This window comes from Taudactylus pleione, unplaced genomic scaffold (genome assembly GCF_031769625.1).
Source record: "Taudactylus pleione unplaced genomic scaffold, aTauple2 ptg001336l, whole genome shotgun sequence".
Taxonomy (NCBI): Eukaryota; Metazoa; Chordata; class Amphibia; order Anura; family Myobatrachidae; genus Taudactylus; species Taudactylus pleione.
This window is the reverse complement of record NW_028285736.1, coordinates 119,402-190,407: the sequence shown is the minus strand read 5'-3', so window position 1 is coordinate 190,407 and position 71,006 is coordinate 119,402. Positions and strand designations below refer to the sequence as shown.

The 71,006-nt window shown below is 45.4% G+C and overlaps 1 protein-coding gene and 1 pseudogene across 2 annotated transcripts; one reads left to right on the top strand and one right to left on the bottom strand.

The window, feature by feature from the left end:
* Nucleotides 1-33,491: 33,491 nt before the first annotated feature.
* Nucleotides 33,492-47,110, bottom strand: LOC148443076 (uncharacterized; annotated as a pseudogene). Its single transcript, XR_015875752.1, has 5 exons — nt 47,068-47,110; nt 46,048-46,135; nt 39,904-40,155; nt 39,170-39,800; nt 33,492-35,288 (listed from the first exon to the last, which is right to left on the bottom strand). The product of XR_015875752.1 is annotated as an uncharacterized LOC148443076 (transcript).
* Nucleotides 47,111-58,589: 11,479 nt separating this feature from the next.
* LOC148443075 (uncharacterized) lies at nt 58,590-65,756 on the top strand. The gene is made up of 2 exons (XM_088463264.1): nt 58,590-58,869; nt 63,576-65,756. Exons 1-2 carry the CDS (start codon nt 58,590-58,592, stop codon nt 64,235-64,237), a joined length of 942 nt encoding a protein of 313 aa, XP_088319390.1. The 3' UTR covers nt 64,238-65,756.
* Nucleotides 65,757-71,006: the final 5,250 nt, after the last annotated feature.

The following is a 71,006-nucleotide window of genomic DNA, read 5'->3' as shown; positions in this document are numbered from 1 at the left end:
GGTTCAAATGGTGGTCCTTGAGGAGCTCGTAGAACCACAGCCAGATCCCAAGGTGCCACAGGTGGATCAAAGGGAGGCTGAATGCATAGCACACCTTGCATAAAGGTGCGGACATCAGGAAGCATAGCAATCCTACGATGAAACCATACTGACAGGGCAGATATCTGCACCTTCAGAGAAGCAAAGTGAAGATCGTGATCTAAGTCTGCCTGTAGGAAAGTCAATACTCTGGATAGCCAGAACACCCGAGAAGCATAGCCTCTAGGGTGACACCACTGAAAGAAAGTATGCCACACATGATGGTAAATTCTTGCAGATGAGGGTTTCCGAGCTCTTAGCATGGTGTTAACTACAGAGCTGGAAACTCCCCTGGACCTCAAGAGGGCAGTCTCGATAGCCACACCATCAAAGACAGCCGACCCAGGTCTGGATGATGACAAGGACCCTGAGATAACAGGTCCAGACATTGAGGCAGCAGCATTGGAGTGTCTACCGAGAGACTCCAAAGGTCTGAGTACCAGTGCCGTCTGGGCCACGCTGGAGCTATTAGCAGGAGCGTGCTGCCTTCTTGCTTGAATTTGCGTATCACTCGAGGAAGGAGGGAGAACGGAGGAAAGAGGTACACATACTGGAAGGTCCACCTGACCGACAGGGTGTCCACCAGACAAGCCCTTGTGTCTCTTGTTCTTGACCCGAACACCGGCAGTTTGTTGTTGTGTCGGGAGGCCATGAGATCTATTTCTGTAAGGCCCCACCTGTTCACCAGTAGCTGAAACACCTCCTGGTGAAAAGACCACTCTCCTGGATGCACGTCTTGACGGCTGAGAAAGTCTGCTTCCCAGTTGAGGACTCCTGGTATGAACATTGCTGATATTGTAGTGAGATTGCCTTCCACCCAAGCTAGAATGCGGGACAACTCTGTCAGAGCTGCCTGATTGCGGGTCCCTCCCTGGCAGTTTATGTAAGCCACCGTGGTGGCATTGTCTGACTGTACCTGCATGGGTCTTCCATGCAGGACCTGTCTTGCTCGCTGGAGAGCCTTGAACACTGCCCGAAGTTCCAATATGTTTATTGGAAGAGCAGCTTCTGCTGACGTCCACCTTCCCTGGAAAAAGTGAGGACCCGTCACTGCTCCCCAGCCTCGGAGACTGGCATCCATCGTCAGAAGGACCCAGTCCACAATTAAAAAAGGGGTGCCCCCTGTTCAGGTGAGCCGTCTGCAGCCACCAGGCCAGAGACAGATGTACCTCCGGGGAAAGCACCATTGTCTGTGTCTTTATCTGCTGGGGCAACCCATTCCATCTGGAGAGGATCAACTTCTGCAGAGGTCTGGAGTGGAACTGGGCGAACTCCACCATGTCGAACATCGACACCATGGAACCCAGTAACCTCATCGCTGGGTGAATAGACACCCGGTGACTCCACAGGCAAAAGCGAACCTTTGCCTGTAATGCAGAGATCTTTTCCTCCATCACAAAGATCCTCTGATGTTGGGAGTCCAACAGAGCTCCTAAATGAAGCATCCTCTGTGATGGCACCAGGGATGACGTCTTCCATTTTATCAGCCAGCCGTGATTCTGTAACACAGAGACTGTCAATTGCAGATGGCACTGAAGTTTCTCTGGAGACTCCGCCAACAACAGGAGGTCATCCAGATAGGTTAACAAGCGAACCCCCTGTATCCACAGGTGAGCTGCCATAACTGCCATAATTTTGGTAAGCACTCAAGGCACTGTGGCCAGACCAAAAGGCAGAGCCTGAAACTGGAAATGGTCGTTGACCACTGCAAACCTGAGGAAATGCTAGTGTGCTGAGACAATAGGGATATGCAGGTAAGCATCCTGAATATCCAGCGACACGATGAAATCCCCAGGCTCCATCGCTAAGATGATGGTATGCAGGGTCTCCATCCTGAACCGGCGAACCCTCAAAAATTTGTTGAAGGATTTGAGGCTGGTAGGACCCATTGGGTTTCTGTACCAGAAAAAGATTGGAGTAATACCCCAATCCGCTCTGAGACAAAGGAACCGGCACTATGACCCCAGCCTGGAGCATAGAATGCAATACTTTCTGGAACTCCAGGGCCTTGTCCTGATTGGACTGAAGACCTGTGGTGAAAAACCGGCTGGGAGGCCTCCGCCGGAAGGAGAGGGCATACCCCTGAGAAACTACTTCTTTTACCCAAGTGTCTGATGTGGTCAGATGCCAACACTGGGTGAATTGAAGAAGTCGGCCTCCCACTTTGGGGTCCCCCAAAGAGAGGCCCGCCCCGTCAGGCTGAAGGCTTGTCATCTGACTTGGGAGCCGGACGTCTGGTACTCCAAGCCTGTTTCTTCAGCTGTGCAGTTCTCTTGGCTCCTGTCTGTCTGGGAAAGGACTGTATCTTGGACTTACCCTGGGTTCTGTAAGGCCAAAATGACGAAGAACCTGACCCTGATGGGAACATAGCTGATGGCAGACACGCAGACTTGGCCGCCGCCAAAGTAGCCACAATTTTGTCCAGATCAGGCCCAAATAAGACTTGTCCATTAAAAGGCAAGCATTCCAAACCCCTTTTGGAATCTGCATCCGCCTAAGAAAGCAACCACAAGGTACGGTGAGCAGCCACTGCTGCTGAGGAGATCCTGGAAGCAAGGAGACCTATATCCAAGGCTGCCTCATTAATGTATGTAGCTGAGTCTCTTAGATTACCCACTAACTCCACCTGGTCATGTGACGAGTCAGTTTCCAGAGACGCCTCCAAGCGCTCCATGGCTCTAGCCACCCAGCACACGGCCATAGCCGGTCTGGACACTCCCCCAGCAAGGGAATAAATGGACTTCAGGCATATTTCCACCTTGCGATCCATAGCATCCTTTAAGGAGGACATGGAGGGCATGGGCAATGTGGCACTCTTCACAGGGCGTTAGACATGAGAGTCCACTTGTGGAGGAGTTTCCCACTTTGAGAAATAATTATCCGCAAAAGAGTATGTGATGGCCAAACGTCTTTGAGGCTGGTATCGCTTACCCAGATTTTTCCACGCCTCCTCTAAGTGGTCCACTAGCTGACCAGATAGAGGAAACACAGTGGTATCACCCTTAATATCCTTAAAGAAGGCATATTTCGATTTAGTCACGGGGGGATCATACTCATCAATAACTAGGGCTGTACGGACTGCATGTATAAGGCCCGGTATGTATACCTTAGACTTAGACTCCGCCTCTCTTTTACGGAAAGTCTCCTTGTCAGAAAGGTCTAACATTTCACCATCATCGGTCGACACATCATCTTAATCATACTGTTCAGACTGAGACGGGAAAGGTCGCTTATGCGGCTGCAATGATGACTCCCCCTGTAAAACATCCGACAGGTGTTGCACCATAGTGGACAGGGAACTCACCCATGCCGGCTCTTGAGCGACCTGAGGGGGCAAGATTGGGAGACTCTGGGGTACCACCAACTGTCTGGGGAACCCCTGTATGGGAGACGGCACCATTGAGTGCTGTAAAAACCCCATCTGGGGCAATGCAGGGGGCATCACTAGCTGGCCCACAAGGGTTGTAAGTGCCTTAGCAAAACAAGCCCAGGGTGGCTCCTGCACAGGTGCAGTGACAGAAATCGGGTGTGATATTACATAAAACGCCTTACATAGCCCCTCAGAATTTCCATCACCCTCCGTCAATGGTACTTGACATATGGTACACTTTGGCCGCAGAGGAAAATCGCATTCACTGTCAGATATGATGAGTGAACGGAGCTGTATGTGACACACCTCACAAAACAACACTTGTACAGTGAGGCAATAACACCCTGCAACACCGCACCGCAAGGGCTTTAGCAGAGAAGAATAGGGATAGTACTAGCATTAAGTCACATACAATGCAGAGCTGTGATCAACTACTCAGACTACAGAGCCTGGTAGGAAACAGCGCTGTATACACAGACCTTGTTACTGGAGGAGAGGTATGCAGGGGGGACCCGGACCACGATGCCACCGCTATCAGTGTCCAGCAGTGCTCGCCAAGTTAGAGAAAATGCCCAGCGAGGAGCAGAAAGGAGGCGGGCCTGGAGAAGGAGCGCCTACACATAAGCCAGCCCACAGTGGAAAGGACGTGTGCAGCGGGGGAGGCGCCGGCTGCTGTGCAGGGAAGGTGCACTCCCCTGGCCTGCATTTAACCCCCAGGATGTTGGACGTTTCTGCACCACGGTGGCCCACTGTCCCAGGGGGTTAGTGGAAGCACAGGATCAGTACCTGGCTCCACGCTGTGGCCAGTTCCCAGGGAGGCCCCTGACTGGGTACTCAGGACTGTGTTGACAAGCAGGGACCAACCGTGGGACCTCGCCGCTTACCTGCTCCCCGTACATCCAGCCACAGTCCAGGTAACCGGGGTCACCGCTAGCTGTGATCCCAGTTACCAACCAGCATCCCTGGATCGGTACCGGCGTTCTGGTACCAGCAGGGTGGAGGAGTGACAACATGGACGTCAGTACTGACTATCCATGCTGTACACTCAGGGTCTCATTCAGACCCGCTCGCAAGCGCCAATGCGCTCGCAAGCGGGTCGATGTAGAAGCCCTGCGCACAAGCAGCGGCCGCACTGCACGTGCGCAAGCCCCAGAGCGAGAGAGAAATTCCCTTGCACCGGGGCTTACTACAAAATGGGCGGCTGTCGATGGTGAATGACAGCTCCCACCATTTTGTAAGCGGGGCGGGGGGTGGCTTGCCAAACGGGTGCAGTCCCGACGGAACGCCTGCCGTTTGGGGGTGGCACTACTGACATCACTCATGATGTCATTGGTGAGCTTCCAGCTCTAATAGAGCCGAAAGCTCACTGGGGCTTGCGGTAGACGAGACCCTACCACAAGGGTCTCGTTGCAAGCCTCGATGGTCGCGATGGTCTTGACCATCGCGACCATCAACCTGGCCGCTCGATAAATCTGTGGGTGGTCACCCACAGCTTAGCAAGCGGCCAGGAGGCCAGCTCATTTTAGAGATGCGGCCGCCCTCATTCAGAGCGAGCACTCGGATTTTGCGAGCGGCTCTGAATGAGGTCCTCAATGTGCAGCCACAGCTGCCCAAAGAAACTTCAGGGGCCTTAACAGACCCCCCTCTGATACAGGTGCATCCGACTCCGAGCCGGGCACCAACGAAAACTGAGTGCCTGAGGCTCGGGGGGAGGGGTATAGGAGAGGGACCCCAGTGCATCCTGGGAGGATGAAAAACTTAACTCTGTGGTGCCCAATGCCTGACGTCATCACCCTATACCCCAAGGTATCCTGTGGATACCCTATGGACCCTGCAGTAGAAATAACACAATATAAGTCACATTACAGCTGAATGCCATAACACGCACAGTGATATAACACAATATAAGTCACATTACTGCCAGATGCCATAACACGCACAGCGATATAACACAATATAAGTCACATTACTGCCAGATGCCATAACATGCAGAGAAATAGAATAAAAGTGGATCCCACCTACCGAATTAGAGGAATAAATATATGTAGCAACTAATTATTATCAGTGTCACCTTATCTCACGCCTGGTGGCAGCATCAGCCATGGTTTGTGGGGTTTGTATATCAGTCAGTTTGCCTAAAGTCATACTATGTGTCTGTCACTTGCATTGTGATTGGTTACAGGGTCACATTACCTACAGCAGTAAGAAGCTCTACTGTGATTGGTTACAGGGTCACATTACGTACAGGAGGAAGCTCACCTGTGATTGGTTACAGGGTCACATTACGTACAGGAGGGAGAAGCTCTACTGTGATTGGTTACAGGGTCACATTATGTACAGGAGAGAAGCTCTACTGTGATTGGTTACAGGGTCACATTACATACAGGAGGGGAGAAGCTCTACTGTGATTGGTTATAGGGTCACATTACGTACAGGAGGGAGAAGTTCTTCTGTGATTGGTTACAGGGTCACATTTGTACAGGAGGAAGAACCTCTACTGTGATTGGTTACAGGGTCACATTATGTACAGAAGGGAGCTCTACTGTGATTGGTTACAGGGTCACATTATGTACAGGAGGGAGCTCTACTGTGATTGGTTACAGGGTCACATTATGTACAGGAGGGAGAAGCTATACTGTGATTGGTTACAGTGTCACATTACATACAGGAGGGAGAAGCTATACTGTGATTGGTTACAGTGTCACATTACATACAGGAGGGAGAAGCTCTACTGTGATTGGTTACAGGGTCACATTACATACAGGAGGGAGAAACTCTACTGTGATTGGTTACAGGGTCACATTATGTACAGAAGGGAGCTCTACTGTGATTGGTTACAGGGTCACATTATGTACAGGAGGGAGCTCTACTGTGATTGGTTACAGGGTCACATTATGTACAGGAGGGAGAAGCTATACTGTGATTGGTTACAGGGTCACATTACGTACAGGAGGGAGAAGCTCTACTGTGATTGGTTACAGGGTTGCATTATGTACAGGAGGGAGAAGCTCTAATGTGATTGGTTACAGGGTCGCATTATGTACAGAAGGGAGAAGCTCTACTGCCATTGGTTACAGGGTCACATTACGTACAGGAGGTAGAAGCTCTACTGTGATTGGTTACAGGGTCACATTACGTACAGGAGGGAGAAGCTCTACTGCGATTGGTTACAGGGTCACATTACGTACAGGAGGAGAAGCTCTACTGGGATTGGTTACAGGGTCACATTACGTACAGGAGGGAGAAGCTCTACTGTGATTGGTTACAGGGTCACATTACGTACAGGAGGGAGAAGCTCTACTGCGATTGGTTACAGGGTCACATTACGTACAAGAGGGAGAAGCTCTACTGTGATTGGTTACAGGGTCGCATTACATACAGGAGGGAGAAGCTCTACTGCGATTGGTTACAGGGTCGCATTATGTACAGGAGGAAGAAGCTCTACCGAGATTGGTTACAGGGTCACGTTATGTACAGGAGGGAGAAGCTCTACTGTGATTGGTTACAGGGTCACATTATGTACAGGAGGGAGAAGCTCTACTGTGATTGGTTACAGGGTCACATTATGTACAGGAGGGAGCTCTACTGTGATTGGTTACAGGGTCACATTAAGTACAGGAGAGAGAAGCTCTACTGTGATTGGTTACAGGGTCACATTATGTACAGGAGAGTGAAGCTCTACTGTGATTGGTTACAGAGTCGCATTATGTACAGGAGGGAGAAGCTCTACTGTGATTGGTTACAGGGTCACATTATGTACAGGAGGGAGAAGCTCTACTGTGATTGGTTACAGGGTCACATTACGTACAGGAGGGAGAAACTCTACTGTGATTGGTTACAGGGTCACATTACGTACCGGAGAGAGAAGCTCTACTGTGATTGGTTACAGGGTCACATTATGTACAGGAGGGAGAAGCTCTACTGCGATTGGTTACAGGGTCACATTACGTACAGGACGGAGAAGCTCTACTGCGATTGGTTACAGGGTCACATTACGTACAGGAGGGAGAAGCTCTACTGTGATTGGTTACAGGGTCGCATTACATACAGGAGAGAGAAGCTCTACTGCGATTGGTTACAGGGTCGCATTACGTACACGAGGGAGAAGCTATACTGTGATTGGTTACAGTGTCACATTACATACAGGAGGCAGAAGCTCTACCGCGATTGGTTACAGGGTCGCATTATGTACAGGAGGGAGAAGCTCTACTGTGATTGGTTACAGGGTCACATTACGTACAGGAGGGAGATGCTCTACTGTGATTGGTTACAGGGTCACATTATGTACAGGAGGGAGCTCTACTGCAATTGTTTACAGGGTCACATTACGTACAGGATGGAGAAGCTCTACTGTGATTGGTTACAGGGTCGCATTACGTTCAGGAGAAGCTCTACTGCGATTGGTTACAGGGTCACATTATGTACAGGAGGGAGAAGCTCTACTGTGATTGGTTACAGGGTCACATTACGTACAGGAGGGAGAAGCTCTACTGCGATTGGTTACAGGGTCCCATTACGTACAGGAGGCAGAAGCTCTACCGCGATTGGTTACAGGGTCGCATTATGTACAGGAGGGAGAAGCTCTACTGTGATTGGTTACAGGGTCACATTACGTACAGGAGGGAGAAGCTCTACTGTGATTGGTGACAGGGTCACATTATGTACAGGAGGGAGCTCTACTGTGATTGGTTACAGGGTCACATTAAGTACAGGAGAGAGAAGCTCTACTGTGATTGGTTACAGGGTCACATTATGTACAGGAGAGTGAAGCTCTTCTGTGATTGGTTACAGAGTCGCATTATGTACAGGAGGGAGAAGCTCTACTGTGATTGGTTACAGGGTCACATTATGTACAGGAGGGAGAAGCTCTACTGTGATTGGTTACAGGGTCACATTACGTACAGGAGGGAGAAACTCTACTGTGATTGGTTACAGGGTCACATTACGTACCGGAGAGAGAAGCTCTACTGTGATTGATTACAGGGTCACATTATGTACAGGAGGGAGAAGCTCTACTGCGATTGGTTACAGGGTCACATTACGTACAGGAGGGAGAAGCTCTACTGCGATTGGTTACAGGGTCACATTACGTACAGGAGGGAGAAGCTCTACTGTGATTGGTTACAGGGTCGCATTACATACAGGAGAGAGAAGCTCTACTGCGATTGGTTACAGGGTCGCATTACGTACACGAGGGAGAAGCTCTACTGCGATTGGTTACAGGGTCACATTACGTACAGGATGGAGAAGCTCTACTGTGATTGGTTACAGGGTCGCATTACGTTCAGGAGAAGCTCTACTGCGATTGGTTACAGGGTCACATTATGTACAGGAGGGAGAAGCTCTACTGTGATTGGTTACAGGGTCACATTACGTACAGGAGGGAGAAGCTCTACTGCGATTGGTTACAGGGTCCCATTACGTACAGGAGGCAGAAGCTCTACTGCGATTGGTTACAGGGTCGCATTATGTACAGGAGGGAGAAGCTCTATTGCGATTGGCTACAGGGTCACATTATGTACAGGAGAGAGAAGCTCTACTGTGATTGGTTACAGGCTCACATTATGTACAGGAGGGAGAAGCTCTACTGTGATTGGTTACAGGGTCACATTATGTACAGGAGAGAGAAGCTCTACTGTGATTGGTTACAGGGTCATATTACGTACAGGAGGGAGAAGCTCTACTGTGATTGGTTACAGGGTCGCATTATGTACAGGAGGGAGAAGCTCTACTGTGATTGTGTCAGGGGATCAGCGCGGCCTTACCTCCTCGCCGGCTTCCTTTGATCTCCCGGGCAGTCGGGCAGCTGGCGCGGTGGCTGAGAGGATGCTGAGCATTCTCCCTGTGCGTAGGGGACTGCGGGTGATCCGGTGTCTGGAATCAGGGTTCCCAGCATGGGCGCCGCCATGTCAGTCGGCCCATGTGACTGTACTTCCGGCCTGGGATAGGTGAACATCAGCTGATCACTGTGCACCTATCAAAGGGTTCTGTGGGGTATATAGCCTGCATCCACCTTTCTGCAAACTGCCTGAACAACGGTTGTCTCCTAGTCCCTAGTTGAGTTCCGTTCCAGGTTCCTGGTGTTCTATTTCCTCTACAGTGTGTTCCATCTCTGCCTGTGTGCCAAGACGTTACTGTGATCCCTGTGCAACAGTGAGTTACCATCTGCCTGTGTGCTAAACGTGTCTCTAGTGAACTTCTTGCAACAGTGTATTACCATCTGCCTGTGTGCTAAACGTGTCTCTAGTGAATCTTGTGCAACAGTGAATTACCATCTGCCTGTGTGCTAAACGTGTCTCTAGTGAACTTCATGCAACAGTGTATTACCATCTGCCTGTGTGCTAAACAAGTCTCTAGTGAACCAGGTGCAACAGTTAATTACCATCTGCCTGTGTGCTAAACGAGCCTCTAGTGAACTTCATACAACAGTGAATTATCATATCTGCCTGTGTGCTAAACGTGTCACTAGTGAACTTTGTGCTACAGTATTGCCAGACTCCTTTACATTGTTTGTGGATCACTCCACAGTGCCTTAAATCTTAGGCATCTCTTATTAGGGCCATGGTTATTTGTGTCTCCAATTCCCACTGAGCCCGGGTACCTGGTCAAAGGACCGTGACCTGCTCACAGGGTGCAGCTAAGCCCAAATCCCGATTGGAGGGGTCACTGGTGAACACCATCCTGTGGGTTAGACTCCACACCATTGCCCAGGTCTCGTCAACACTCGAGAGCTGTGGATGAGGAGAACATATATCCAGGCCCCTCGCCTTCGTTTCCTCCCGCAACCCGGACCCAGAGTTTCCACTTCCCCAGCGCCAAGCGTGACAGTTTGTTCAGGCCGCACAATGGAAGCCGCTGGGTCCCAAGGTACAGGGTCCCTTCAGGACCTGTTCTCTCGGATGGATAACCAGGAGGCAGCCCAACAGCAAGTGGCCCAGTACCTGCAGGAGCTCTCTAGACAGCTGGTCTCGATCCAAACTACATTGGCATCTATTCTCCCGGTTCCACCAGCTGCAGCAGCTGCACCCCCTCCACCTGTTTTGCCTCAAGGGGCTTCGGGATCTAAATCTCGTCTCCAGTTGGCTACCCCGGAGATATTTGATGGTAATCCCAGGCGGTGCCGAGGGTTTATTAACCAATGCGAGATCCAATTTGAATGTCTCCCCCAGAATTTCCCCACCTCTCGAGCAAAGGTGGCATATGTTATTTCCCTGTTGACCGGGGCTGCTCTGGACTGGGTCTTTCCCCTGTGGGAAAGAGCTGACCCCATTGTGTCAAATTATGAAGGATTTGTTTCAGCATTTAAAAGGATTTTTGACGAACCAGGTCGCTCCGCTTCAGCCTCATCCGATTTGCTTCGTGTGTGCCAGGGGACCCGATCTGTTGATCAGTATGTAGTTCAGTTTCAAACCCTGGCATCTGAGCTAAAGTGGAACGAGGTGGCTCTCAAGGCATCCTTCCTCCATGGACTATCAGAAAGGATGAAGGATGAGTTGGCCTCCAGAGATTTACCAGAGTCCTTTGCTGATGTCATCTCCCTCTGCATCAAGATCGACCTTCGCCATCGGGAACGCTGGGCTAGTAGAGGCAGGGGGGAACGCTTTCAGGTCCGTACTCCTCCTGTGAACCAGTCTTCTCTCTCTCCTAGTAGTGAAGAAGAACCCATGCAGGTCAATAAGTCCAAGCTTACAGCTGTAGAACACAACAGGCGTTTCCAAAATAAATTATGTATTTATTGTGCTGCTCCCGACCACATTTTGAAGAATTGTCCTCTGCTTGCAGGAAATGCAAGACCCTGACTGAAGTAGGGAGCATTCAGTTAGGGGTTATGTCCAAGTCATCCCAAATAACAGACAGTCTTCTACCAGTGTTGCTTTCCCATGGGTCCAGGACAAAGAGGGTTAAAGCTCTAATTGATTCCGGAGCGGCAGGCAATTTCATTTCAGATATTCTCGTTCGGACTCTAGGTATTCCTGTCGTTCCATTACCCAATAAACTAGTACTCTCCGGCTTAGATGGTAAAACAGTGCTAGGAGAATCTCTTTCTTCTCTCTCCCATCCAGTATCCATCAAGATTGGATGTCTTCATCAGGAATGGCTGGAATTATTTGTGTTACCTAAGTCTCCCTACGAGCTGGTGTTGGGGATACCCTGGTTAAAAAAGCACAACCCTGTGTTCAATTGGAATAAGATGCAAATTTTGTCCTGGGGATCAAGTTGTTTACAGAAGTGTTTGACCAAGGTGGTTCCTTTGCGCAAGTTAACCACAGTTACCTGTCCATCCGAGATGTTCTCTCCACCCTCTATCTCTGTGGGTCCCTCTCAGTCCAATTTACTAGAGCCCTACCGGGATTTCGCTGATGTATTCTGCGAACAAGGGGCAGATAAACTCCCTCCGCATCGACCATGGGATTGTGCTATTGACCTGCTTCTGGGGAAGACCCCTCCTCGTGGCCGTGTTTATCCATTATCTGTTCCTGAGACTACCGCTATGGCAGAGTACATTAAGGACAACCTTGCTAAAGGATTTATCCGGCCGTCATCCTCTCCTGCTGGAGCAGGGTTCTTCTTCATAGGGAAAAAGGACGGAGGGCTCCGCCCTTGTATAGATGATCGGGGCCTAAACCAAATTACGATAAAGAATCGGTATCCACTACCCCTGATTTCCGAACTTTTCGACAAGGTCCGAGGAGCTCAGTTTTTCACCAAACTAGACTTACGCGGGGTCTACAATTTAATTCGGATAAAGGCAGGGGATGAGTGGAAAACCGCTTTTAATACTAGGGATGGACACTTCGAGTACCTGGTAATACCTTTAGGACTTTGTAACACGCCAGCTGTATTTCAAGGCTACGTCAACAAGATTTTTCGGGACATTCTCTATAAATTTGTGGTAGTTTATCTCGATGATATTTTAATTTTTTCTGCAAACTTACAAAACCATCATCGGCATGTACTAGAAGTGTTGTCTCATCTCCGAAATCATCGTCTCTTTGGAAAGTTGTCAAAATGCCTCTTTAATCAGACCTCAGTACCCTTCCTGGGGCATATAATCTCTGGAAAAATTCTTCAAATGGACCCTGATAAACTGAAAGCTATTGCCGACTGGCCTCAGCCTACTTCGTTGAAAGCTACTCAATGTTTCTTGGGTTTTGCAAATTATTATAGGAGGTTCATTCCACATTTCTCCAAATTGGTCTCTCCTATCACTTCTCTCACAAGGAAGGGAGCCAGCCCATCCTCTTGGCCTGATCCAGCAATACAAGCTTTTAAAAAATTCAAAATTGCATTTTCCACAGCCCCAATTCTCCGCCAGCCTCAGCTGGATCAACCATATACGGTAGAAGTGGACGCATGCTCTGTTGGAATTGGGGCCGTATTGTCTCAGATCGCTGAAGATGGGAAGATCCACCCCTGCGGATTCTTCTCCCGGAAATTCTCTCCCGCAGAGAAAAATTATATTATTGGAGATCAGGAACTATTAGCTATACACTTGGCACTAGAGGAATGGCGTTATCTTCTGGAAGGAGCTAGATTTCCAGTTACGGTCATTACAGACCATAAGAACCTAACTTATCTACAAACTGCTCATAGATTGAATGCCAGGCAGGCCCGATGGTCTCTTTTTTTTTCCAGGTTCAATCTAAGGCTTCAATTTCGCCCAGGCATTTTAAACAAAAAAGCGGATGCTCTCTCCCGTTCTTTTATGACTATGGTAGAGGAAGAGGACCATCCGCAGATACGTCCAATTCTTGATCCAATTGTTTTCGCTCCTACACAGATATCCTCTCCGCCTCCGGGAAAATTTTTTGTTATTCCCAGTTTACGTAAAACACTGTTGACATGGGCTCACGCTTCGTTATTTGCTGGTCATACAGGAATCACTAAAACTTATCAATTCCTACTACGTTCCTACTGGTGGCCCACCATGAAGGGAGATGTCAGAGAATTTGTCCTGTCCTGTATTAAATGTGCGCAGCATAAGACACCTCGCAGGAGGGTGATGGGTCCATTACACCCATTACCGGTTCCAGTTGCCCCATGGACTCATATCGCTATGGACTTCATTTCCGAGCTACCTTGATGCAAGGGACACAATACGGTATGGGTGGTCGTGGATCGCTTCTCAAAAATGGCACATTTTGTTCCTCTGGTTGGTCTTCCATTGGCTAAAATATTAATCCGGGATATCTTCAGATTACACGGTCTCCCTAAGGAGATAATCTCTGATCGTGGGGTCCAATTCGTGGCCAAATTTTGGAGAGCCCTGTGCAATACATGTGGAATTAAATTTACATTTTCTTCAGCATACCACCCTCAGACGAATGGTCAAACTGAAAGGGTTAATCAAGAACTTGAGACCTTCATCAGGCTTTTTGTATCATCTTCTCAGGATGATTGGGTGGACCTTCTACCATGGGCAGAATTTTCTCACAATTTTAAGTATCATTCGTCATCCAAGTCCACACCCTTCTTCACTGTCTTCGGTAGACATCCCTGACTTCGAACATCTTCCAACGGTAGAAGTTCTGGCAGCAGTCAAGGAGATTGAGTCATTTTCAACTCTGTGGAATAAAATTCACCATTCCTTGGTACAATCCTCAAAGAATTATAAGAGATTTGCCGATAGGAAACGTTTGGCTGTTCCCTTTTTAAAAGTTGGGGATAGGGTTTGGTTATCTTCCAAGAACATTCGTTTGAAGGTACCCACGATGAAACTTGCTCCACACTTTATTGGCCCCTATCGCATCATTAAGATAATCAATCCAGTAGTATATAAGTTGGAACTTCCTCCACAAATGAAAATCTGCAATTCATTCCATATTTCTCTTTTACGTCCTCTGGTGCTCAATCGATTTCAAATTGTTCCTCCCAAATTGCCTCAAGTACAGACTTTACAGGGTACTGAGTTTGAAGTGGAGAAGATCTTGGATTCACGCCTTAAGTTTAATACTCTTCAATACCTCATCGATTGGAGGGGCTATGGTCCCGAAGAAAGGGCTTGGATCAAGGCTTCCGATGTGCATGCTCCACGGTTGGTCCGAGACTTCCATAGGAAATTTCCAAATAAGCCTATGGGGTGTTCGGTGCCCACCCTGAAAGGGGGGGGGATACTGTCAGGGCTCTGCCGGGGATCAGCACAGCCTTACCTCCTCGCCGGCTTCCTTTGATCTCCCGGGCGGTCGGGCAGCTGGCGCCACAGCTGAGAGGACGCTGAGCATTCTCCCCGTGCGTAGGGGACTGTGGGCGGTCCAGTGTCTGGAATCGGGGTTCCCAGCATGGGCGCCGCCATGTCAGTCGGCCCATGTGACTGTACTTCCGGCCTGGGATAGGTGAGCGTCAGCTGATCGCTGTGCACCTATCAAAGGGTTCTGTGGGGTATATAGCCTGCATCCACCTTTCTGCAAACTGCCTGAACAACGGTTGTCTCCTAGTCCCTAGTTGAGTTCCGGTCCAGGTTCCCGGCGTTCTATTTCCTCTACAGTGTGTTCCATCTCTGCCTGTGTGCCAAGATGTTACTGTGATCCCTGTGCAACAGTGAGTTACCATCTGCCTGTGTGCTAAATGTGTCTCTAGTGAACTTCTTGCAACAGTGTATTACCATCTGCCTGTGTGCTAAACGTGTCTCTAGTGAACCTTGTGCAACAGTGAATTACCATCTGTCTGTGTGCTAAACGTGTCTCTAGTGAACTTCATGCAACAGTGTATTACCATCTGCCTGTGTGCTAAACAAGTCTCTAGTGAACCAGGTGCAACAGTTAATTACCATCTGCCTGTGTGCTAAACGAGCCTCTAGTGAACTTCATACAACAGTGAATTACCATATCTGCCTGTGTGCTAAACATGTCACTAGTGAACTTTGTGCTACGGTATTGCCAGACTTCTTTACGTTGTTTGTGGATCACTCCACAGTGCCTTAAATCTTAGGCATCTCTTATTAGGGCCACGGTTATTTGTGTCTTCAATTCCCACTGAGCTCGGGTACCTGGTCAAAGGACCGCGACCTGCTCACAGGGTGCAGCTAAGCCCAAATCCCGATTGGAGGGGTCACTGGTGAACACCATCCTGTGGGTTAGACTCCACACCATTGCCCAGGTCTCGTCAACACTCGAGAGCTGTGGATGAGGAGAACATATATCCAGGCCCCTCGCCTTCGTTTCCTCCCGCAACCCGGACCCAGAGTTTCCACTTCTCCTGCGCCAAGCGTGACAGTTTGTTCAGGCCACACAATGGAAGCCGCTGGGTCCCAAGGTACAGGGTCCCTTCAGGACCTGGCCTCTCGGATGGATAACCAGGAGGCAGCCCAACAGCAAGTGGCCCAGTACCTGCAGGAGCTCTCTAGACAGCTGGTCTCGATCCAAACTACATTGGCATCTATTCTCCCGGTTCCACCAGCTGCAGCCGCTGCACCCCCTCCACCTGTTTTGTCTCAAGGGGCTTCGGGTTTATTAACCAATGCGAGATCCAATTTGAATGTCTCCCCCAGAATTTCCCCACCTCTCGAGCAAAGGTGGCATATGTTATTTACCTGTTGACCGGGGCTGCTCTGGACTGGGTCTCTCCCCTGTGGGAACGAGCTGACCCCATTGTGTCAAATTATGAAGGATTTGTTTCAGCAGTTAAAAGGGTTTTTGACGAACCAGGCCGCTCCGCTTCAGCCTCATCCGATTTGCTTTGTGTGCGCCAGGGGACCCGATCTGTTGGTCAGTATGTAGTTCAGTTTCAAAAGCTGGCATCTGAGCTGAAGTGGAACGAGGTGGCTCTCAAGGCATCCTTCCTCCATGGACTATCAGAAAGGATGAAGGATGAGTTGGCCTCCAGAGATTTACCAGAGTCCTTTGCTGATGTCATCTCCCTCTGCATCAAGATCGACCTTCGCCATTGGGAATGCTGGGCTAGTAGAGGCAGGGGGGAACGCTTTCAGGTCCGTACTCCTCCTGTGAACCAGTCTTCTCTCTCTCCTAGTAGTGAAGAAGAACCCATGCAGGTCAATAAGTCCAAGCTTACAGCTGTAGAACGCAACAGGTGTTTCCAAAATAAATTATGTATTTATTGTGCTGCTCCCAACCACAATTTGAAGAATTGTCCTCTGCTTGCGGGAAATGCGAGACCCTGACTGAAGTAGGGAGCATTCAGTTAGGGGTTATGTCCAAGTCATCCCAAATAACAGACAGTCTTCTACCAGTGTTGCTTTCCCATGGGTCCAGGACAAAGAGGGTTAAAGCTCTAATTGATTCCGGAGCGGCAGGCAATTTCATTTCAGATACTCTCGTTTGGACTCTAGGTATTCCTGTCATTCCATTACCCAATAAACTAGTACTCTCCGGCTTAGATGGTAAAACAGTGCTAGGAGAATCTCTTTCTTCTCTCTCCCATCCAGTATCCATCAAGATTGGATGTCTTCATCAGGAATGGCTGGAATTATTTGTGTTACCTAAGTCTCCCTACGAGCTGGTGTTGGGGCTACCCTGGTTAAAAAAGCACAACCCTGTGTTCAATTGGAATAAGATGCAAATTTTGTCCTGGGGATCAAGTTGTTTACAGAAGTGTTTGACCAAGGTGGTTCCTTTGCGTAAGTTAACCACAGTTACCTGTCCATCCGAGATGTTCTCTCCACCCTCTATCTCTGTGGGTCCCTCTCAGTCCAATTTACCAGAGCCCTACCAGGATTTCGCTGATGTATTCTGCGAACAAGGGGCAGATAAACTCCCTCCGCATCGACCATGGGATTGTGCTATTGACCTGCTTCCGGGGAAGACCCCTCCTCGTGGCCGTGTTTATCCATCATCTGTTCCAGAGACTACCGCTATGGCAGAGTACATTAAGGACAACCTTCCTAAAGGATTTATCCTGCTGTCATCCTCTCCTGCTGTAGCAGGGTTCTTCTTCATAGGGAAAAAGGACAGAGGGCTCCGCCCTTGTATAGATGATCGGGGCCTAAACCAAATTATGATAAAGAATCGGTATCCACTACCCCTGATTTCCGAACTTTTCGACAAGGTCCGAGCTCAGTTTTTCACCAAACTAGACTTACGCGGGGCCTACAATTTAATTCGGATAAAGGCAGGGGATGAGTGGGAAACCGCTTTTAATACTAGGGATGGACACTTCGAGTACCTGGTAATGCCTTTTGGACTCTGTAACACGCCAGCTGTATTTCAAGGCTACGTCAATGAGATTTTTCGGGACATTCTCTATAAATTTGTGGTAGTTTATCTCGATGATATTTTAATTTTTTCTGCAAACTTACAAGACCATCATCGGCATGTAGTAGAAGTGTTGTCTCGTCTTCAAAATCATCGTCTCTTTGGAAAGTTGTCAAAATGCCTCTTTAATCAGACCTCGGTACCCTTCCTGGGGCATATAATCTCTGGAAAAATTCTTCAAATGGACCCTGATAAACTGAAAGCTATTGCCGACTGGCCTCAGCCTACTTCGTTGAAAGCTACTCAACGTTTCTTGGGTTTTGCAAATTATTATAGGAGGTTCATTCCACATTTCTTCACATTGGTCTCTCCTATCACTTCTCTCACAAGGAAGGGAGCCAGCCCATCCTCTTGGCCTGATCCAGCAATACAAGCTTTTAAAAAATTCAAAATTGCATTTTCCACAGCCCCAATTCTCCGCCAGCCTCAGCTGGATCAACCATATACGGTAGAAGTGGACGCATCCTCTGTTGGAATTGGGGCCGTATTGTCTCAGATCGCTGAAGATGGGAAGATCCACCCCTGCGGATTCTTCTCCCGGAAATTCTCTCCCGCAGAGAAAAATTATATTATTGGAGATCAGGAACTATTAGCTATACGCTTGGCACTAGAGGAATGGCGTTATCTTCTGGAAGGAGCTAGATTTCCAGTTACGGTCATTACAGACCATAAGAACCTAACTTATCTACAAACTGCTCATAGATTGAATGCCAGGCAGGCCCGATGGTCTCTTTTTTTTTCCAAGTTCAATCTAAGGCTTCAATTTCGCCCAGGCATTTTAAACAAAAAAGCGGATGCTCTCTCCCGTTCTTTTATGACTATGGTAGAGGAAGAGGACCATCCGCAGATACGTCCAATTCTTGATCCAATTGTTTTCGCTCCTACACAGATATCCTCTCCGCCTCCGGGAAAATTTATTGTTATTCCCAGTTTACGTAAAAAACTGTTGACATGGGCTCACGCTTCGTTATTTGCTGGTCATACAGGAATCACTAAAACTTATCAATTCCTACTACGTTCCTACTGGTGGCCCACCATGAAGGGAGATGTCAGAGAATTTGTCCTGTCCTGTATTAAATGTGCGCAGCATAAGACACCTCGCAGGAGGGTGATGGGTCCATTACGCCCATTACCGGTTCCAGTTGCCCCATGGACTCATATCTCTATGGACTTCATTTCCGAGCTACCTCGATGCAAGGGACACAATACGGTATGGGTGGTCGTGGATCGCTTCTCAAAAATGGCACATTTTGTTCCTCTGGTTGGTCTTCCATCAGCTCCTCAATTGGCTAAAATATTCATCCGGGATATCTTCAGATTACACGGTCTCCCTAAGGAGATAATCTCTGATCGTGGGGTCCAATTCATGGCCAAATTTTGGAGAGCCCTGTGCAATACATGTGGAATTAAATTTAAATTTTCTTCAGCATACCACCCTCAGACGAATGGTCAAACCGAAAGGGTTAATCAAGAACTTGAGACCTTCATCAAGCTTTTTGTATCATCTTCTCAGGATGATTGGGTGGACCTTGTACCATGGGCGGAATTTTCTCACAATTTTAAGTATCATTCGTCATCCAAGTCCACACCCTTCTTCACTGTCTTCGGTAGACATCCCCGAGTCCCTGACTTCGAACAGCTTCCAGCGGTAGAAGCTCCGGCAGCAGTCAAGGAGATTGAGTAATTTTCAACCCTGTGGAATAAAATTCACCATTCCTTGGTACAATCCTCAAAGAATTATAAGAGATTTGCCGATAGGAAACATTTGGCTGTTCCCTTTTTAAAAGTTGTGGATAGGGTTTGGTTATCTTCCAAGAACATTCATTTGAAGGTACCCACGATGAAACTTGCTCCACACTTTATTGGCCCCTATCGCATCATTAAGATAATCAATCCAGTAGTATATAAGTTGGAACTTCCTCCACAAATGAAAATCTGCAATACATTCCATATTTCTCTTTTACGTCCTCTGGTGCTCAATCGATTTCAAATTGTTCCTCCCAAATTGCCTCAAGTACAGACTTTACAGGGTACTGAGTTTGAAGTGGAGAAGAACTTGGATTCACGCCTTAAGTTTAATACTCTTCAATACCTCATTGATTGGAGGGGCTATGGTCCCGAAGAAAGGGCTTGGATCAAGGCTTCCGATGTGCATGCTCCATGGTTGGTCCGAGACTTCAATAGGAAATTTCCAAATAAGCCTATGGGGTGTTCGGTGCCCACCCTGAAAGGGGGGGTACTGTCAGGGCTCTGCCGGGGATCAGCGCAGCCTTACCTCCTCGCCGGCTTCCTTTGATCTCCCGGGCGGTCGGGCAGCTGGCGCGGCGGCTGAGAGGATGCTGAGCATTCTCCCTGTGCGTAGGGGACTGCGGGCGGTCCGGTGTCTGGAATCGGGGTTCCCGGCATGGGCGCCGCCATGTCAGTCGGCCCATGTGACTGTACTTCCGGCCTGGGATAGGTGAGCTTCAGCTGATTGCTGTGCACCTATCAAAGGGTTCTGTGGGGTATATAGCCTGCATCCACCTTTCTGCAAACTGCCTGAACAACGGTTGTCTCCTAGTCCCTAGTTGAGTTCCGGTCCAGGTTCCCGGCGTTCTATTTCCTCTACAGTGTGTTCCATCTCTGTCTGTGTGCCAAGACGTTACTGTGATCCCTGTGCAACAGTGAGTTACCATCTGCCTGTGTGCTAAACGTGTCTCTAGTGAACTTCTTGCAACAGTGTATTACCATCTGCCTGTGTGCTAAACGTGTCTCTAGTGAACCTTGTGCAACAGTGAATTACCATCTGCCTGTGTGCTAAACATGTCTCTAGTGAACTTCATGCAACAGTGTATTACCATCTGCCTGTGTGCTAAACAAGTCTCTAGAGAACCAGGTGCGACAGTTAATTACCATCTGCCTGTGTGCTAAACGAGCCTCTAGTGAACTTCATACAACAGTGAATTACCATATCTGCCTGTGTGCTAAACGTGTCACTAGTGAACTTTGTGCTACGGTATTGCCAGACTTCTTTACGTTGTTTGTGGATCACTCCACAGTGCCTTAAATCTTAGGCATCTCTTATTAGGGCCACGGTTATTTGTGTCTCCAATTCCCACTGAGCTCGGGTACCTGGTCAAAGGACCGCGACCTGCTCACAGGGTGCAGCTAAGCCCAAATCCCGATTGGAGGGGTCACTGGCGAACACCATCCTGTGGGTTAGACTCCGCACCATTGCCCAGGTCTCGTCAACACTCAAAGCTGTGGATGAGGAGAACATATATCCAGGCCCCTCGTCTTCGTTTCCTCCCGCAACCTGGACCCAGAGTTTCCACTTCCCCAGCGCCAATCATGACAGATTGGTTACAGAGTCACATTATGTACAGGAGGGAGAAGCTCTACTGTGATTGGTTACAGGGTCACATTTGTACAGGAGGTAGAAGCTCTGCTGTGATTGGTTACAGGGTCACATTATGTACAGGAGGGAGAAGCTCTACTGTGATTGGTTACAGGGTCACATTACGTACAGGAGAGAGAAGCTCTACTGCGATTGGTTACAGGGTCACATTATGTACAGGAGGGAGAAGCTCTACTGCAATTGGTTACAGGGTCACATAACGTACAGGAGGGAGAAGCTCTACTGTGATTGGTTACAGGGTCGCATTACGTACAGGAGGGAGAAGCTCTACTGTGATTGGTTACAGGGTCGCACTATGTACAGGAAGGAGAAGCTCTACTGTGATTGGTTACAGGGTCGCATTACGTACAGGAGAGAGAAGCTCTACTGTGATTGGTTACAGGGTCACATTACTTACAGGAGGGAGATGCTCTACTGTGATTGGTTACAGGGTCACATTACGTACAGGAGGGAGAAGCTCTACTGTGATTGGTTACAGGGTCACATTACGTACAGGAGGGAGAAGCTCTACTGTGATTGGTTACAGGGTCGCATTATGTACAGGAGAGAGAAGCTCTACTGTGATTGGTTACAGGGTCACATTATGTACAGGAGGGAGAAGCTCTACTGTGATTGGTTACAGGGTCACATTTGTAGAGGAGGGAGAAGCTCTACTGTGATTGGTTACAGGGTCACATTACGTACAGGAAGGAGAAGCTCTACTGTGATTGGTTACAGGGTCATATTACGTACAGGAGAGAGAAGCTCTGTGATTGGTTACAGGGTCATATTATGTACAGGAGAGAGAAGCTCTACTGCGATTGGTTACAGGTTCACATTATGTACAGGAGTGAGAAGCTCTACTGCGATTGGTTACAGGGTCACATTACGTACAGGAGGGAGAAGCTCTACTGTGATTGGTTACAGGGTCGCATTATGTACAGAAGGGAGCTCTACTGTGATTGGTTACAGGGTCACATTACGTAGAGGTGGAAGAAGCTCTACTGTGATTGGTTACAGGGTCACATTATGTACAGAAGGGAGCTCTACTGTGATTGGTTACAGGGTCACATTATGAACAGAAGGGAGCTCTACTGTGATTGGTTACAGTGTCGCATTACGTACAGGTGGAAGAAGCTCTGACCAGAATAATCTGGGGTTCAGGCTTTACAGTCACTTTCCTTCACTGTAATAAAGCTGTGTACACACTGGGTGATATATCAACCATTCAATCGAGCATCCGATACATTGCGAAAGCGTTGGTGTGTGTGTACCACTGATATATCTGTGAACAACATCATTCACAGACATATGGCATTGGCTGTGCAGCAGTGCAGATGGGCAAAATATATCTGCAGACATATCGGCGCATCTCTCTGTATGGGCTTCTACCCATACACCCCATACACTTGCTGTAGAGACTGACATCACAGCTGGGTGGGCAAATTGAAATCCCCTCCCATCTGTGACATCAGGACGATAGGTCTAGTGACCAATCAGTAAGTGTGTATAACTTAGTAAAGGGGGGGGCTAGGACTGCACACCCTAATTTAAAACATAATAGGAGGTGCTGCCATGCTGAAACTTGTAGTACAATGCAGGGGACCTAGAATGCAGGTGCACACTCTAGGTACTAAGAACAATGATAGACACAATAATCCTAATAAACTCTACAATTAACATGGAGTAAAATTATAAGTATACTCCATTTTAATTGTAGAGTTTATCAGGATTATTTTGGACTGCACACCCTAATGTCCTCTGCAGTGTGTATAGCTTACCTGATCGGCCGCTGTGTTGGCAGATCTGTTGGCACAATGTGCACCCAGCTTAAGACTAAACTGGCAGGATGTGTACACATTACACAGACTGTACACACCATGTATTACATGGATTGTGCCAGACTCAAACCATTGTATCTAATACACACAGGTGTATCCCACTGTAGGAGCAATAAGTAATCTCAGTGGTGCTGATGTCTAATCTCCTTTGTTTCCTATAGTGACAGTCCTATATATATGGGACTGTCACTATGACTGCTGTGGACATATTTTGTTTTGATTATTGTGATTTTACTGCCACCTAGTGGTAGATGATGCAATTCATTTGGTACTAAATATTTTGTATTGTTACCTATATTATTGAGATAACCTTTTATTCTAAGGTACTACTGACTATATTGTTAAGTCATGCTATAATGTTTTATTTTTGAGTTTATGTCGTAGTTCCTCTGCAATCTGCATTTTTTCTATTGTGGTTATTTTGGGTATGCATAAATATTTCATGATGACCAAAAAGTCTGTTAAGGGCATTGCCTCTTAGGTGAAGCCACCTACTTCCACGGTGCCTTCCCCCTCTAATTCTCATGGCCCTTCCATCACTCCCCCATCATCACCCCTTTTGGCCTTTGGTGGGGATACTCAGCATTCTGTCATTTTGGCCGCCCCGTCAGCGGCCCAGGAGATGTTACTGGTCATTAAGCCCCTTATGGAGCAACAATTCAAAGAATTTAGTCCCACCCTTACGTCGGTGGTTTAACAATTAGAATCTCATACGAAGAGACTTGATGCAGTAGAACAATGCACAAGTGATGTGGAAGACACTGTGTCGTCCATCCAGTCATCTTCCACTTCACAAGGGGATTAAATAATCTGTGTATTCCTGATACTGTGAAGGGGGTAGCCTTGATTGTCTATTTACAAATTGACCTAAATAATGCCTTGGGTATTACTCAAGTGTCTCCTCCTATGATTATTGAATGAGCACATCGGTTGGGACCTGAAAGATCTACCAATGCTTCTAGGCCATGCCCGGTAATAGCTAAATATCTTAACTTCAGAGATAAGGAGTTAGTGCTTCGGTCCTATAGACATCAGGGCTACCCGGTTATTGATGGCCACAAACTTTAGATTTTTCAGGATTTTTTGGCCGCAGTGTCTCAGAAGAGGAAAGAATTCTCTCCACTATATAAAATACTTTTTGATAGCAACATTCAATTTTCTCTATCATTCCCCGCAAAACTGAAAGTTACTGTCGATGTAGTCCGTATGTTTGATGATTTCAACAAAGCCAAAATGTATGTGCACTCTCTACCTACTAGATCTGCTAGTCTGACAGGGTCAAATGCTTGATGTACTAATTTGTCTAGTTCTTTATTTATAAAAGAGGGATATGTACTGTATTTTGTATAGTTATATTATGGGATAAGGGATACCCTTGGTTTTGATTTTTCCCATTTCTGTTACCGTTTTAATTTTATGTGCTGTGGAAATGTGTATTATTATACATGTTTCCTCGTTTGTATGTTTTTGAGGAAAATATTACAAAATGGAGTTTCTCAGAGCAAATTTACGTTACTGCTTTTGTTTTTTTCTCAATATATGTACAGTATATTGTATTGTCTGGATTTGGCGGGTGGCACCCTTTTTTCTTTTCTAGCTTTTCCCCCCACTCGCTGGGATGGGTGGATAGCATGGTGGTTTATAGTATCTGCATGGGTTCACTTTTAGATTGGGGTTAGTTAGTACAAATGACTTCGATTGCTGGTTCTACCCCATCTGCTGTCCATAATTCTATTTGCATGGTCTCCTCGAATGTAAATGGGTTAAATTCTCCTGTTAACTGAAGAAGAGTGGCTACGCATCGTAAACATCTGGGATCAGCATTTCTACAGGAGACACATTGGACAACCTCGGATGATGTGTTTGCACAGCTCCTGGATTAAGGAATGTGTCTCATCTTCCTTTGCTAATAAAAAGCGGGGTGTGGCTGTAGTGTTTCACAAACTTAGATTATTCAATATTAATTCAGAATGTGATCCAGAGGGTCGTTATATTTTATTGGATGTGATTTTACGAGGATTTTTTCCGTGTGATTTACTTTTAAGTCGTCCCACTCCGAACCTGCTGGTGGGGGGAGATTATAATAGTGTGGCTAATGAGGCACTTGATCACGCTGGAACCTCGTCCTCAATGACATCACCAGGACTGGTTGGCATAGGCTTATTAATTTCGCTCCATGGTTTATGCGATATATGGAAACTCCTCAATCCTACTGATAAGTCCCACTCTTATCACTCTCGAGTACATAGGTCTTTTTCCCAAATCGATTATTGGTAGATGATAGATTGATTCCCTTAGTACTCTCTTGTGATATTCATAGTATAATCATATCTGATCATGCTCCGGTTTCTTTGGATATTCAGACTAGGTTTTCTGGAGTATCGTGTAGATTTTGGAGGTTCCCGTCTTTTCTCGACCAATCTGACCACTATAAACAATATCTTCATTACAAATGGATGGAATTTGTTGATGACAATCTAGAACATTGGGAGGACTCTGTTCTCTTTTGGGAAACTTCAAAAGCGGTAATGAGGGGTCATAGTCTGGCCTATCAGGCCGGGAAGAGATGGGAATATCACAGTAAGTATGATACCTTGCATAGTGCTATGCATACAACTTACGTTACCTATGAAGCTGACCCCTCTGATAACAAGTTCGAGATTTATAGACATCAATTTCTGGAGTTTTCTGTTGACCAATGCTTGGACCCAAACAGATTATGCAAAAAATCGCTACTATAGATGGGGCAATAGATCTGGGTGTTTATTGGCTAATATGGCAAAATTGCAACGCTCTCGTCAATCTATTAAGGCATTACATAATCCTACTACATCTGCCCGTTTTATATCCACTCCTGATATAGGGCCATATTCAATTAGGAGGAAAAAGTCATTTTTGCCATTTTCACTTATCCCCATATTCAATTTCAAAGACTTTTCGCAGGTGCGAAAACTCTTTGTAAAAAAACAGGGATAAGTTTTCACCACTGCATAGGTGGTGAAAAAAAGTGCAGAATTGAGGTTTTGGGGTGCAGAATAAAAAAAAAATAGCTTTCAGCCTTTTGAATGTCCCCTTAAAGTAATGTGTAAAAAAAAGAAATTAAAAAATTCCTGATGACACCCCAAAAAAGGTACTTTCATTTTGGAGGTCAAAAAAAAATATTGGGGGACAAACTTCTAAACTAGTGAAATCAACTCTGGGAGGGGTTCCCAAGTATGCGGCTGGTAGCGGCAGGTGGATTTTTTAAGAATTTACTTTAGGGACTTAAAAATATGCTTGCACCCATTTTCTTGTACTCCAAATTTGATGGGACAAGTGCTATTCTTCACCACTTCTTATAAAACGCATTTATGCACCTGCTGCTGCTATTTAAAAACCCCATTTACCTTCAGCAGGCCAAAATTGGGGGTACCCATAGTGATCCTCCATGTCAGACCATCTTTGGGGGTCACAGGCTGATATTTCCTAAAAGTGACAGCACTTTACAATACTCACCTTTCCACCGGGTCCCGTTTTCACCGGATCCTAATTGAATATGGGGATAAGGGGGCACGCTCCTGATACTTTATCCCAGGAAAAAATGGCGATGATGGTGTAAAGTCCAACCTCTTACTTTTCATCTCAAATTGAATGTGGCCCATAGTGTTCACATTTCCGCTTTACTATGAGTCTTTGTATAGGGCCTCTCCAGAACTTCCTAGTTTACATTGGGACCTGCTAAATGAGGCTAAGTTTCCGAAACTTACTTCCACCCAGAGAGCAATTTTGACTCAGGATATTATGGAAATTGAGATCTCTGAGGTCATTTCTCATCTCCATAATAATAAATCTCCGGGCCCCGACGGTTTTTCAGGAGAGTATTATAAAATGTTGCAGCCACAAATATCCCCATTTCTCACTACTCTGTATCAGGGTATATTGGGGGGCCGTCTCCATTATCCAAATTTTAAGAGCATACACTATAGTTATAAAGTACCTAAACCTTCTAAAGATCCAGGATTGGTTACATCCTATAGGCCTATCACACTTTTGAACCAGGATTTTAACATATTGACCAAAATAATGGCCAATCGCCTTCAATTATTTATTTATTTTTTTAAATTGAGTTTTTTTATTAACATTTTTGATACTTACACCCATCAACAAAAGTAAAATAAAAAAAAAAATTAAAATAAAGTACAGAATAATTGAATTGAGGCAAATGTGAAATATCAGAGTACATATGAATAGAATATAGTACATACATAACAGGATAAGTTGAGTACTTCTCAACACAAAGTATAAAGCAAAAACAACCTGAAGGCGCCATTCAGGCCTGTAGATCCAGAAATATAAGAAATACAGAGTGCAAATATGATAACAAATAGTACAGATACCCCGACATTACCAAACTTAAAATAAAAATCATAGAATACATAAAATGGAAAAAAAAAAAATCAAACCACCCCCGATCCCCCCACCCTGTATGGCCTAATCCCAACCCAGGCATACTTGGATCCCTAAATAGAAAAATACCCTTCCTAACCCCCTAAGCTACACTAAACACTATGTAACCCTATGATTACAGATAGGATCTATGTTATATTATTATCTGCAAGATATATGCCTCCACCCAGATGTTTAAAGGTTGCCTGGGAAACCTGACTCCACTATATGGGTACTACAATTGTTCTTATGCAATTAGTGTGTATGTACTATCATTAGTAAATATACGATAGATACAAAGCTTAAAATTGTACAATTGTTACCACCTGACTCCGTTCTTCTCTTCTTTACAGGCGCTCTCTTTCCCGTTACTTTCTCTGCGCATATAAGCCAGGTAGAGATAACTCAACAATAACAAACTTTTATGTATTTTTATATATAGTATGCTAGATAACTTATACAAGTGATAAACATGTACAATACAATGTTATACGGTATCTATTGATATGTCTATAACCACACAGGAATATAGAATCCTTTTCCTCTTTTCACACCCACTGAATAGGATGTATATAAAGTCCATCCTTTAAATCTCCCTCCTGTGTTTGGCTTATGGGAACAAGGAAATATAAATATACAGTCTCGGTATTGTTCCAATTAACTGCAAGAAAGTCTCGAATGAATAATTATAAATTCCAAGCAAACTTGTTGCAGAACCTGAGGGTTCTATAATAACTCTTTTGCTGTAACCAATAATTCCCTCCTGTGGATTGTGGTATAGAGCCAAAGCAGCTGGCTATGTGCAATTTGAGTACCTCTATATGTACCGGCTGTTAAGGTATTATGTAGAATACTAGCAGGGGCATTCCCTAGTTGCAAGGCTGAAATATCTGTTATATAATTGAATTTCTGCAGTCTCAGGAATAAATATTTGGATCAGCTATACACTCTTTTATATTTCCCTCCTAGTATAGCTGTAAGCAGGATTAACTCAGTCAGTAATAGTCAGTTTCTTATGCGAAGGATTTTCCTTAGTTAAATCCTATTAGGGGTTACAATAGCTTGAATGGCAGAATACTAAATATGCCTCGCTTTGTTTATCCATAAGCTAGAAAATCCCTCTGTAATGCGGTTATAATTGTTGAGTGAGTGTGCAATGATGATCTACTCACAAAGCCGCTACTGCGCTGTTCTTTTCAGCTTGGCCTCTTCATGAGCAGCTGTACTTCAAGAATGCTGCTGCTGCTGCATAATGACACGTCAGAGCCCCGCCCCCGGCTCTGATTGGTTGCCTGCCAATCTCTTACCACCGGCCTGTGGAACGCTCTGATACTTCCTCCTGCCGCCTCTCAGAGCGGCTAGCAGAGGTGGGAGGTCCTCCTGACCCTCCCCCGTCTTCCGGCGCCGGACTTCTTCCACCCGCGATAGCGGCAACAGCGGCAGTCCCCGGCTCTTCTACAGTCACCCCACACAGGGCTAGCAGAGGTGGGAGGTCCTCCTGACCCTCCCCCATCTTCAGGCGCCGGACTTCCTCCACCCGCGAAAGCGGCAACAGCGGCAGTCCCGGCTACTATACAGACACCCCTCACGGACCCCGCTTCCGCGACCAGAGCTCCGGGCTCCTGCAGGTCAGTGCGGTGCGGTCACTGGAGGGGGGAACAGCAGACTGGCCCTGGGCGCCAGCGCAGCCCTTATATAGCTAACTAGCGCCGCGTGACCTATCTCCCTTCCCGCGCACAGCGCGAGCTCCCTCTCTTCCTCACGCTGCTTCCAGCAGCTTCTGCTCCTCGTGCTCCCTGTCTCTCTTAGCCCTTCAGGAATAAACAATCCTACACTGCCCCTGCTTTGGCTTTATCCAACCCCTCACAATCTGAGCAATATTTACTTACAGTATCAAGGTCTTACAATACAATTTCATAAGTATATAGATTACCCCTATATATATATAGATGTGTACTAGGTTAATAAAAACATCAAGGTGCCAGACAGCACTCTTAATGCATTTATTGGGTATTAGATCCTAACAGGTACTTGGCCTATTATACTAGGGCTACAACTACCAAAACCCTCCCAACCCAAATAAAGGATTTTAAAGACCACATAGATGACCAGGGCAATAAACGAATGGCCCTAAACTAGGCTAAGCTCAGCTCTCCCGCATTATACGGAAATGGAGTTCCTCCCTTACAGCATATTTTGCAAATTACAAACATATAGAACACAGAAAATAAAAGAAAACAGGAAAATAAATAAAAAAAATATACAGAGTCAAAGTGATAAGAGAAAGGGGCAGAGAAAGCATCTCAATTGGCTAGGCATGATGATAAGCTTCAACACACTAATCTGGCCAGGTCTCAGCCCCTTGAAAGGATGGAATTTAAGACATTCCCGTCCGAGCTCACATGAGGATTAGCAGGATAGTACATAGGGTACTGAAATGACAAAACCCGCAGTCTCTGCACACCTAACAGGATTTGAGAACGAGTCTTTTGAAGGACCACAACTATATTGAAACACCCAGGAATTAAATAGTGTATAAACTTGGGTACGATCACATCCATTCGATAGTATGAATCCAGAAAACAGTCAGTTGCAGAAACCGTGAGGGCCATAGACTCAGGAAGTGAATAAATGTCCTGCATCACTCCATCACAATACTTCGATGAGATACCACAGGGAGAAAGGATTTCCGCTTTAATATCATCAAACTTATTGAGAAGCCGCTGAGTCGAGGCAGTAATAGCCTGAAGGATTTGTTGCAGTGAGTTATCCATTTTTCCAATACTGTACAGCCACAGAGAACTATAAATTCACTTTAAGCAGGTGTCCTACATGGAACGGACCACAGGAGCCACCCATCCACCAGGAGCAAACAGGAGTGAAAATCAGATGACTGCTGAAACAGTGTAGGGTCCCTCAGTAGAAAATTAGCAGACTGCAAGGATGATGAAGTGACCAGGATGCAGAACACAGAATCTTCTTTCCATAGAGAATTGCAGACTCGGATCCCCAGAGAAATGCAGGCACAGGCACTGTCACCAGCAGGTACAGATCCACACTAATTGGCAGCCAGAAGGTGAAGGTGGACTTCTAAGCCAGCCCAGTATGAAGAGGTACTGCAGGTAGTATACAGCAGAGGTCAAAGAGGTCCAGTAGCCAGAGCAGATGAAACAGCCAGACAGGAAGCACAGGAGCAGCAGAACAGCAGGGAGACCCGGCAAGGAGCCCAGCGTCAAGATGGCCGCGGCTAGCACAACGCGCACCCAGACACTGGAGCTCACGGACAGGAGCCAAAGCGGAGACAGCCAGCAGGAGTCACTCCCAGGGCACCGGAGACTTGCAGGTAAGTAGTCAACCGCAGGAGCCGGCGGGGACACCAGGCAGGAGAGGCAGAGAACCCAGCCACGGAGATACAGGGGAAACAGCAGAGAGGGACCGCACCCACAGCCCACCGCAGCACTCCAGGGAAGCAGGAGGGGATGCCCCACTAGTATAATTACACCAATGGAGGAACTGCCAAACAAACAGGATGAATATCAGGATATTCACGGGAGAGCTGACAAAAAGCTGCCTACACCATGCTACTCCAGGCCACGCCCCCCGCCTTCAATTATTTTTACCCTGTATCCTAACTCATCATCAGTTGGGTTTCACACGTGGCAGATTTTCTGTAAAAGGGGTTAGAACAGCTCTGGCAACTATAGTGTCCCATTCCAATTCTCTATCTCCATTGGGAGCGATGCTTTTGAGTTAAGACGCGGAAAAGGCATTTGACACAGTGTCTTGGGGTCATTTGCTTAAAATCTATGAGATACGGAATTTTGGTAGATCTTTCTCGGAAATGTTCCGCTTTTTATATGTTCACTGACTACTATAATTAATGGCACCTGTAGTTCCCCCATTACAATGACGAGGGGCACTCGACAAGGATGTCCTTTATCGCCATTGTTATTTAATATAGCTTTGGACCCATTGCTACATACTCTCCATTCCTGGCCAGAATTTTAAGGTATTATGCTGGGTTCTCAGGAGCTTAAAATCCAGGCCTTTGCTGACGACTTATTACTTTATATCTCGGATCCAGAACGGACCCTACCCAAAATTTTTGATAACTTGTCAGATTTTGCTAAAGTTTCTGGCTTTAGTATTAATTCAGATAAGTCAGAGGCGCTATGCGTGGGTTCCACGGTGAAACCACATTGGGGTGACTTATATCCAGTGGTGTGGGCTTCTACTTCCCTTAGATATTTGGGAATTGAATTACCACGTTCTATTGGTGACTTATATGATCTTAATATGCGGTCGCTTATTCAAAAGGTAGTGGGTGAATTGTCCCGATGGCGTCACCTTATGTTGTCCTATTTGGGTAGGATTCATTTATTAAAAATTATATCTTTCCCTAAACTCCTCTACTCCTTACAGATGTTGCCGATTTTGCTCTCACAGGATAAAAAGTTTCTGTATAGAGCATTTCGGGACTTCATTTGGAAAAATAAACGTCCTCAAATTGGTTTGCTGAAGCTTCAACAAACCCGGGCTAATGGAGGGGTTAATTTACCTAATTTAAAACTATATAGCCATGCTGCAGTTTTGAAATACATACGGGACTCGATGCACAGGACGGACCTATATACTGATTCAAAGCTGAATCAGTCTTTCCTACCTGATCAGCACTTACTGGTGTTCCTCCATTCCCATAAACAAAAATTATCTGAGGATATTATTAATAATCCCCTACTGATGGTTGCATGGAGAGATTGGCACTTTGCTAGAAAGCATAGGAATTTAACTTGTCACCATTCTCTCTTCCTCCTATTACTATTAAACTCTGAGTTTCAAAATGTGGAGGCTTCTGCGCCTTTCTCATTATGGCCTGATAGGGGAATCCCTTATGTCCGAGTATTGGTCGACACTGAAAACTGTCGGCCCTATCGGGTGGTGTAATTAGTGGATAAATATGGTTTACCTCAATCCCACTTTCTGGCGCTATATCAGGCACAACACTATGTTAGTTCCAATATACGGACTCTTTCCCCAGTAGATTGGACCAACTCTTTGGATCTATAATTAGCTAGACCTATGGGTGGACGAGGGGTAATTTCTCTCACTTATAAAATTCTTCAGATTCCTTTATACCATTCTAAAATATCAACAGGGTTATCTACCTGGTGTACCGTATTCCCTCATATTACCATGGAAAGCCTGTTACACTCATTCCTCTATTCTCAATCAGTGCTCTCATCCAGCATGTATAGAGAAATGTTCTATAACATTTATCACAATGGGTATCTCTCCCCTCACCGCTGGTTCCTGATGGGACTGTCAGATACTAGTTTTTGTGCTAAATGTGGGGCTTCTGATGCAACCTTTATACATTGTATGTGGGATTGCCCCTTATACGTAGATTTTGGTCATCGATCAACAGATTTGCATCTAGATGTTTGGTTATCTTTCGCTATAGGCAGAGTGGGCAATTTTGGGTATCCTGCCACCGTGTCTCGTGTAGGGGAGATAGTAAAAAATTGTTATTGATTATTTCAGCGGTGGCTCACAAATGTATATTACAGATGTGGACCCATGCAGATCCCCCATCTGTTTCTTTATTTTGGGCTAAATAAGTTTTGCTTTTCAAATGGATTGGCTAGAAACCACATTGTTTAAGGAGAATAAGACAGCTGCTTTTTTTTCAGCTGTGGGAAGGTTTTATAGACTCCTTTACGATGGCCTTACGGCACCAAATATATTTATGTTTCCGAAATACTTCTTGGTATGAAACCTGATTTTACTGGATGATCCGTCCATTTTTTTGCCTGTTACAGGCTGAGATGGGATCTGTTTCTTTTTGAATCTCCTTTCCTTGTTTTATTTAATTGGATAATTTTTGGGGGGATGAGCTGTTTAGATTATTTTGAATAATATATGCCATTTTTTAGTTTTGAAGGAAATATTTTTCTGCATTTATATTGTATTATTTGTATACTATTACCCTTACTGGGTCTTTGATCTACTTATTATTTAATTTGTTTTCTGATGTATATGTACTGTTATTGCTCTGATGAATAAAATAAATGTTAAAAAAAACAAGAATATATCACACATCTATCCCTGAGTGATGACAGCCCATTAATGTAACAAACATAAAATATGACGTTATATAAAAGGTAGAAGAATAACACTACAAGATATTACACTGCATTTATTACACTATCAGTACATATTATAGCATCATCCTCTGTGCTCAGGAGAGGGATCATGATCTTACTATAGACATACACATATACACAGAGAATCCATCCAGAGCACCAGGAACCCCCACATATAGAAAAGTCCTTATTCCTCACACTTGTGGTGTCCTGGTGATGGCGCCACTAACCGAATAACAATTGTGTATCAGTCTCTTCACTTCTGGAAAACAAACCTGACATTACAGTGATCATTTATGACATCACGTTTCTGAGCACCTGGCATCCTTGTATATCACTGGTTATTGCCGGTAGGGAGGAGACTTATGGGAGGAACGTGTTTGTCAGGTGTCAGACCAAATGTCACATTACAAGTCATTATGAAGTTTACACAAGTTCCTGGAGCACTGTCCATGTTTTCCTGCACTCTTTTATTACTGCATACATGAAAATGAGTGTATATTATCTTGTGAGATGGACAGTAACAGGACATAAAAATACAATATGAAAATTAGCACAAACCAGAGCTCAGTCCTTTAAATAACAAAAATAAATGTGCGAAGAGAAGATTGAAGAAGAGCCCATCTCAGGAAATATATTATGCATGAGATTTGCTCTTTAGATACAATATTTTCACTATCAGACTTTCCCATTTAAATGTGTGTGAATAATAACCCACAAGATCTGACTTTAATGTAATTTCTCTCAAACCGAGCATGTAAATGGCCTCTCACCTGTGTGACTTCTCTGATGTATAACAAGAGCTGATTTATGTGTAAAATATTTCCCACACTCAAGAGCATGGAAATGGTTTCTCACCTGTGTGACTTCTCTGATGTATAACAAGAGCTGATTTATGTGTAAAATATTTCCCACACTCCGAGCATGGAAATGGTTTCTCACCTGTGTGACTTCTCTCATGTATAACAAGCTGTGATTTCCGTGCAAAACATTTCCCACACTCAGAGCATGGAAATGGTTTCTCACCTGTGTGAGTTCTCTGATGTCTAACAAGAGCTGATTTCAGTGTAAAACATTTCCCACATTTAGAGCATGGAAATGGTTTCTCACCTATGTGACTTCTCTGATGTCTAACAAGAGCTGATTTCAGTGTAAAACATTTCCCACACTCAGAGCATGGAAATGGTTTCTCACCTGTGTGAGTTCTCTGATGTCTAACAAGATCTGTTTTCAGTGTAAAATATTTCCCACATTTAGTGCATGGAAATGGTTTCTCACCTGTGTGACTTCTCTGATGTCTAACAAGAGCTGATTTCAGTGTAAAACATTTCCCACACTCAGAGCATGGAAATGGTTTCTCACCTATGTGATTTCTCTGATGTCTAACTAGAGCTGATTTATGTGTAAACCATCTCCCACACTCAGAGCATGGAAATGGTTTCTCACCTGTGTGACTTCTCTCATGTATAGCAAGATGTGATTTCTGTATAAAACATTTCCCACACTCAGAGCATGGAAATGGTTTTTCGCCTGTGTGTCTTCTCTGATGTGTAACAAGAACTGACTTATGTGTAAAACATTTGCCACATTCAGGACATGAAAATGGCTTCACATGTATATTAGTTGGCTGATGGGCATTATGCTTTGTTTTCTTTGTAGGACATGTGGCATTTATATTATTGGGAAAAATACAGATGTCTAAGTTATCAGGAGAACATGACACATCAGAAGGCTGAGTTGACATATCTGTACTGTGGGGAATTGGAGAATCTCGTCTGATATCTTTTATTGCAGAATCTGGAGATATAATTAGATGCTCCTGCGATATATTCCTTCTGTTACAGCCACCTGTTGGGAATATAATAAATGTACAGTAACGAAATAAGGTTAATATATAAAAAAAAATCTAAGTGGTTTCTCACCTGTGTGAGACGTTTAAAGGTACAATTTGTAAATAACATTTCTCAAACTGGGCTCTCTCTCTATATTCTCTACATGTGTGTGTCTGGTACATATTTTTTTTTTAATCTGTGCCTGTGCCAGAGTTTAATTTGCAATGTGAAAGGAGGGTGTAAATATGATAGAGTTGAAATATGATTTAAAATAATTAAACAATTGTTTGCATAATATAAAGGTGAAATAAACTACTGCTGCCTCCAGGACGACAGAACAGGTGTGCAACATCCATGAGATGTAATGAAAAAAAAGCTGTAACGGCAAATGCTTACCACGTCTGTGTAATAGTCACATTACCACACTTGTGTAGTAGTCACATTACCACGCTTGTGTACTAGTCACATGACCACGCCTGTGTAAGTTACATGACCATACCTGTGTAATAGTCACATTACCACACCTGTGTAATAGTCACATTAAGGCTCTGCATGTTCTCTCCACATTTATAGCAAATTTAGATTTCTTTCTGGGTCTGTATGAGACTCACAGGGCGCTGGTTTTATTAGTGTCGCAGTAACTGTATTTAAGTGACTTAAAATGAGACAGATTAAATTGATAATATTATGTTGATATTTACATGTTGCATTATATTGTGTTATTGTAGGTAAAGGATTTATATCATCTGTAAATAAATGTGCTAACTTTTACATATAATATCTTATGCTAATTAAAGTCCCTTTTTGTTAGGGCATGCCCAGGGGATCCACATAAACTCCTAGAGTCTGGCCAGAGAGGTTGTCACTTATAGCAACCGCCTTTCACATAGAGATTTATATTCTCACAGATACTTGGATGTCCCCGGGTCTTATACTCAATAGGAGCTTATGATGGAAACTAGGTGGCAGCAGAGAGTAAGCTGAAGTGGGAAACAGGCTTCAATTAAACCGGAGCCAGGTGACCAGTGCTAAAAACCAGGAAGCAGCAGCTGAGACCAGGGTCAGCAAACAGGCAGAGAATGAACCAGGTACTGAGCTGGAAGGTCAGGAAATCAGGTCAGGAGCCAGGGACAGGTTGCAGGCAGTTTCGGGTGTTTAGGAACAAGCAGGAGGCACACAAAGGCAGGAACAGGTGCAGGGGAGTCAGGATTCCAGTAACAGGCAGAGAATGAACCAGGTACTGAGCTGGAAGGTCATGAAATCAGGACAGGAGGCAGGTCAGGAGCCAGGGACAGGGTGCATACGGAGATCGAGCCCCCTCCAAATCAGGAACGCTGCCACTGGATAGAGCGGTCACACAGAGATCCAAGTTCCCTACAAACAGGTGAGAGCTTTCCATTGTGACACCGTGAAACAGACCGCTCATCCCAATAAAGGCAACCTTTGCTGACATTGTTCTTACCTCCTGCCACCCAGGGAGGACATTATTATTATTTTTACCATACTTCAATTTGGTGGCAAGTGTTTAATCATGGACACATTCATTTAATAGCTGGCGGGTCCGCATATATCTTATATTCAGGATATTGGATATTAACAATTTTGTTACACTGTTTATCTTCAATGATAAGGGGTAAATGCGAATTTTAAATCTGTGATTTAATAAATTTTATTTTTAGAACACGAACCTTGTCATATATCCATTGTATTCACCCCCTGACCCACCGGCTGCTTTTTCATTCAGATTATTTCTTTGTTATTGGGACTGACTATCCCATTCAGCCGTGATGTTTCAGGGTGTGAGATTTAACTCATTCAGCACCTGGGTACCTTTTTTTTCCATTTTACAGGGTGCAGGAGGGTCCGGATGTTTAGGAACAAGCAGAAGGCACACAAAGGCAGGAACAGGTGCAGGGGAGTCAGGATTCCAGTAACAGGCAGGAGGTATCAGGGAGCAGGTCAGCACCCAGGGCAGACAGGACGCTATAACAGAGAGGCTAAGTCCTCACTGCCTCTCACCTAAGCAGACACCCAATCAGCATGCCCGTTGGGACAAGCCCCCTAATCTACGTCAACACACTGCAGCTGCCGGGCTGTAAAGGGAAACAGCCAGGCAACAAGCCAGAACCAGAAGGCAGGGCAGCCAGCGTGATGACATCATGCAGCGTCCTGGTAGCCTAGCAATGGCCAGAACAAGGTGGGGCTGTGTGAGCTGTTGCAGAGGTTATATGAGTTTGGAGGATATATGATGAATATACAGTACTATGCTAGTTTTAGGCAGGGGTGGAAAAAATGCTGCAAAGTAAGAATGATTTCACAAATGTAAGTGTTATTAGTTTATTTCTATCAATTAACAAAATGCAAAATGAATGAACAGAACAGAAATCTAAATCTACTCAATATTTGGTGTGTCCACTCTTTGCCTTCAAAACTGCAACAATTTTTCTAGGAACTCGGCAGGGAGGTTGTTCCAAACATCTTGGAGAACCACAGATCTTCTGTGAATGTAGGCTTGCTCATATCCTTCTGTCTCCTCATGTAATCCCAGACAGACTTGATGATGGTGAGATCAGGGCTCTGTGGGGGCCATATCATAGTTCTTAATGACAATGACAATGGCTATATGTTTGGGGCCGCTGTCCTGCTGCAGAATACAATTGGAGCCAATCAGACGCCTCCCTGATGGTATTGCACGATGAATAAGTACCAGCCTGTATTTCTCAGAGATGATCATTATCACCTGTTTGGTATGATTGTTTAATCATACACCTGCATATAATCATATAAAAGTGTACCTAGAAGAAATTATGCAGTTTTGAAGGCAAAGGGTGGTCACACTAAGGAATCGATCGGTATGATGCGGCCGGCGCTTCGATTCCCGGCAGTGCCTGGCCGACAGATGAGCAGAGCCCGGCAGCGGAAGCTAACCTAACCCCCTAACCTTCCTTTGGGGTGCCTAACCCTAATCCCCCCCTTCCCCGCTGCCTAAACCTAACTCCCCCGGGCGGGTGCCTAGCCCTATGTCTCCCTCGGGGGTGCCTAACCCTAACCCTCCCACCCCCTAGCCTAACCCTAAGTCTCCCCCGGGTGCCCTAAATCTAACCCTCCCACCTGCGGCTGTCCGCTCGCGGCGCCTGGCATCCCTTCGATCGGGATGCCGGGTGCTGGTCTCCCGGCATCGGGGAAATGTCAGGCGTCTACATCTAGACGACCGGCATTTCACCCTCGCCGGGATATGACAGTCGGGAAGCCGGCTGCCGGTATTAAGGCAGCCGGTTTCCCGATTGTATACCCACACTCTCTACTGTTGCATTTTATAAATTGATAAAAATAAAACTAACAACATTTCTATTTCTGAAAGCTTTCTTACTTTGCAGCAATTTATCCACAGTCTGCCTAAAACTTTTGCACAGTATTCTATATGGAGTTTCTCCCAAAACTACACACACACGTTCTCACTAGGAGACCCTGTAAAATACAAATAACAAAGCACAAACAGCTATCACCAACAGTAACAGTGGCTCCTGATGTATGAGATACACCAGAGTGTGTTGGGAGGAGACTGGTCAGATCTCTGGGTTGGTAACACGCAGTGACATGATGTGAGGGGGAGAGCAGGAGTATAATAGGGGCTAATGGCTCCTGATGTATGAGATACACCAGAGAGTGTGGGGAGGAGACTGGTCAGATCTCTGGGCTGGTAACACACAGTGACATGATGTGAGGGGGAGAGCAGGAGTATAATAGGGGCTGATGGCTCCTGACTCCCCCACTGAGCAGATACATTTCCCTCATTAGTTTGTACTGACACAGAAGGGTGTAGGATTAGAGATTGTTTGTAGTGACTGAACAAGGAGAATAAGTGACTCTTTTCTGTAGTAAGTGATTATAACTCACCAGTGCAGCTATCTGTAGGGATTTCTTCCTCTTTACACTGCTGATCGCCCCTCACATACGTCTCCTTTTCTCCCTCTGTATCTTCTGCTTTATTATCAGTCGCATAAGTCTCCTCTTCTTCTATATCTCTTGCCTTATCAGTCATATACGTCTCTTCTTCTCCCTCTGTATCTTCTGCCTTATTATCAGTCACATACGTCTCTTCTTCTCCCTCTGTATCTTCTGCCTTCATATCAGTTACATACGCCTCTTCTTCCCCCTCTATATCTTCTGCCTTCATATCAGTTACATATGTCTCTTCTTCCCCCTCTATATCTTCTGCCTTCATATCAGTCACATACGTCTCTTCTTCTTCCTCTATATCTTCTGCCTTCATATCAGTCACATACGTCTCTTCTTCTCCCTCTGTATCTTCTGCCTTCATATCAGTCACATACGTCTTTTCTTCTCCCTCTATATCTTCTGCATTATTATCAGTCATATACATCTCTTCTTCTCCCCCTATATCTTCTGCCTTCATATCAGTCACATACGTCTCTTCTTCCCCGTCTATATCTTCTGCCTTCATATCAGTCACATATGTCTCATCGTCTCCCTCTGTATCTTCTATCGTATTAGTCAGCGCTGTACACTAAACATAAATAGCTTTTTAATGTTTGATTTCATTAATAGACATTACAAAGTAGGATATCAGTGTATAACACACACAGCTTTAGACCCTACGTTTCACCCACCTGATGCTCCTGTGTGGTCCCGCGATTCTCCTCTGTGTTACTGTATACTATCCCATTCCCAGCAGTCATCTCTCCAGTAAGCAGCTTGTTGGTGAGTTCCAGTATCTTCTGGTCATTGTGTCTCTCACGTATCAGTGAGTGAGGTGGAGGCACCGTGATGGGGCCCTGGGTCCTGCTCAGTCCTCCTGATAAATGGGGACGGCTGCTGGGTGTCTCACAGTCACCGGATGTCTTCTTCACTACTGTGTAATCCTGTGTATTGGGGGAGGACATCAATGAGAAGGTTAGTTAAACCTAAATGGGGCTGTTTATTCATGTGATCACTTTGCATAATATACAAGAAGACAATTTTACAAATACATGTCTTGCAACAATCTCCTATATACAGGACAATGTACAGTATATAATATCTCCTGCTGCTACATCTTTGTGTCAATGACAGAAAGTAACATAATACGAGAAATTTAATAACTCCCAACTACAGTCAGAACTGATACTAATACCTGAGAACAGCTGCTCTGAGCGATCTAGGTCAGAGTGATGTCACAGCGACCCTCCCAGATCTCGTCACCTCCCAAGTTACATACCTGTAACATTAATATTGATATAAGTGATGTCACTGTGACACCCCCATATGTCCTCGCCTCCCCAGTCATGTCCCTGTATTATTACTATAGATATGTGATGTCACTGTGATACCCCCAGATCCCCTCACCTCCCCAGTCATGTCCTTGTGTTATTACTATAGATATAAGTGATTTCACTGTGATACTCCCACATCCCCTCACCTCCCCAGTCATATCTCTGTATTATTACTATAGATATAAGTGATGTCACTGTGACACTCCCAGATCCTCTCACCTCACCAGTCATGTCCCTGTATTATTACTATAGATAGAAGTGATGTCACTGTAACACTCCCAGACCCTCTCACCTCCCCAGTTAGTACGTAGATGATCTCCAGGGTCAGATGTAAGATCCTCTCAGTCCTGTGACACTCGTCCTTTTCCATCCTTAGTGAATCAGTGAGAATACAGAATGTGTGATGTGTAATAAAGACTCTGGTTCCTCACAGCTGGACTGTCTAGGAATAGAATATAATAGACATCACAGAGAACACATGTAACACAGTCAGACATGTAACACTGAGTGACCAGTAAGTCTCCCCTTTCCCCCAGCCATAGAGCTCTGGTCAGTGTCTGTCAGAGGTTCCTGTGACCCAGCCCCATAAGGCTCCTCAACAACGCTGTACTGCATAAGGTTACACTAATGCTCCTCTCCTGGCCGTGGGTCTTATTCCTGCCAGACACATATCAGATGCTCTTTGCACCACTGGAAATAAGTTACATTGGTGTTAGGACACTGTTCTTTATTTTGAATCTGGTCTGTAGTACATTTGTGCCACCAGAGGTGCTGCTGATGTATGTATGACAAAGTTGTGAGTACGCACTAGTAATACAATTGAAATGAATGGAAAATTGCTATTGCATAATTGATACCAACATCATGGTTCATCACAATAAAAATGTTTTGGATGACTCTAAGTTGGTGGTGCACCCTAGAGGTTTGTGCTAAACATATAAAAGTACTTTCTGCAAGAAGCAGAGGAAAAGGACAAATATGCCTTTGTCTCTTATGACAGATAATTGTTTATATATATGGATGATGATGGAATGATTAGTATGAATAAAACTTAACGTTTAATATACACCTTTAAAAGGAAGTTCTCCCCAGAGGGTGATTTGTAGATATAACATTGAAATCTACTAAGGACAAAAAAGAACAATATAAACGTCATTTGAATCGTAAATGAGTATTATTATTATTGATAAAAATTCAATGAGTAATCAGCTCCTGTTAAGGGTAATGAATATTCTAATTAACCCTAATTCAATCTATAGGGAGGCACAAATGATTACTTCATACAGTACATATCTGGCGAACTATAGTAGTTTTTATTTAGATCTCTGTTATGATCGACATATACATAAAGGATAGTCGGTCAGAAACAATTATATATTGTAAAAAACCACACTACGATAACTAAGAAAGATGACTTATTAGGATAATCCAGCAGCTTTGAAATCTGTGTCCCCTGTAGATGAGTGAGGGATATATATTGTAATTAAATATCAGTACATATATATTGACATTGCTGATAGTGATAAAGTCTGTGTCCCCATATAACTAAGAGGATTGTGCTTGGGAGGACTTTTATCCCAAGTATGTTAACTCATATTGGTTTTAGCAGATATGCTAGGTAAAGAATAGTACACCTTGGAGTAGTGATAAATGCATACATTAAATTGCCATATAATATCAGCAGAGTTTGCACTATGAGAAGCAAAGTGATATCCTAAAACAGAAAATGTATGTGAAAAAGAAAAAAGAAAAAAATCCAAACAATAATGGTAAGTACACAATGACAGTGTTACATGTACTGAATAATGAGTCTTCAGTGCAATAAAGAAAAATAATAACAGAAAAATTATACTTGCACTGAATATCAACCTAAACCATGGACAAATGCAACATGTTTGTGTACATATGTAATAAGGATGTGCCCTGAAAAAACAGGGTTATGTACCACAACACAAGGGTAACTCCTGCACTATGAGAAGCAAAGTGATATCTCAAAACAGAAAATATATATGAAAAAGAAAAAAATCCAAACAATAATGGTAAGTACACAATGACAGTGTTACGTGTACTGAATAATGACACTGTCTTCAGTGCAATAAAGAAAAATAATAACAGAAAAAATTATACTTGTACTGAATATCAACCTAAACCATGGACATATGCAACATATTTGTGTACATATGTAATAAGGATGTGCCCTGAAAAAACAGGGGTATGTATCACAACACAAGGGTAAGTCAATGCATAAGGTGAATTACAATATATAAAGAAAAAATCATTGATAATAATTCAAAAAATGTTAATGAACAAAGAGAAGCAATAGTATATATACGGAGTAGTGACACTCTCGTCAGTGTAAAAAAAAAATATAAAAAATATAAAAAATAAAATTTGCACATGTACTAAATGAAAACATAGAATTTGACATATATAGCATAAATAGATATATATAAAAGGGTTTAAGCTGAAGGAAGTAAGACCTGGAATAAAGTAACGTGGAGTCACTTCTACTTTCCCCTGTCTACATCAAACAGGGGATGAGAGAGTGACTACAGCGTTTATTCCAGGGGAAACAACAGACAGCACTTCTGCTGTCTGAGAATAGAACTAAGTCTCACCCCTGTTACTCTCAGGCATTGCAGGGGGAGTCACAGACTAGGACTTAGATGAGAGAGCGCGGGAGAGCAATAGAAAGATACCTCACAGGGAAAGTCCGTGGGTCAGAGCTGCTGGTGTCGTTATTCAGAGATCAGCATGCTAAATGAGCATGCGCCCGGCATCTATTCTCCCTGTCTGCAGGGCTTGGGGGCTGCCCGGCGTGTCCGTAAGTGCCGGGCACGCCCCCAAGAGTGACGAAAAGGGGACGCGTCTTATAGACACGCCCCCTTTTCTGATGACCACGCCCCCTTCTCGGTCACGCGCGCGCGAGTGCATGCCCTCTGTAGCTCCAGCGCCCTGCCTCCCCCCGGAGCTAGAAGGAACACTATATATGCATTTATCACTACTCCAAGGTGTACTATTCTTTACCTAGCATATCTGCTAAAACCAATATGAGTTAACATACTTGGGATAAAAGTCCTCCCAAGCACAATCCTATATACTATAGTTCGCCAGATATGTATTGTATGAAGTAATCATATGTGCCTCCCTATAGATTGAATTAGGGTTAATTAGAATATTCATTAGCCTTAACAGGAGCTGATTACTCATTGAAATTGTATCAATAATAAATAATAATACTCATTTACACTTCAAAGGACGTTTATATTGTTCTTTTTTGTCCTTAGTAGATTTCTATGATATAGCTACACATCACCCTCTGGGGAGAACTTCCTTTTAAAGGTGTATATTAAACGTTAAGTTTTACTCATACTAATCATTCCATCATCATCCATATATAAACAATTATCTGTCATAAGAGTGCCCCTACAAAGGCATATTTGTCCTTTTCCTCTGCTTCTTGCAGAAAGTACTTTTATATGTGCTGCTGATGTATTCTGACATTGGCCCTCATTCAGAGCCGTACGCTCTGAGCAGAGCGCACGCTCTGAATGAGGGCCGGGCTCCATTTTCATGGAGCGTCCTCCTGGACGCTCGTATAGCTGTGGGTCACCACCCACAGGCTATACGAGCGTGCTTTGTGATGGCCGCGATGGTCCAGACCATCGCGACCATCGAAATTGCGAGCCGGAGCCTGCGGTTGAGGTTTTCAACCGCAAGCTCCGGAGTGATTTTGGCTCTATCAGAGCCAAAATCACTCCCACTGACATCACTAGTGATGTCAGTGGGCCGGCTTCTGACGGGAGGCGTTCCCGTGGGAACGCCCCCGTCAGGGAGGCACGCCCACCAAAGGGGGCGTGCTGTCAATCAACATTGACAGCACGCCCCCTTTGATCGGACACAACGAGCGAAGGACTTTCCTTCGCTCGTCGCGTCTGGCGCATGCGCACGATGGAGCTCCCTCCGTCGTGCGCATGCTCAGTGCATAACATCGACCCACTTGCGAGCGGACAGCCGCTCGCGAGTGGGTCTGAATCAGGCCCATTGTCTCCTCACATGGTTCTTGTCTGTATCCAGTTTTGCAGACCTTCAAGTTTCTGTTTACCACCAGTTCCAGTCCGGTTCATGTATCACTCCTGGCTTCTCTGCATTGCCTGCACTATGGTTTGTTTCAATAAACAATTTATATGTCACTATGCTCCAGACTCCACAGATGTCACTACAAGTATCCAGTTACATAACAATGGGACAGAAACGAGGGCTTTCCAGGTAATTTTTTTTCTGTTTTAATTTCACCCTAGAAATGGACAATGTCGAACCCCATAATTGCATAAAATATAAATTACACAAATGACACTATTCACTCTATTTCCTAGAGACACACATGCATACATATAAAGATACATAGAAATAACAACCATGCATAAATACATATATAATCAGAATGGGGCATTGCTGAGGCTTTGTCACAAGCTCTGGGAATGATTCCTGAAATTCCCCACAACTCACTCCTGGGACATGGCCAATAAGTTATTATTCCTCGCACATATATATGACACATTATTCCATTGTAAAGACTCCCGGTGGCTAAGCATTACCGCTATATGCTCCTTATTGTGCCTGTCTATTTCACTGATAAACTATCTGGTTTCCTAAGCAAAGACATAAATTCAGGAGCCTGAGAATCTTTTCAAAGCAGCTGTGAGGAACACAGACGGGACCTAGATCGCTCAGAGCAGCTGTGAGGAACACGGACGGGACCTGGATCGCTCAGAGCAGCTGTGAGGAACACGGACGGGACCTGGATCGCTCAGAGCAGCTGTGAGGAACACAGACGGGACCTGGATCGCCTGGGAGCAGCTGTGAGGAACACAGATGGGACCTGGATCGCTCAGAGCAGCTGTGAGGAACACAGACGGGACCTGGATAACTCAGCGCAGCTGTGAGGAACACAGACAGGACCTGGATCACTCAGGGCAGCTGTGAGGAACACAGAAGGGACCTGGATCACTCAGAGCAGTTGTAAAGGAACACAGACAGGACCTGGATCACTCAGGGCACCTGTGAGGAACACAGACGAGCCCAGTGGGATTATAAAGAGGAGAGAAGGAACCCCGAAAACAGAGAGAGAAGATACTGGAGAGAAGATAAGTACTGGAAGGAACATGAGCCACCACCGAAAAGAAGAACAGAAAGAATAATAAGCAATCTTTCCTATCAAGTCCTCAATAAGGCCCAAATTCATATCCTCAGCCAGAGATTATCCTTTGCTCTTACATATACAACGGGACATAGCCAATAGAACGTATCCAATGAGAAGGCCATTTACAGCTGTTTGCAAGAAAACTATTATTACACCAATTTTACTCTAATAATGACCAGGCATGCGCCACAGGAGAATTAGTGCTGGAAACAGGGACCTAGTGTCGAAACCATTTAAGCTACAGAGAAAGAATTAAAAAATGTAAAAACAAAAAAATCCAAATTGTATCCAGATTTTACCATCTGTCCACCGGTTACTGTTATCATGGATGTTATCTCCAAGGAACTGGACTCAATACAGCCACAACATGGAGGAAGAGCTGAACATCTAAGATTTAACAAAAGGTGGAGAAATATTATTATGAAGCCGTCCAGGAAGTCCGGGAAAGCGGTACTATGGCCAACAACAATGAATAATAGGGAAGTAGCAAGAGAAACCTCTATGATGTAAGCGGCTATGAGGAACCCTACCAACAACTATACACGGACACAAGGTGGCAGCAGAGACCATCAGAGCAGGGACAATGTATAATAGGGAAGTACCGAGAGACCATCCAGTAGATACATAGTGTGTGCCCACCATCCAGCCCTCATCCCATCAGGGCCATGCAATCTCGTTGAGAAAGCCGGCGTATACCGTGATGGACATAGGATTAAGACTACATAGGTCTAAACTTCCTTCCCATGTAACCTTCAGCTCTGATGGCCTCATCAGATGGGATGATAACCTGGGATATGGGTGTGTCTATACTGGCACTAATCAGGAGGCTGGTATACAGGCAGTGACATACTTCCTCACAACAGACACGGTCATTATTAGTGTTCACTCTAGGTCCGGGGGCAGGCAGGGCGCCGGACCTAGAGTAAAGTCCCTTTTGCGAGCGCCGAAGGCACGCTTGTGCCGAAAAGGGGGCTTGACTAATGAAAACGGGGCATGTCTTTACGACGCGTCCCCTTTTCGTCACTCTTGGGGGCGTGCCCGGCACTTACAGACAAGCCAGGCAGCCCCCGAGTGCTGCGGACACTGTGAATGGATCCATGCGCACGGCATCCATTCACCGTCAGTAACCACTGCACTGCCATTTTCCCCACCCGCGGGACACTGCGGCCCGCGGGTGGAGGACAGAACCCGCAGGCTGTTTCAGCAGGGCGCCGCACTGGAGGGAAGGGTGCTTTCTGCCCTTCAGAAATAGGGCAGGGTGCGGCTCCCCGCTGAAACAGCCTAGCGGGAACGCTAATTATGAGTTATACTGTACATACCCAATTCTCCTCCGGTACAGCGGGGGCTCCAATGGGGGTCTATATGCTGTAATTCCAGGATAGAAAAACATTATGCGAGTACAAATATAACAGGTTTTATGGTTCTAGACAAATAGGACTCTTCTCTAAGGCTGAGGCTACATCCCTCTACCCCTATTACACACAGGACGTAAGGGTCAGAGAGAGTCTATTAGTCACCAATGTATAATCTTTCCAGGTGTTTCTGTATTACTTACACACTTTATTATACACTCATCTTTATTATTATAGGCTTGAACAACTATTTCACTCATAACGCTAAATATTATCTATTACTATTAATTACGTATAATTTAGTTATTCACAGTCACAACACCCAGCAAGCACTTAATCCTAACATACCTGAAAAGAATACACGGATTACATTTACATTACAAAATATAATCTGTTTAGTCTCACAAGTTACTTATCCACAGCCTCCGACTTGTTTATAACGGTGTAACCATGTAATTGGCGTGGTAGCATGTGATGTGACCGTAACCAGCTGTACTTCAGTAGACAATGTCCCCGACCACACCGCCCCGCTGTGTCCCTCAGTTTTTCAGAGGAGATCTGATCTGTATATATATATATATATATATATATATATATATATATATACAGAACGAATGTCCTCTGACTCCCCAAACCACCCTGCAATACTGCGGCAGTCTGTGACCGACAACATCACTTCTGGAATCGCACCCCAGAATGCCATACAAAAGGGACTCTGGAGCGCATGTACCAGGGACAGATATTTGTCTGATCTCTGCAAGTACAGAGATTAGCTGCAGCAGGGGGCACTGATCATCAGGTAAGTTCTGCATGTGGGGGGAGTATTGCCCATAGGGGTGAGGGGTAATACGAGGGTCTATAAGTATCAGGGGTGGGGGGTAATGCTTCAATAATGTCATTTGGGGAGGAAAGGTAATAAGGGTGGGCAAAATAGTAAAAATTCATCAAAAGGTATTATTAATTGGGTGCCAACATTGGTTGACAGGTTATCCTCACCAGGAATATAATTACAGTCCTTGTTATACCTGAAGTCAATACAAGTTGATCTTTTTCGTCAGGAAAGTTGCAAGGTCTGGTTTTCGGCACATGGTTGTTCCTTGTTGTGTCCTGGACACCAGTATATAATAATAATACCACATAACAGTGTGTGCTGGGAGCTGTGTTATTCCTCCTCATATGTCACTGTACGGTCCCCTCTCCCCTATATAATAATAATACCACATAGTGTGTGCTGGGAGCGGAGTTATTCCCATACTTAAGTACACAGAAAACCTCTAGATTGAGGCTAAACAAGAAATTCCCTACTTGGGGCACACTTATAAAACATGAATAATTAAATAGTAGTATAATTAAAACTTAACCTTTAATATAGTTATATAAATAAAATCTATAGGGTATATTAGAGACTTAAATTATTGACCATATGTATCAGTCTCCCCTAATTAAATGTAACATTCAATATTTATGCTTAATCTCTGAGGATCCTGTGCGGCCGCGCCTGCTGGATCATGTTAGATCCAGTCAGCGTGCAAGTGAGAGGGACATCCCGGACGGCAGCGACTCAGGTAAATACTGTACTGGTGGGGGATCAATTACAGGGGGGCTTGCACTGCAATAAGGGGACCTGCATAACGGACGCCGCTACAGGGGGGGCCTGCATAAGGGGCACTTCTACACAAGGGAGGCTGCATAAGGGGCAATGCTACAGGGGGGGGCCTGCAAAAGGGGCACTGCTACAGGGGGGGCCTGCATAAGGGGCACAGCTACAGGGGGGCCTGCATAAGGGGCACAGCTACAGGGGGGCCTGCATAAGGGGCACAGCTACAGGGGGGCCTGCATAAGGGGCACAGCTACAGGGGGGCCTGCATAAGGGGCACTGCTGTCAATGTTAGTTAAAAGAAGACCTACCCCGAAAATAAGCCAAAAAAAAAATAAGACAGTGTCTTATTATCGGGGAAACACGGTAATACCACATATCAGTGTGTGCTGGGAGCTGTGTTATTCCCCCTCATACATCACTGTACGGTCCCCTCCCTCTATAATAATACCACATATCAGTGTGTGCTGGGAGCTGTGTTATTCCCCCTCATACATCACTGTACGGTCCCCTCCCTATATAATAATACCACATATCAGTGTGTGCTGGGAGCTGTGTTATTCCCCCTCATATATCACTGTACAGTCCCCCCCCCTAAATAATAATAATACCACATCTCAGTGTGTGCTGGGAGCTGTGTTATTCCCCCTCATTCATCACTGTACGGTCCCCTCCCTCTATAATAATACCACATATCAGTGCGTGCTGGGAGCTGTGTTATTCCCCCTCATATATCACTGTACAGTCCCCCCCCCCTATATAATAATAATACCACATCTCAGTATGTGCTGGGAGCTGTGTTATTCCCCCTCATATATCACTGTACAGTCCCCTCTCCCCCTATATAATAATAATTCCACACATCAATGTGTGCTGGGAGCTGTGTTATTCCCCTTCATACATCACTGTACGGTCCCCTCCCTCTATAATAATACCACATATCAGTGTGTGCTGGGAGCTGTCTTATTCCCCCTCATATATCACTGCACAGTCCTCTCTCCCCTATTTAATAATAATACCACATATCAGTGTGTGCTTGGAGCTGTGTTATTCCCCCTCATATATCACTGCACAGTCCCCTCTCCCCTATATAATAATAATAATACCACATATTAGTGTGTGCTGGGAGCTGCGTTATTCCCCCTCATATATCACTGTACAGTCCCCTCTCCCCTATATAATAATAATACCACGTATCAGTGTGTGCTGGGAGCTGTGTTATTCCCCCTCATATATCACTGCACAGTCCCCTCTCCCCTATATAATAATAATACCACATATCATTGTGTGTTGGGAGATGTGCTATTCCCCCTCATATATCACTGTACGGTCCCCTCTCCCCTATATAATAATACCACATATCAGTGTGTGCTGGGAGCTGTGTTATTCCCCCTCATATATCACTGTACAGTCCCCTCTCCCCTATATAATAATAATACCACATATCAGTGGGTGCTGGGAGCTGTTATTCCCCCTCATATATCACTGTACAGTCCCTTCTCCCCTATATAATAATAATACCACATATCAGTGTGTGCTGGGAGCTGTGTTATTCCCCCTCATATATCACTGTACAGTCCCTTCTCCCCTATATAATAATAATACCACATATCAGTGGGTGCTGGGAGCTGTGTTATTCCCCCTCATATATCACTGTACAGTCCCCTCTCCCCTATATAATAATAATACCACATATCAGTGTGTGCTGGGAGCTGTGTTATTCCCCCTCATATATCACTGTACAGTCCCCTCTCCCCTATATAATAATACCACATATCAGTGTGTGCTTGGAGCTGTGTTATTCCCCCTCATATAACACTGCACAGTCCCCTCTCCCCTATATAATAATAATACCACATATCAGTGGGTGCTGGGAGCTGTGTTATTCCCCCTCATATATCACTGTACAGTCCCCTCTCCCCCTATATAATAATAATACCACATATCAGTGTGTGCTGGGAGCTGTGTTATTCCCCCTCATATATCACTGTACAGTCCCCTCTCCCCTATATAATAATAATAATATAATATAATATATACAGGACACGTTACCTGGCTCAGGCTGTCAGGAATGTCTATGACAAAATGGCAGCTAAACCCCTTGTGGCCCCGCCCCCACTGCTCTGTGATTGGGAGACTATAAGAATATGGCCGCCGATCACCGTACATGAGGACACCATTAGACTAATATATTGTTACTCTAGTGATGAAGCTGTGAGCGGCAGCTGCAGGTGGATGGTAGTTACAGGACGTCCTTCCTACTTGGTGCAGCCCGATTGCTTACTCGCTGCTGCCAATCATCGCGCTGAGGGGAATGAGAGGAGGGCGGTCACTATGATAAGAGGGGCGGGGTTGATAGTAGCCATAGGTACATGGAGATGAGAGGGGCGGGGCTAAGTAGAGGGGGCGTTTCTTTTATTTACTGCAACTTCCGGGTGATGGTTCCAGCAGGAGGAATAAGCAGCTGGTGATGGTATTTATTATTAATATACAGGGGGAGCAGTCTGTGGTGCTGCATTATCATTATACAGGTAGAGCAGACACTAGTGTTCTATATAATACAGAAGTATTAGACCCTGGTGTTACTATAAGCAGCCTCTAGTGCTGCACTATGTTTATACAGGTAGAGCAGACCCCAGTGTTGGTATAATACAGGTGGAGCAGACCCTAGTGTTGGTGCAATACACGTGTAGTAGAACCTTTTGTTACTAATATACAGTTGGAGCAGACTTTGGTGCTGCATTATAATTATACAAATATCAACAACACAAGCAGAAAGTTCTCTTTTTAGGGTCACTGAACCTACTAATATTAGTGTAACCTGTAATAGTGTCAGTAAGAAATGACGAGGTGTTATCTGTATAGCGCAATAAGTCAGGGAATACACAGAACGTAACAGAAAGACGATATAAAGCCTGGTCTAACCAGGGCCAATAACCCCTCAGCACTGACCAGCTGTGTGATGGGAGACGTATATAGTATCACAGTAAGTGTAAGGAGGGAGATTCTCTCTGTATAATAAAGCCTCGGCCATCACCTGATTATGTGCTATTGTCTGATATGTCCAAGTGCTCATATCTGACATGGTGCAGTCACATGTAACATACATAGAGTAATCCCATATATCTGACATGGTGCAGTCACATGTAACATACATAGAATAATCCCATCTATCTGACATGGTGCAGTCACATGTAACATACATAAATAATACCAGATATCTGACATGGTGTATTTACATGTAACATACATAGAGTAATCCCATATATCTGACATGGTGCATTCACATGAAACATACATAGAGTAATCCCAGATATCTGACATGGTGCAGTCACATGTAACATACATAGAATAATCCCATATATCTGACATGGTGCAGTCACATGTAACATAAATAGAATAATCCCATCTATCTGACATGGTACAGTCACATGTAACATACATAGAATAATCCCATCTATCTGACATGGTGCAGTCACATGTAACATACATAGAATAATCCCATATATCTGACATGGTGCATTCACATGTAACATACATAGAATAATCCCATCTATCTGAGTAGGCAGCATTATAATACATTAATTATCAATTTAAATGTATATGAACTTTCCCAGGTGTCCTTTTGGGATAATGTACAGGTAGCTGAATATATTATAGGAAACACAGGTTAGATCCCAAATGTAAGTATAAGCAATCTGCAACGTAACCCAGATATTACTGCAGAATAACATCTAGTTATACAGTATTGCAGGTTACCATGGTGACACATAGCATCTAGTTATACAGTATTGCAGGTTACCATGGTGACATATAGCATCTAGTTATACAGTATTGCAGGTTACCACGGTGACACATAGCATCTAGTTATACAGCATTGCTGGTTACCACGGTGACATATAGCATCTAGTTATACAGCATTGCTGGTTACCATGGTGACATATATCATCTAGTTGTACAGCATTGCTGGTTGCCACGGTGACATATAGCATCTAGTTATACAGCATTGCAGGTTACCATGGTGACATATAGCATCTAGTTATACAGCATTGCTGGTTACCACGGTGACACATAGCCATAGGCTAAACTGGGGGGGTGGTCCGGGGATGCACAGGACCACCCACTAGCCAAGTTCCGCCATATTGCTTGAAGTCAGCAGCAGTGCTGCCAGGCAGGGTGAAACAGCACCTGCAACCTTTCAAATTTGCCCCCGTAGCCGTAGGGAATCCGGACTGCTGCTGATAAAGGCGGCAGCTCCTGACTCTGAGTTCTGACTGACGGAGCAGGGATTCCCGTGCGGGGGGCCAGGGTTGTCGAGGGTGGCACTAGTCTGCGGCCGCTTCCATGTCCGCGCTGATCCCCGGCTACTCCCCCAGCTTCAAGAAGCCCTCGGAGGTCCTCCCGCGGCTGAACCAGTGGAGGAGCCAGAGCCAAGGCGGCGCTCTTCTCCCTGAGGGATGCCACCAAGCGGGCAGCCGGGGTGCGGCCCTTCTCCCCGCGCCTGCTGCAGCAGAGTGGGGTGGTGAAGCTGAGGAACCCGTTCCCCAGCCTGGAGAACACGGTGCTGGGAAGAGGAGACCGCGGAGTGTGAGTTGCGGACTGGGAGCTGAGCGCTGCCGGAGCAGGAGAATCCGCTGAGGTGAGAGAGGGGAGGGGAATGACAATGACTGGACCCGGGCTCCACGGTCCCCAGTCGGTACTCGGGTGGGAGGAACAGCGAGAACCTGGTGACACAGTACACTGATCCCAACATCCCCAGCACCCATTATTCCCTCCTCCCCCACCGATACACACATTATACCGCCAGTGTATGGATGCCGGCCACACATCAGCACTTAGGACACCCCTGCAGGTCCATAAGTGCTGGGCACGCCCCCAAGAGCGATTAAAATGGGATGCACCTTAAAGACATGCCCCCTTTTCATGTGGCTACGCCCCCTTTTCAGCAGCAGGAGTCCCTCTTTCAAGGTCCAGTGCCCTGCCCAGTGCTGCACCTAGAATGAACACTACTTCCAAGGTAACACAAGTTCTGGCGAGGAGTTGGAACTGGGACCACCCATTACCAAATGTCTAGTTTCACACTAGCACATAGCATCTAGTTATACAGCATTGCAGGTTACCACGGTGACACATAGCGTCTAGTTATAAAGCATTGCAGGTTACCATGGTGACATATAGCATCTAGTTATACAGCATTGCTGGTTACCACGGTGACACATAGCATCTAGTTATAGAGCATTGCAGGTTACCATGGTGACATATAGCATCTAGTTATACAGCATTGCTGGTTACCATGGTGACATATAGCATCTAGTTATAAAGCATTGCAGGTTACCATGGTGACATATAGCATCTAGTAATACAGCATTGCAGGTTACCACGGTGACGTATAGCATCTAGTTATACAGCATTGCAGGTTACCACGGTGACACATAGCATCTAGTTATACAGCAGTGCAGGTTACCACGGTGACATATAGCAGCCAATTGTTACTAAGGTAAAAGTAATAAGCTTTTCCTGCGCTTGTGATGTACTAAGCAGCTCAGTAGTGTAAGGATATAATATCATTATTTATAAAGAAGAAATACACATACATACATCAGCACAAGCACTGAGATTATGTGTATAGCTCCTATGAGAATATGTGGAAGGGCTGGTCCCTGAGAGGGTGATGTGGAACGGCAATCACAAGGTGACCTGTCCCTACTGTACCCTAAGATGGTCGTCGTCTTCCTCCTGTATGCGGTCCGGTACATACCCGGCAGGTAGGCCTGTAACACCCGTCCAGTGCTCAGTCTGACCCCTGATAAGATGGGGCCAGGTTACCGATGATGGTTTGCGCTGTACTCTCAGTGCATGTGGCGTGCTGAGTCGCATCCTGCTGGATGACGTCACCAACCGGCTGATGTTAGAGAGGGAAGTTCCAGTTAAACTCTGTCCATTTCCTACTCGTAACCAAAGTGTTTCACACAGTTTGGTGCTTTCTCAGGGGTATGCTGATCTTCCATGTCTCCATATTTATACTAAACCCTTTAGGGGTCAATACCCTCAGTAGGTGGTTATTAGTGTTACATGATGCAGGTGGAGCTGACACAGTGTTACATATAATACAGGTGGAGCAGACACTGGTGTTACAATAATACAGCTGGAGCAGTCACTGCTCGATGGGTAACAGATTATAGAGAACGGGGGTGTCCGGTGCACTCAGACCCCCAATACAGAACGTATCAGGTGTAGCTGGCGGTCAGTATCCTCAGTACGTGGTTATTAGTATTACATGTGATACAGGTGGAGCAGACCCTGGTGTTACATATAATACAGATGGAGCAGTCACTGCTCGGTGGGTAACAGACTATAGAGATAGGGAGGTATCCGGTGCACTCAGACCCCCCATACAGATTGTATCAGCTGTAGCTGGCGGTCAGTACCCTCAGTAGGTGGTTATTAGTGGTACATATAATACAGGTGGAGCAGACCCTGGTGTTACATATAATACAGGTGTAGCAGACCGTAGTGTTACATATAATACAGGTGGAGCAGCCCCGGTGTTACATATAGTACAGGTGGAGCAGTCACTGCTCGGTGGGTAACAGACTATAGAGAAAGGGAGGTGTCCGGTGCACTCAGACCCCCATACAGAATATAGCAGCTGTAGCTGGTGGTCAGTAACCTCAGGTGGTTATTAGTGTTACATATAATACAGGTGGAGAAGACCCTGGTGTTATTATAATACAGGTGGAGCAGTCACTGCTCGGTGGGTAACAGACTATAGAGAAAGGGAGGTGTCCGGCACACTCAGACCCCCCATACAGAATGTATCAACTGTAGCTGGTGGTCAGTACCCTCAGTAGGTGGTTATTAGTGTTACATATAATACAGGTGGAGCAGACCCTGGTGTTATTATAATACAGGTGGAGCAGTCACTGCTCGGTGGGTAACAGACTATAGAGATAGGGAGGTGTCCGGAGCACTCAGACCCCCCATACAGAAAGTATCAGCTGTAGCTGGTGGTCAGTACCCTCAGTAGGTGGTTATTAGTGTGGAAGTGACAGAATAAACAGAGAGACACCATAGTGTACACCGGGTGATGTATAAGATGCACAGACGTCCTCTGTAATAGGCCCTGCTGAGTCCTCACCTGTCTGAGGATTTCTTAGCTTTCTTTTCATTCCTCTAATTATCACCAACCTGTTTGGTGCTCCCTCTGCTCCCCGCACTTTCTCTCTTACCGTCATGTGTGTAGGGACCAGCATTTCCCAGCACCAGTCCTCAGGGAACCATGACAGGGCATGTTTTCCATGTCTCCTCACAGAATCACCAGGGAGGTAATTGGCACCACCTGTAGATTGTTTAAAGGATATATGGATATTATTACAGATGTGGGAGCAGAGAAAATAAGATGGGTGATTGTACACAAGTCGCCCAGATATTTAGGAGACAGATTAATAGGGCAGTAGTGAGGAAGAGAGGCCGGGCTGGGAGATGAGGTGCGCTATCAGAGACTTTATCCTAATGTAGGTTACTGGGGAGAATGACCTGAGGGTGGAATGAGGAGGAAAAGGTGGGTGGGCTGTAAGGGATCTGGCCTGGGGAAATATCTTGTCATATGGTGTTGTGTACTTGTGTATATTATACTATGTGTAGTAACCACTGGTTTCAGGTGTATGGGAATCGGTAGGAAATACCAAAGGTTGAATAGCCAGCGGTTTTAATGCCGAAAGCCTGATCATCTGGAATCCCGACTGGGGCTGGTAAGTACCTTAATCCTACCCTGCCGCCGTCCTAAGCCTAACCCTCCCTACATGTCCCTGTAATAATACAGGGACATGACTGGGGAGGTGAGAGGGTCTGGGGGTGTCACAGTGACATTACTTAAATCTATAGTAATAATACAGGGACATGACTGGGGAGGTGAGGGGATGTGGGAGTGTCACAGTGACATCACCTACATCTATAGTAATAATACAGGAACATAACTGGGGAGGTGAGGGGATCTGGGAGTGTCAGAGTGACATCACTTTTATCTATAGTAATAATGCAGGGACGTGACTGGGGAGGTAAGGGGATCTTGGAGTGTCACAGTGACATCACTTATATCTATAGTAATAATACAGGGACATGACTGGGGAGGTAAGGGGATCTGGGAGTGTCACAGTGACATACACTTATATCTATAGTAATAATACAGGGACATGACTGGGGAGGTGAGGGGATCTGGGAGGATCACAGTGATATCACTTATATCTATAGTAATAATACAGGGACATGACTGGGTAGGTGAGGGTTTCTGGGAGTGTAGCAGTGACATCACTTATGTCTATAGTAATAATACAGGGACATGACTAAGGAGGTGAGGGGATCTGGGACTGTATGCAGTGATATTCGGTGTCTTCCCCAATACACAGGGTTACACAGTAGTGAAGAAGACATCCGGTGAGTGTGAGACACCCAGCAGCCGTCCCCGTGTGTCAGGAGGACTGAGCAGGACCCAGAGCCCCATCACGGTGCCTCCAACTCACTCACTGATACATGAGAGACACAATGACCAGAAGATCCTGGAACTCGCCAACAAGATCATTCAGCTGCTGAATGGAGAGGTGACTGCTGGGAATGGGACATTATACTGTAATACTAGGGGATGTGTCTGGCTGATGACTGGAGAGGTGACTGCTGGGAATGGGACATTATACAGTAACACCAGGGGATGTGTCTGGGTGATGACTGTAGAGGTGACTGCTGGGAAAGGGACATTATACAGGAACACCAGGGGATGTGTCTGGGTGATGACAGTATCATTGTGTGTGTCAAGTTCCTGTAAGGTGTCAGGATGTCACTATGTATCCATGCAGGAGGGGGAATATATAGAGGAACACAGGGGTCTATACAAGGACGTGATGATGGAGAATCACCGACTCCTCACATCACTGGGTAAGAGGAGAATGTAATTTACTGTACAGGGGAGAGCAGGTATGGGGACCCTCTATATACACATCACCTGATAATCACATATATACAATGTACTCAGTCACTGTGTGTCTCCTACAGATGGACCCAGTAACAGAAATACCCCAGAGAGATATCCCCATCCTCTTTATTCACAGGATTGTACAGAGGAGAATCGCAGGACCCCACAGGAGCATCAGGTAGATGGGACTTAGAGTCTCACCAATATACCAAAGTATCTTTATATGATCTGTAGGAAGCTGTGTGTGTCTTATTAACCAGAATTCTTCTAATTAATATGATTTCATGAAATCTGAAATTTTTAAACTATTATTTTATTGTTTTGTGGGTTATTTAGGGTGAAAGTCTGGCTAATATAAAGGCAGAAGATATAGTGGGAGAAGAAGAGATGGATGTGACTGCTATGAAGGCAGAAGATATAGAGGGAGAAGAAGAGATGTTTGTGACTGATATGAAGGCAGAAGATATAGAGGGAGAAGAAGAGACGTATGTGACTGATATGAAGGCAGAAAATATAGAGGGAGAAGAAGAGACATATGTGACTGATATGAAGGCAGAAGATACAGAGGGAGAAGAAGAGACGTATGTGACTGATATAAAGGTAGAAGATATAGAGGGAGAAGAAGAGACATATGTAACTGATATGAAGGCAGAAGCTATAGAGGGAGAAGAAGAGACGTATGTGACTGATATGAAGGCAGAAGATATAGAGGGAGAAGAAGAGGTGTATGTGACTGATATGAAGGCAGAAGATATAGAGGGAGAAGAGACATATGTGACTGATATGAAGGCAGAAGATATAGAGGGAGAAGAAGAGACGTATGTGACTGATATGAAGGCAGAAGATATAGAGGGAGAAGAAGAGACGTATGTGACTGATATGAAGGCAGAAGATATAGAGGGAGAAGAAGAGACGTATGTGACTGATATGAAGGCAGAAGATACAGAGGGAGAAGAAGAGACGTATGTGACTGATAATAAGGCAGAAGATATAGATGGAGAAGAAGAGACGTATGTGACTGATAATAAGGCAGAAGACATAGAGGGAGAAGAGACGTATGTGACTGATATGAAGGCAGAAGATATAGAGGGAGAAGAAGAGACGTATGTGACTGATATGAAGGCAGCAGATATAGAGGGAGAAGAGACGTATGTGAAGGGTGATCAGCAGTATGGTGTGGAGCAAATCCCTACAGATATCAGCACAGGTGAGTAATAGAAAAGAGTCATATATTCTTCTTGCTCAGTCACTACAACAGTACAAAGTAATGAGGGAAATGTATTTGCCCAGTGGCAGAATCAGGAGCCATCCGTCCCTATTATAGTCCTGCTCTCCCCCCTCACATCATGTCACTGTGTGTTACCAGCCCAGAGATTTAACCAGTCTCCTCCCCACACTCTCTGGTGTATCTCATACATCAGGAGCCATCAGCCCCTATTATACTCTTGCTCTCTCCCTCACATCATGTCACTGTGTGTTACCAGCCCAGAGATCTGACCAGTCTCCTCCCCACACTCTCTGGTGTATCTCATACATCAGGAGCCATCAGCCCCTATTATACTCCTGCTCTCCCCCTCACATCATGTCACTCTTACCAGCTCAGATCTGATCAGTATCCTCCCCATACTCACTGGTGTATCTCATTCATTGGAAGCCATCAGCCCCTATTATACTCCTGCTCTCCCCCTCACATCATGTCACTGTGTGTTACCAGCCCAGAGATCTGACCAGTCTCCTCACACTCTCTGGTGTATCTCATACATCAGGAGCCATCAGCCCCTATTCTACTCCTGCTCTCCCCCTCACATCATGTCACTGTATGTTACCAGCCAAGAGATCTGACCAGTCTCCTCCCCACACTGTCTGGTGTATCTCATACATCAGGAGCCATCAGCCTCTATTATACTCCTGCTCTCCCCCTCACATCATGTCACTGTGTGTTACCAGCTCAGAGATCTGACCAGTCTCCTCCCCACACTCTCTGGTGTATCTCATACATCAGGAGCCATCAGCCCTTATTATACTCCTGCTCTCCCCCTCACATCATGTCACTGTATGTTACCAGCCCAGAGATCTGACCAGTCTCCTCCCCACACTGTCTGGTGTATCTCATACATCAGGATCCATGAGCCAGTATTATACTCCTGCTATCTAGCATTTAATCATTTTAGAAGTCAATACTTCATTGATCGCACAGACAAGACAACAGGGAAAATACAAATATATCTTTATTGTGTGATATGGTAGCAATAAAATACAGCACATCACACTAAGTGGTACCTAAAGCAGTCGCCATGTTAATCACCAGTCCCCTAGATCAGATGTTACCCACACAATGTACCTGGGAGGGGGCAGCAGCCCACACCCCAAGTACTGACGGATGTCAGTCACTGCAATCACCTCCTGTATGCCCATCCAGAGACACAACTCTCAGGTGCAATGTTCTGCAGAAGTATGTGGGGATCCCTAGTCCGGCAGCCTAACACTGTCAAGGCCGGGACTTCTTCCCACTGTGCCATCCTGTAATACTGTCCTGCTGGCAGGAGACAAAGCTCCGCTCTCCAGTATCTCCTTGTAGGAGCCTAAACTCCACACCCCAGAGGACGTTACACAGTACTGATCCCCAACCCCCTCCTGTCCTGTCCTTGTAATACAGCTCAGTGCCCACAATGTAGGTGTACACCCCTGTGCAGGTAACTCATCAGTGTGTTTCCCCTGGTATTGGGTATCCCTGCAGGGGGGCTGGGTGTGATGTACACTCCCCCTGATTACTAGTTACCCCCTGTGGTGTGAGTGCCTTAGTGTATGAGAGTTACCGGGATGGAACAATGGGACTCAGAGGATTGGTAATGAGGAGGCGGATCTATGATAATGACGGGTCCCTCCTCTAGTTATATCCTCGTAGTCATGTGTGACATCCCGCACCCTCCAGCTGTTCTGTGCTTCCTGCCTCAGAGACAGACAGAGGACACGGCCACAGATAGACTTCCTCTAATACCTTTCATATGTCACCTGGTAATGTTACATATACACAACATGACAGCCTAACTGTATACATTACTACTATACACCCCCTTATGTGCTGTCTATACCCCTCACCCACAGTATATACTGCACATTACTACTATACACCCCTTATGTGCTGTCTATACCCCTCACCCACAGTATATGCTGCACATTACTACTATACACCCCTTATGTGCTGTCTATACCCCTCACCCACAGTATATGCTGCACATTACTACTATACACCCCTTATGTGCTGTCTATACCCCTCACCCACAGTATATGCTGCACATTACTACTATACACCCCTTATGTGCTGTCTATACCCCTCACCCACAGTATATGCTGCACATTACTACTATACACCCCTTATGTGCTGTCTATACCCCTCACCCACAGTATGTGCTGCACATTACTACTATACACTTCTTATGTGCTGTCTATACCCCTCACCCACAGTATATGCTGCACACTGCTACTATACACCCCCTTATGTGCTGTCTATATCCCTCACCCACAGTGTATGCTGCACATTACTACTATACACCCCTTATGTGCTGTCTTTACCCCTCACCTACAGTATATGCTGCACATTACTACTATACACTTCTTATGTGCTGTCTATACCCCTCACCCACAGTATATGCTGCACATTACTACTATACACCCACTTATGTGCTGTCTATACCTCTCACCCACAGTATAATGCTGCACATTACTACTATACACCCCCTTATGTGCTGCCTATACCCCTCACCTACAGTATATGCTGCACATTACTACTATACACCCCTTATGTGCTGTCTATACCCCTCACCCACAGTATATGCTGCACATTACTACTATACACCCACTTATGTGCTGTCTATACCTCTCACCCACAGTATAATGCTGCACATTACTACTATACACCCCCTTATGTGCTGCCTATACCCCTCACCTACAGTATATGCTGCACATTACTACTATACACCCCTTATGTGCTGTCTATACCCCTCACCCACAGTATATGTTGCACAGTACTACTATACACCCCCTTATGTGCTATCTATACCCCTCACCTACAGTATATGCTGCACATTACTACAATACACCCCCTTATGTGCTGTATATACCCCTCACCTACAGTATATGCTGCACATTACTACTATACACCCCCTTATGTGCTGTCTATACCCCTCACCCACAGTATATGCTGCACATTACTACTATACACCCCCTTATGTGCTGTCTATACCCCTCACCCACAGTATATGCTGCACATTACTACTATATACCCCCTTATGTGCTGTCTATACCCCTCACCTACAGTGTATGCTGCACATTACTACTATACACCCCCTAATGTGCTGCCTATACCCCTCACCCACAGTATATGCTGCACAGTACTACTATACACCCTTTATGTGCTGCCTATACCCCTCACCCACAGTATATGCTGCACATTACTACTATACACCCCTTATGTGCTGTCTATACCCCTCACCCACAGTATATGCTGCACATTACTACTATACACCCCCTTATGTGCTGTCTATACCCCTCACCCACAGTATTTGCTGCACATTACTACTATACACCTCCTTATGTGCTGTCTATATCCCTCACCCACAGTATATGCTACACATTACTACTATACACCCAAATGTGCTGTCTATTCCCCTCACCCACAGTATATGCTGCACATTTCTACTATACACCCACATATGTGCTGTCTATACCCCTCACCCACAGTATATTCAGCACATTACTACTATACACCCCTTTATGTGCTGTCTATACCCCTCACCTATAGTGTATTCTGCACATTACTACTATACACCCACTTATGTGCTGTATATACCCCTCACCCACAGTATATGCTGCACATTACTACTATACACCCCTTTATGTGCTGTCTGTACCCCTCACCCACAGTGTATGCTGCACGGTACTACTATACACCCCTTATGTGCTGCTTATACCCCTCACCCACAGTATATGCTGCACATTACTACTATACACCCCCTTATGTGCTGCCTATACCCCTCACCCACAGTGTATGCTGCACATTACTACTATACACCCCATTATGTGCTGCCTATACCCCTCACCTACAGTATATGATGCACATTACTGCTATACACCCCATTATGTGCTGCTTATTCCCCTCACCCACAGTATATGCTATACACCCCCTTATTTCCTTTCTGTCCCCCTCACCCACAGTATATGCTATACACCCCCGTATGTTCTTTTCTATACCCCTCACCCACAGTGTATGTTGCACGTTACTACTATACACTCCCTTATGTGCTGTATATACCCCTCACCCACAGCATATGCTGCACATTACTACTATACACCCCCTTATGTACTGTTTATACCCCTCACCCACAGTCTATGCTGCACATTACTACTATACACCCCCTTATGTGCTGTCTATACCCCTCACCTATAGTATATGCTGCACATTACTATACACCCCCTTATGTGCTGTCTATACCCCTCACCCACAGTATATGCTGCACATTACTGCTACACACCCCCTTTTGTGCTGTCTATACCCCTCACCCATAGTATATGCTGCACATTACTACTATACACCCCCTTATGTGTTGTCTATACTCCTCACCCACAGTATATGCTGCACATTACTACTATACACCTCCTTATGTGCTGCCTATACCCCTCACCCACAGTATATGCTACCAAACAAACAGTCCATGAAATAGCCAATGCTAACTGACGAGAGCTGTCACAGCTGGGTGATGTTGTTCTCTTTATATTTTGAGACAAGACTCTTCTTTATTGTTTTGTAAGTTATTGTAATTATCTGTAATCTGCAAAAATAAACAAAACCACTAAACATTGAGAACTTAGTAATAGTGGGAATTTTATCCAAACATTTTATATTGTTTCCTACAGGTGGATGCGCAATCAAGAACACCATGGAAGGAGATCTCATTTTGTGTCCACATTTTAAAATTCAGGATAACACCCCACAGGATTCTCCAGGAGACAACCCCATTACTCTAAATTTGCATCCAGTACATCACTGTGCAGATATATCATGTGGTCCTTCTATTTATGATAAATGTTCCCCTGATACCTCTAATATTGCTACACACAGTACAGCTCACAGAGGTGATAAAAACTTTCTCTGTTCTGAGTGTGGGAAATGTTTCACAAAGAAATCAAGTCTTGTTATACATCAGAGAAATCACACAGGGGAGAAACCATTTCCATGCTCTGAGTGTGGGAAATGTTTTATACAGAAATCACATCTCTTTACACATCAGAGAAGTCACACAGGGGAGAAACCATATCCATGCCCTGAGTGTGGGAAATGTTTTACAATGAAATCGCATCTTGTTACACATCAGAGTTATCACACAGGGGAGAAACCATATCTATGCTCTGAGTGTGGGAAATGTTTTATACTGAAATCAAATCTTGTTACACATCAGAGATGTCACACAGGTGAGAGGCCATTTCCATGCTCAGTGTGGAAAATGTTTTACACAGAAATCAGAACTTGTTACACATCAGAGAAGTCACACAGGAGAGAAACCATTTCCATGCCCTGAGTGTGGGAAATGTTTTACACAGAAATCATCTCTTGTTACACATCAGAGACATCACACAGGTGAGAAACCATTTCAATGCTCTGAGTGTGGGATATGTTTTACCCGGAAAACACAACTTGTTACACATCAGAGATGTCACACAGGTGAGAAACCATTTCCATGTCCTGAGTGTGGGAAATGTTTTAAATGGAAATCAGATCTTGTTACACATCAAATACTACATGAAAAAACATGAGCTCATAGACAATAAACACAATGGACCTGATTTGGAGCCGGTCGCAAGCAGCCCGATGGTCTGCGTACGCGCATGCTTCGTTCTGCGCATGCGCGAACTACTCATTGTGATCGCATACCGCTCACTCACCTTACAAAGACAGCCCAGCAGAGTGAGTGATAGGAGAGCCTGTTTGTGGGTGGTAACAGGTGCAGTCCAGTAAAAACGGGGGAGTGGAGGTGCGAATGCAGGCGTGCCTGAGTATTTCAACGCCGTTTCAGAGGCGTGCATAATTAACAGGCAGCGTCATTGTACACGTCACCAGCATTTTTTTTACACTGAAAGCCTTGCAGTGCTTGCGGTAGGGTAAAGGCAACCACAAGCGCTGCGTTCGCTTCCGATGGTCCTCGATGTACCAATGTTTTAATACACTTCCTGGAGATGACGTGCGCTAGTGGGCGTCTCTACATACGCTAAGGGGTGTCTGCATACATAAAGCGATCGCTCGTACAGGCAAAGTGGGCGTACTTATGCCTTGGCGAGCTATCGCTTCCCATGCCATCACTTGGTCATATTTGCATACGCTCAGTGCGAGCAGCTAGTGAGTGGGTCTGAATCAGGCCCAATACTTTAAATAATTCAAACACTTCAAATCTTTGGCTAATCTATTGTGTTTTGAGTACCAGCAATAGCAGATTGGACAATACACAGCGTCATCAGTAGACGAAACATTGGTACATTATCCACATAACAATCAACCTGTAATAAAGGAAAGTCTATATATTACACAGTCATGGACAACAGAAGGGAACAGACAAAGGACAGAACAAGGTGTCTTTTGTGTTGCTAAGCAAAAGCAATTAGTCCTCAGTCTCCTTGTACTATAGCCAATAGATCCATGTGGTGACATATTCCCAATGTCAGTCCATCGTGGAGAACATCACATCTTCCATCTGATGTTATACGTATGTGATGTAATGAGTTGCTGTAATTGTCATTACCTGTGTGTGATGGGGATCAGTGAAGCATAGATTATAGTAGCACACTGCCTGTTATATACTCACACACACACAGTGCTATGTATGTCCTCTCATCACTCTGCATTTCATTCCGCTGACCAATTGGCTCAGATGTAGTCATGTGTCTTATCAGCCAGACTATATCTTACCATTCAGTCTTAGGGGGCAGCTAGCTGAGGGGGCGACTAACTGTGGTAATACACAAAATGTTCTAAACAGAAAAAACAGTGTAACACACATTGATCACCATCTGTGACCAGGTAATTTCATGACATTTGTTTATGTACTGTCCTACAAATTTCACCTATTAAACCAAAATCAACATGTATTAAAAAAAAGCTTTTTCCTATATCACTCCATGGAGGGGAATTCAATTAGAGGCAAAGTTTTCACCTGTACGACTTTTCGCTTCATTCACCTGTTTCAGAGGCGAATTCATTCCGTGCGCGTTCCCGCTTTTCGCCTAATTCAATTGCAAAACAGGCGAAAACGGAAATAGGCGAATACGGAACAGGCGAAAAGTACTGAAAGAATTGGGGAAATCAGTCTGTACCCCAGAAAAAGATACATTAACATAGGGAATCAATATACTGTAGATGTGTACTAATAGCCCTAATAAGACTATTTTGGGTACTTAAGTTGTGTAAATTGCTTGCTATTAGCGTCTTTGTGAAGGTGGTGAAGAATGGCATTAAGCAGTATTTTTGGCTGAAAATACGTAGTCCAGTCAAATTTGGGGTACCTGAAAATGGGTGCTAGCATATTTTTATGTCTCTAAAGTGAACTTTTTAAAAACATGAAAAATCCACCTACTGCCTGCATCTCCAATCCTAAAAACACCTGACCCATCCTTGGGGACCCCTAGGAAGTCCATTCCACTACTTTTTATGTCTATCCCCCCACTTTTTAAATTTTCACCCCAAAAATTACATGTCTTTTTTGGGGTGTTCTTAGTTTTTTTTTTTTGCAGATTTGTCCTTTGGGGGGCTGTCCCAAGGGTCCTAAGTCGTTTCCCCACTTTTGCACCCCAAAATAAAGATTTTGCACTTTTCACCTGCTATTGATTGGAGAATATTTTTTGCCTAATTCAATGCATCGAGTGAGGTTAGTTGAAATTCTCCTGGAATTGAATTAGGCAAAAAGTATTTAGGCGAAATTTTCGCAACAAAACAGGCGAAAAAGGCTTTTCGCCTCTAATTGAATTCCCCTCATGGTATCTTCTCTAAGGCTATTACATCCGTCACTCCCTGTATGTCACCCCTCTGTACACATTGCCTCCTCATTACTCTACTCCCCTCTTATATACACACATGTGCTTTTTCCTATATCACTCCATGGTATCTTCTCTAAGGCTATTACATCCGTCACTCTCCCTGTATGTCACCCCTCTGTACACATTGCCTCCTCATTACTCTACTCCCCTCTTATGAGCTCACATGAGCTTTCTTGTTATCTATATAAACTGACAAACATCCTTATCCTGTCACCATAAAATCTTTCATACACCTACAACTATAATTATCTCTCTCCTGCTTCTATTAGCTGGTGACATATCTCCAAATCCAGGCCCCACTCATAATGAAATATAAATCCAGCAAACCTCATAAACATCATGTTTCTCCCATCACCCTCCCAGTCACTATAATGTGCCTTTTGGAATGCTGCTCTGTTTGCAATAACTTTGCATCCAACCAAGACCTTTATCTCATAGAACCTCAACCTTCTGGCGATAACAAAAACATGGCTCACACAATCAGACACTCCCTCCCCTGCAGCACTGTCACACAATCACACTCCCTCCCCTGCAGCACTGTCACACAATCAGACACTCCCTCCCCTGCAGCACTGTCACACAATCAGACACTCCCTCCCCTGCAGCACTGTCACACAATCAGACACTCCCTCCCCTGCAGCACTGTCACACATTCAGACACTCCCTCCCCTGCAGCACTGTCATCAGACAATCCCTCCCCTGCAGCACTGTCACACAATCAGACACTCCCTCCCCTGCAGCACTGTCACACAATCAGACATCTCCCTCCCCTGCAGCACTGTTACACAATCAGACACTCCCCCCCTGCAGCACTGTCACACAATCAGACACTCCCCCCCCTGCAGCACTGTCACACAATCAGACACTCTCCCCCTGCAGCACTGTCACACAGACACCCCCCCTGCAGCATTGTCACACAATCAGACACTCCCCCCCTGCAGCACTGTCACACAATCAGACACTCCCTCCCTGCAGCACTGTCACACAGTCAGATGCTCCCTCCCCTGCAGCACTGTCACACAATCAGACGCTCCCTCCCCTGCAGCACTGTCATCAGACAATCCCTCCCCTGCAGCACTGTCACACAATCAGACACTCCCTCCCCTGCAGCACTGTCACACAATCAGACATCTCCCTCCCCTGCAGCACTGTTACACAATCAGACACTCCCCCCCCTGCAGCACTGTCACACAATCAGACACTCCCCCCCCTGCAGCACTGTCACACAATCAGACACTCTCCCCCTGCAGCACTGTCACACAGACACCCCCCCTGCAGCATTGTCACACAATCAGACACTCCCCCCCTGCAGCACTGTCACACAATCAGACACTCCCTCCCTGCAGCACTGTCACACAGTCAGATGCTCCCTCCCCTGCAGCACTGTCACACAATCAGACGCTCCCTCCCCTGCAGCACTGTCACACAATCAGTCGCTCCCTCCCCTGCAGCACTGTCACACAATCATACACTCCCTCCCCTGCAGCACTGTCACACAATCAGACACTCCCTCCCCTGCAGCACTGTCACACAATCAGACACTCCCTCCCCTGTAGCACTGTCACACGGTGACTACACGTCACACACACCTCCAGGCCTGGTAATAGTAAAGGAGGTGGGGTAGGAATATTACTGTCCCAATCTATCACATACACAGATCTCCCACAGGTACCATCACTCACATTTACATCATTTGTACATTCTATCAGGACTGTCACCCCTTTCTCTCTGCGTGTTGCTGTCTATTGCCCACCTGGGCCACCCCAACAATTTCTGAAACCTATTTCTGCCTGACTCCCTCACTTCCTATCCTCAGACATCTCCACCATCATCATGGGTGATATCAGTATCGCTACTGACAGTCCCCAATCACCTCATGTCTCCAATCTACTCTCTGTAACCTCCTCTCTCTGCCTCTCCCAATGGTCTCCTCTTCTCATCAGGAGGGTCACTGCCTTGTTCTGGTAACACCAAGGAAGAACTAGAAGAGGTTGTCAGTCATTGATGCACATGTATAATATATAACTTATTGTTAGCTGTAACGTGTATAGATTATATACAGTCAGTGAGTTATTAAAGGAAAGAGAATTAGCAATGTGAATATAGAATGAAGAGTGTGTAATAAGGAAATACTGAGCCGTACGGCTCTACCATTAATTACTCATATTTATGTTTATATAGATGTGTCCTTCTCATTTGTTATATATAGTTATATATTGTGATAATAAATTCTTTATTCCAAATCCCTCAATATTGATCAGTGTTTTATTCTCTGTACTCTTATGTCTATTTATTTCACATTCATTTCTGATCCCAAAACATCTCTCTCCTTCATCCACTAGGGGACACTGGAGGCTAAAGACAGTGGGGTATAGACTGTGCTAAGTGGATCTGGGCACTTTAAATTTTAAGAAGTGTGAATAACTCCTCCCCCTCTATACCCCCCTACAAGCCCAGGGCCTGATTCAGAGCCGGACACTCTGACCAGAGCGCTCGCTATGAATCAGGGCCATCCCAGCTAAAATTGGAGCGGCCTCCTGGCCGCTCGCATAGCTGTGGGTGACAGAGCTGTTATGCGAGCGTCCAAAAAGATGGTCCCGATGGTCAAGACCATAGCGACCATCGGGCTTGCAATGAGACCTTTGTGGTAGCCCGGAGTGCTTTTGGCTCTATCAGAGCCAAAAACACTCCCACTGACATCACTAGTGATGTCAGTGGGGCCGGCCCCAGACGGTAGGCGTTCCCATGGGAACGCCTCCGTCTGACCAGCCACACCCACCATAGGTGGCGTGCTGTAACTCACCATCGACAGCACGCCCCCTTTGATGCGACACCTGGAGCGACGGCTTCCCCGTCGCTATCCGGGTCTCACGCATGCGCACGACGGAGCAGCCTCCGTCGTGCGCATGCGCACCATCGACCCGCTTGCGAGCGTACAGCGCTCACGAGCGGGTCTGAATGAGACCCCCAGTCTTAGTGTGCGCCCGAGGGGAGCTGGATGTGTATGCACATGTCTCAGGATTTTTATTAGAGTGCTGCTATGCTGAAGTAAGAAGATACATTGAGGACAGACAGACAGTAGCTGCACTGCCTATCTGCAATGATGGAGCTGTGGTGGGGATCCGTTTGCAAGTGCACGCACTTCGCCTAGGGTCCCTGACTGCTTAGACCACTGTCTACACATAGGGGGTTCTACATGCCGCTGCTTGCAGCATGAGCAGCTCTGTGGGTATTCCCTGGCTCCCTGAGTAGCGGGGCAGCCAGGTTATTACTTTAAGGGCGGTATAGTTGGCAGCAGGCTGCTCCGACTAGTTTAGCAGCCAAACAGCAGACAGTACAAGTGTATAGCTGTGACTCAACATGTGGAGCGCACAGATCTATGTACACATAACGCGCTTAGAGTTAAGTTTAGTGGGGGGGCGGAGCTTAGCTCCGGAGTCCTGCTCCTCCCAGTGACCCCAGCGCTTCTCTGGAAGTGTGCTGGTGGCCATTACACGGAAGGACTCTGCTGTGTGAAAGAAACGCTGCTGCAAGAAAGTGGCAGCCTGACCTGGACTGTGAGTACATAGGGGGGTATTAGGCTGCTCAGGAGAGTAAGTATCTGTGATTACTTCTATGCCTAGCGTTTTCTGGCACTGCTAGGAGTGCTATTAGGGCAAGTGTGGCTCTCTCCTGTCTCTGTATATGTGATTACTTCTATGCCTAGCGTTTTCTGACACTGCTAGGAGCGCTATTAGGGCAAGTGTGGCTCTCTCCTGTCTCTGTATCTGTGATTACTTCTATGCCTAGCGTTTTCTGACACTGCTAGGAGCGCTATTAGGGCAAGTGTGGCTCTCTCCTGTCTCTGTATCTGTGATTACTTCTATGCCTAGCGTTTTCTGGCACTGCTAGGAGCGCTATTAGGGCAAGTGTGGCTCTCTCCTGTCTCTGTATATGTGATTACTTCTATGCCTAGCATTTTCTGACACTGCTAGGAGCGCTATTAGGGCAAGTGTGGCTCTCTCCTGTCTCTGTATATGTGATTACTTCTATGCCTAGCAATTTCTGACACTGCTAGGAGCGCTATTAGGGCAAGTGTGGCTCTCTCCTGTCTCTGTATATGTGATTACTTCTATGCCTAGCGTTTTCTGGCACTGCTAGGAGCGCTATTAGGGCAAGTGTGGCTCTCTCCTGTCTCTGTATATGTGATTACATCTATGCCTAGCGTTTTCTGACACTGCTAGGAGCGCTATTAGGGCAAGTGTGGCTCTCTCCTGTCTCTGT

What these genes read in the sequence shown, in the direction of transcription:
- LOC148443075 (XM_088463264.1), top strand. Translation starts at nt 58,590, where the DNA reads ATGAAGGCAGAAGATACAGAGGGAGAAGAAGAGACGTATGTGACTGAT. An exon ending in CCCTACAGATATCAGCACAG is followed by an intron (nt 58,870 to 63,575) that starts GTGAGTAATAGA and finishes TGTTTCCTACAG; the next exon opens with GTGGATGCGCAATCAAGAAC.